This window comes from Taudactylus pleione, unplaced genomic scaffold, assembly GCF_031769625.1.
Source record: "Taudactylus pleione unplaced genomic scaffold, aTauple2 ptg000316l, whole genome shotgun sequence".
NCBI classification, from domain to species: Eukaryota; Metazoa; Chordata; class Amphibia; order Anura; family Myobatrachidae; genus Taudactylus; species Taudactylus pleione.
The window spans coordinates 5,808,350-5,880,438 of record NW_028284717.1 but is presented as its reverse complement, the minus strand read 5'-3'; positions in this window follow the sequence as shown (position 1 = coordinate 5,880,438).

Genomic DNA, 72,089 nt, shown 5'->3' with positions numbered 1-72,089 from the left:
AAATAACATTATTATTATTATTATTATTATTATTATTATTAGAGCTATGCGGAGACCCCTGTGTTTTGGTTTTTGGTTTTAAATCATCATCTTGTCTTAGTTTTGGCAAAACCACCCTCAGGTGTTTTGTTTCGGATTCGGTTTTTGGATTTCTTTAAACATTTATAAAAACAGCTACAATCATCTAATTAGTACCTGTTTTTAAAAAGTATGGTGGTCGCTCATATCAGCTTAATGACATTACACAGGTGCTTGTAAAGGGCGGAGTTTAAACTGAACCACAGAAAAAAAAGATTCCCTCCAGCACACTGCAGCAATATCAACAAAAAATACTTAAATCCTACATGATAATAGAGATACAGAGGTATTAGTTACATACATTTGCAAATATATGAATAAGTGCCAGGACATCGTCATGGCTCATCTATACTGGCATCCCTAACATTAAGGGGTTCACGTCCGAGAAACAAGGTACCCAAAAAAATTCCAGCCAAGGACCATCCCCAGGGCATCCCACGAAATGGGGAAAAAAGGTGCTAGTGAAGTGTAAAGAATAGATGTGTAAAGATAAATCAATAAGTGTTAATGAAATGAGAAAGAATTAAAATTACATAAATAATAAACAAACAATTAGAAAAGTGATAAAAAAATATCTATGTGAATTAAGTGGTGATGCCCTGAAAAATGTCCAGCCAGAACAACTCCGGTGGCCCCACTTCCAAACGCTCACCCCAAAATAATTATTGCTACATAATAGTAGCACCCACTCTGGGTCATATAATTACAAATTAGTGTACTGCATAATAACAGCACATGTATAAGCTGAGAGCTGACTCAACTTAGAGGTACCCCAGAAACCTCCACATGGCACTATAAGGACCAGCACATCCTCCCAATGCTGGCTCCCTTCATGCCTCTCAAGACTGCAAACAAAAAGTATGGTGGTCACTCATATCAGCTTAATGACATTGCACAGGTGCTTGTAAAGGGCGGGGTTTACACTGAACCACAGAAAAAAAAGATTCCCTCCAGCACACTGCAGCAATATCAACAGAAAATACTTAAATCCTACATGATAATAGAGATTCAGAGGTATTAGTTACATACATATGCAAATATATGAATAAGCACCAGGCCATCGTCAAGGCTCCTTTCTACTGGCATCTCTAACATTAAGGGGTTCACATCCGAGAAACAAGGTACCCCAAAAAATTCCAGCCAAATTGCTGCAGTGAGCTGGAGGGAACCTTTTTTTCTGTAGTACCTGTTTTTGTTCCTTTAGTATTATTAACATCAATAGCATTCATTTCCAGTCATTTTCAGCTAATTTTGACCACCTCACAGCATGAGGGAAAGACTTAAATGCAATCCAAAATATGCGAGATCCGGGGTTTAAATCTGAGTTCTGAACTTCAGGACTCTGTTCTATGTGGAACCCCAAAGTGATTCCGAACTGGGACTCAATTTAACCCGGAACTTCTAATTTCAGTACTGTTCAGTTTGCAGGGAAACCAAACTGCTCATCTCTACTATTAATATCTACTACTAGCTTTGTGAATGTTCTTGATAATTATTTGCCCTTTCATTCAATAAAAGTGAACTAACATAGAGCGCTGTTACTATATGTACATACAAAACACAAATGTATATAAGTTTGATTTTGCAGGTACAGTTACTCCTGGAATATCACTGGGACACTTTGCAGCTCATTAACCTTCACCTCTGCATGCTGTGCAGCCCTACTGAATTCAATTTGGTCACCTGCAAGTACTTAATCTTAAATTAGGGGATTTATACAGTATATATTTTTTGCTATAAAGCCTGAATTATCTGAAATGCATAGCAATTACTGTCATACCAACAGGGGGTACAGTACCATATTCCCCATTTAAAGCTAAATGACCCCTAAGTATCTCAACATCACTACAAGATGGCAGTGGAGCCTCAGGGGGGCCAGGAAGACACCTACTATTAATTTTATAGATGATTAAATCTGAACTCTTTCGTTATACATGTATCAGCAGCAATGGTGCAGGATGTTTAGGCTCATTTAGTATGATATAGAGTATTTTGTGCACTGGGGGGGGGGACAGATAACTGCAGGTCTGGTTCCAAAAGGAGACATTCGATAGAGATTTCTGAATGTGCTGAAATGCACATTTATTGCCATCCACCCGTTCCCCTGTCCTGATACATTATTTATTGTGTTGTTCATACAATCATTCAATTAGGCAACTGAAAAACACACACAGCACTGCGAATAATGTAGGCAGTGGGCATGTGACTGTGCAGAACTATCACCATAGTATTGTACATTAGACACTATTTTCCATTGTGTATTATTACATTGTGTGTGTGCAATTTTCTCAGTAATAACAACTCTGTAGAAGGCACTATTTTTTCTTGCATATTATTTAATACTTTACATTATATCAACTATGTATAAGGCTATTATTATTATTATTATTATTATTATTATTATTATTATGTTAGCTGATTGTGAAAAGTGGAAAATTACTTTTTTACATGATAAATTCACAAACAACATTAAATATAGTAAGAAAAAAAACACTTCCCAAATGTATTCCATCTCATTCCCCAGGGTAAACCTTATGAAGCCCATTTGTTTTGTGGATAACATTCATGTTTGAGATCTTAATCTTGTGTGCAGAACCTAAGAATGATACAAATCTAATTATTTAGAGTAACAATACACTACTGTATATTTAATTTTTTTATCTAATATTTCAAAGATATTTTGTTTTGCACCATTACGGAATTGACTTTTTGTTAGAATGTTTTATTTCTAATTTGGGGCCTGATTCAGACCCACTCGCGAGCGGCTGTCCGCTCGCAAGTGGGTCGATGTTATGGACTGAGCATGCGCACGACGGAGGGAGCTCCGTCGTGCGCATGCGCCAGACGCGACGAGCGAAGGAAAGTCCTTCACTCGTTGTGTCCGATCAAAGGGGGCGTGCTGTCAATGTTGATTGACAGCACGCCCCCTTTGGTGGGCGTGCCGGGGGCGTGCCTCCCTGACGGGGGCGTTCCCACGGGAACGCCTCCCGTCAGAAGCCGGCCCACTGACATCACTAGTGATGTCAGTGGGAGTGATTTTGGCTCTGATAGAGCCAAATTCACTCCGGAGCTTGCGGTTGAAAACCTCAACCGCAGGCTCCGGCTCGCAATTTCGATGGTCGCGATGGTCTTGACCATCGCGGCCATCACAAAGCACGCTCGTATATAGCCTGTGGGTGGTGACCCACAGCTATACGAGCGTCCAGGAGGACGCTCCATGAAAATGGAGCCCGGCCCTCATTCAGAGCGTGCGCTCTGCTCAGAGCGTACGGCTCTGAATGAGGGCCTTGATTCTTTGCAACCTGTGCGATTCTGTTCACATAATTAATAATAAAATATGTACTATAGAAATATGCCAAAATGTCTCCTTCACCTGGTCAAAAATGCACTATCTAATGGTAACACAACTTTATTACCTCTGTCCTACTAATGTTTAGGGAAGTTCATTTGGAAAAAGTATATTCAATATCTCGCAGCATAGTTTGAAAAATAATTCAACTGACAGTTTGTGATCAGGGCCGTAGCTAGGGTAATGAGGCCGGTGCCATCGCACTGGGCACCACAGGTCAGGGGACGGTGTTTGGGTCTGTCAAATTTCTGTTTATTATCATTCTTGCTTGTAGCTTCCTCTTATTTCATCCCCAGCATCTCCTGGCCTCTCCTATCTCTTCCCTGGCCCTTCCCCATGAAGCCATGGCCCTTTTTTGGATGTATTATGTCCCTTTGAAAAATGAGGGAGGCACCAATGCTCTTTCTGGCACAGGGCACCAAAAAGTCTAGTTACAGCTCTGTTTGTGATAAGTGGGTTTTGGATGATATAATTACACCTGGGTTGATTATTAAAGAAAAAAGTAATAATTTTGCAATTAGAGATGTGCGCCCACCCCCGTGTTTTGTTTCTAATGCATCATCGTGTTTTGGTTTTGGATCTACTGTATATATGTTTTTTAAATGATAAAAACAGCTACTCACATAATTATGGTCTGTTTTTGTTCCTACAGTAAAATTAACCTCAGTAACAATTTTCAATTATTTTCAGTCAATTTTGACCACCTCACAGCTCACAATATTGATTCCATCCAGTTTAAGCCAAAAGGTTACATCGAGCTAGCTGGTTGAATAAGCTAAGCGACAACAGTGGGCGGCACTAACATGTGGCAGTTCAGCTTCCAACATGGCACCGCTGGTGGCAGGGCAAATTAAACTGTTCTTGCAGTTGCTGAATGGCGAATATGTCCCAAAATTTTCGGGGCTAATACAGCATCTGCTTCATGTACCTGTCAATTAAAAAAAATTCTGAACCACCAATTTGTGTGCAAAACATGGGACATGTTCAAATACACCCAGTTGTAAAGCTCCCACAATATTTGTTGCATTATCAGAAATTAGAAATCCTGAGGAGAGTCCTAGCAGGGTAAGCCATTTTGCTATGACATCCCTTAGTTTTTCTAACAGGTTGACACAGGTATGCCTCTTAGTGAAGCTGATGATACAGAGAGCACTGTAGCCTGCCTGTGAATGAGTTGGCATTTTTTTTAAATAAATGCTGCTGCTGTTCTTGCTTCCGAAGGTGATACACCCTTCCAGTGGGCTGCAGGCCCGCCAAGAGCCGTGGCGGGTCCCGGTAATAGGGGGCATGGCCTAATCGCGGGAGGCGTGGCCACGCCCCCTTGCCGAGAAAAAAAAAAAGATTTGCAGCGCCGCGTAGCAGCGCTGCGCGCTGGGGAGAGGGGGCACTCTGAGTCAGTGTGATCGCTCCCCCGCACAGGCATAGGAGACTGCCGTGGCTGCTGCTCAGCAGCCACGAGCAGTCTCCAACTGCAGCACAGCACACGCTGTGTGCTGGGCTGCTGTGAGGGGGGGGGAGAAGCACTGGACCCGGGCCCCCACCGGGCCCCTCAGGAAGCCCGGGCCCGGGTAATCTGTACCCGCTCCCCCCCTCTCGGCGCCCCTGGTGGGCTGTCACAGTCATGTAATCTTTCATTTGGCCAGTACCACTTGTAAACATATCTGTGGTTAAGTAGATAGTGGGTACAACGTCATTTTGTAGGGAAATAATTTTTCGTTTTAACGTCCAGGTACAGGCGAGGAATTGCTGTTCTTGGCAAATTGAATTGAGATGGAATTTGGTAGAGGATACATAGGACCTCATTAACTGTCTAAAGACAGATGCATTAATTGTGGCTATTGGATGCAGATCTAATACTAGCATAGCTGTCATGGGTTCAGTGATCTGCTGTACAACTGGGTGGCAGCTGTCATATGAGGGGGCATGGCCTAATTGTGGTAGTCGCATCCACGACCACTTAAATTTATTTAATTTAAATCCCATTTGCAGAGCGCTGTGAGCCCTCAGCCCTGCGCAATTTCAGGGGGGGCATGATCAGTGTGCTCCAACCCCCCCTTGCTTTCTCTTGCAAAGGACTGTTTCACAGTCAACTGTTTATTGAAACTACTAGTAGTCTTCTTGGTCCCTTTCTGGGATGAAGATCCACCCCCAGCACCAGCAGCAGGCCTAAAGCACAAGGATTCCTCTGAGGAATCCTGGATAGAGGAGGAGGCAGTTAGCCTTAGCAAATAGGATACAGGACTTGCTCTGATCATTAATGAGGAGATTTATGATGAAGGTGTTGGCAGTGGAGATTACAGATGCTAGGATCTAGCTGAGAGAAGGGATCTAGCTGATGTTGGACTGTTTGTCATTACTTTTTTAGCATAAGTTTTTTATTTATTTTATTTTCATATTTTTTACACATTGCTTCAACTATTGTAATGGTGGCACACTGGCACCTAATGGCACCTAAACAAAGCTCTAATAGACAAACGCAAAGGATAACCACAGGGATTAGAGCATGGCTTTAGGGGAGCCTTTAATTACATTTGCAGGAAAGTTATGATATAGTGTAGAAACAGTATCTTGTATGGGAAGCTAATGAATTATTTTTCCAAGATTGTTAGACAACTTCATAGTTTATCAACCCAAGTGAGCAGATAAGCAGAAGTAGATTTTTTTCTTATTAATCAGGACAATGCTTTTTTTTTTCTGTGTGCCACTGCCAAGTATAATATACAAGGGAAAGGTCAGTGTAGTACAGATTGAGAAAGACTGAACTGGAATAGGACATGTTTCTCTGGCTGAGCTACATTTAGTTTGTATGTTGTGTATCACTATCTATTATATCAAGAAGCTCTGACATAAAGAACATTCTCTTTGAGCCTTTTGCATAAAGTCCTTTCACTTCTCCTTGCCTCTCCGTCCAGCGTCTGCTATGAAATGGCGTCAGAATCACAACTGGAGTGACTTATATGGGATCCAAAACACGCGAGATCCAATGCCGGGAAGATGGTGTTTTGCCTTGTTTTGGAACCCGAGCCTGGTGGGAAAACCCGAGCTATGGCCTGGATTCACTCATAATCAGTAAGTTTGGGTGGGTTTGGTTTCTAGTAAACTGAACCCTCTCATCTCCTCATTCAGTTATGAGGGAGAAACTTTGAAATGCTAGATAATCTCTGCATTTACATATATTTGGTGACAGATTGTGTAACCTTTCCCACCTAATGAGTACAGCCATGTGCATACATGTGACATTTACATTTTATATAAATTAAAGAATATACACATTAGTAGGGGTTCTCCTCCCGGTATGCAGTCGGGAAGCCGGCGGACCTAATCCCGTCAGCCGGCTTCCCGACTGTCATATTCCGGCAAGGGTCTACAGGCAGGCATCGATATGCCAACGCCTGTCATTAGACATACGCCGGGAGCCCGACGCCTGGCATCCCGATCGAAGGGACGCCGGGTGCCAAGCGGGGATAGCTGCGCGGGGAGGAGGGTTAGGTTTAGGGTTCCCAGGGGGGACTCAGGGTTAGGCACCCCCCGGGAGATTAGGTTTAGGCTAGGGGAAGGGGGGGATTAGCATTAGGCACCCCTGGGGGAGACTTAGGGTTAGGAACCACCCCAGGGGTCTAAGGTTTAGGCGGAAGAGAAGGGGGGTTAGGTTTAGGCACTTAGAGGGGGGATTAGGGTTAGGCACTGGGAGGAAAGGTTATGGTTAGGCACCCCTAAGGGGGGGTTAGGGTTAGGGGGTAGAAATAGGTTAGTATATACTTACCTTAGGATGATCAGGATTTCCACCTCTGCCGGGATGCCGCTGTCGGGATTCCAACCGCCGGGCATGGGTCTGGTGGTAAATCATACCGATTCCCTCCTCCTTGATCACCACTGTTAAGTGGAAATCCCCTCAATTTCACCCAACTCTACGAAACAGGGCTGGCTCCATTCTCAATAGTCATGGTTGGTGGGGGTACCTCCTCAGGGTAGGGCTATCAATAGCTCCTCCTCCTCAGAAGCCTCCTCCACAGTGTGGCCTTGCATGCTGAAAGACATAATACATGTACATTTTAATGTTTGGTGGCATATGTTTTGCAGTATATATATAAAAAATTGTATCCTGTATATGAGACATTAATAAATTAGTACAGTTTAGACACTAAATAAATAGTAATCACAATAAGATACATTAGTACCTTAGACTATGGAATATTGATCTATTGTTCGTTTCTGAAAAATGATGTTTTTCCTTGTTTCCCTCTTTCTTTATACTACCTGCTGTTCCCTTTCTCTTGCTTGAGGGAGTGATTGTTTTTAAAGAGCCTGTAACCAATCCATGCCCGTCTTCTATTTTGATGGATTGTAGCTATAGCTGTTTATATAGAAATTAATAGTTTACATCTATTAATAAAGCTGGTGAACAGATTGATAGCTTAAGTATGAACAGCAACATGATGACCAGTGACATATATTCTCACTATTGATACAAGCAGCTTCACAGTATAGAGCTATTTAGTATCATATAATAAAATAAAATATTTTACTAAAGCAAAACACAATACATCTTATTATAAGCTTAGGCTTCTTTCATTTTTTGTAATTATCTTCTATACAGTGTTCCGGTGAGGAATGGAAACTGCATATCACAGTGTCCAAATCTCCATATGATTCATCTCATCTGTACAAGACATAATTTTATTGTGTCCAATCCAATAGTCTAGGTTATATTTCAGGATTTACCCTATTAATATCATTCTTGTGTACATGGTCTGCGGTTTAGAGATGAGTTATCTGTACGTGTTATGATCCATGATTGCATTGTCCATTTTGAGTGACACAAAGGAAAATGGATTTATGTTAATATTCCTATTTTTCTGCATTAAATATCCTGTATGTTCATTCAGGATGATTAAGTTCGTGTTTCTGGCCAATGCTATACAAAACCATAATATAATATGTATTAGGTTCACAATTCAATTGTTTGCACGGTGACTATTAACTTAGGGTACCCCCAGGAGTGTGCGAGCAAAAATGTGGGATAAGCATGTGGTTAGGGTGCCCTAACCAGGACTTTAGATGGATTAAACCCGGTCTGATAGGGCGTGAAGACCGTGATAATTAATGGGAGCCCAAAACAATTGAATTGCAACACTGAGCGCCCAGTAACTGTCGCCGACCACACAACAATTGAATCACCCCCATGGTGCCTAGTTATTTAATTCAATTAACCATTCCTTTAAATATCCTTGTGTAACAATTTCTTTACACCGCATGAGTTTAGATAGCATCTGTGATCCTTATGATAATATTCAATAGACCTACAACTTCTACTACTGTATAATATAATATATGTGAATTACACAATATAAATCGAATGTGTAAAGTGCCCTAAATTGTATAAACTGTGTCTTTGTGATGTTGTGATAAGATCAATATAATAATGGAACTCTTCTATTCTACAATACAGCTAACATATAGTGATATGCCGTTATATAAAATACTATTTGCATGATTAAAACAGATATCCATCTTGATAGTTCCATGCCATCAAACTCAATTTATTACAAACATTGCTATTGTCATCTTAAATAGTATATTATCTTTCCATATTAGGTTATTATTCATTGTTGCCATTGTTGCCAGGTCATATCTTATGGATCATGAGCCAGATGGCACTTCATCCATTAAAAGGGATTTCCCACTTACAGTATGTATCAAAACTATGTTTTATTTTATATTTTTTACTATCTTATTTTTTAATAAATGTAGAATACTGTAGTTGTTATTCTCATTTAGAACCTGTGGCTTCTCATTAGGAAGATCAGTTGAGATACTCTACTTAGTAATTGTTGGTTCATATCCCCTCCTCTTGGGTCTGATTGTGAGTGGAATGCAAAGTGGCTTTGTTTGGATGATGCCGTGGAAGCCTGATTTACTACATTACTGTTAATGTGAGTTGTCATGGGGTAATGTGAGGATCCATAGAAGCAATTTGAGGATCTGTGCGGCTTCAAGCGGGAAGCTTCCCCACCCGCTGTTTTTCCATCCACAGCCTCAACCGTCAACATTAATATCGGCATTTGCCCCATTCTGAGGAGATCTGTCTTTGGGCTTCCCTTCTCCATATGCACAACACAGAATCGCAAGGAACTCAAGCTACAGTGCACGAGCATGACACTACCACCAGACAGAACAGCTCTATGCGATAACATTGTTCTCGGCCAGTTCCCGCTCCATTGCACGGATAGACAGACCTGACACAGACCCATCCGACTCAGAATAGGAAGGAGATAAGCAAAAATGTGTAACTGCATATGTGCTGTATGCCAAAACTCGCTATTTGTGACCGTTCAGAGAGCTCCATCCAACTCAGATCAGCCCCCTTCTGGGCATATGAATTATTTTGGTACCAGAGGGTGCTTACAGTTCAGATAACTCTTATCTCTTTTTGGAATCTATTACAGACTTAAAACGTCTGCTGTTAATACACTTCACAATATACTTTCTCTTAGCTTTTAACATTAGTAAAGCAATCTCTACTTTATGTTTCGGAGACATAGTTTTATATGGTGGTGACATTTCCCTTTCAGTACTTCACGCACAGCCATATGGTACCATTTTCCCTCCCAATATGACAATTTGTCTTAGTCGCAATATAATTATATTTTATATTACAGACTCACATTCAATAAGCCATCATTTATAAAACACAGAATATGAGACAATATAATAGGAAGCAAGGAATACACTTTCATTATAGTATTTGCAGTATTGAAATTGAAAATGTACTGAATTCTATATAATATAATTAGCTAAATGCTGGGAGCAACATATTGAAATCTGTATTGTTTTGCTTATTTACAACAATAAAGTGGTTTCAAACATCCCATCAAATGAAAATGTTCTATCTGTTAAGAATAAAAAAAATCAGATTTAATCTTAAATACTTTTATTGCAAGCAAAAAATGTCAAATGCTCTATCTCAGTGCTTGTTTTTGTCGTACAAAGTACAAAAATAATCCAGTCTACCTAAAGATCAGGAGGACGCTGCCTGGATCTTATCCACTGCATATGGCTTGCCTCAGGAAATTATATTTGAGAGCACTAAATAATATCCCTTCAAACACCACAGAGCTTCAAAGCTTAGGACATTAATTTTAAAGATTGGGAAAGGAGTGGATGAACGCTGATTAAAATTATAAATAACTACTTATATAACAGGGAAGTGTCCTGGGTTTTATCACTTTATTGGCTGCGGTTTGATTTAATAACAATGTAAACTACCTCCAGTACTTTAATTTTAAAGTCTTAATTTCTTCATTGCTTGCTTGAGAAGAGTGAAAGACAACCTAAAAGACAACAACAATAACAAATAAAAAACAAGTTATACTCCTCCAAAGGTCAGCCATAAAATAATGATACACAGTAATTATTCCAACAAGGTTGAAATTATTATCTAAATAAGGAGCTGATGCAGAATTGATTGCAAGCCTTCCATAATTACACCCACATTGCGTGCGCAGATAGAAATGTGTATATTCATCCGTATATAGGGTTGTATGCATCTATGCGACCACATTGCCCCACCCCTATCCATATGCCTGGTTTCATAGCCGTCATCAGTGTGCACTTGTTTCAAGCTATCCATCTGAAAACAGACATACAACACTGCATAGTCCACATATCTGTCGATTTGCCCAGAACCGGTTGGGTACTATATGACGGCGGTCAGAATCTCGGCGGTCACAATGCCGACTTCAGAATCCCAACGGTCACAATGCTGACTCGAGAATCCCGACGGTCACAATGCTGTGAGTATTGTAACCCTAACCCAGCCCTCCTGCAGCCTAACCCTAACCATCCCCTTTGGCAGCTTAACTATAACTCACCCTTTCCGTAGCCTAACCCTAACCATCCCTTACTGCAGTCTAACCCTCCCCCTAGTGCCTAACCCTAACCCAGACCCTATTACTCACTGTCAGGATTCCAGAGTCGGCAATATCATGACCATTGGGATTCCGGAGCCGGTATTATGACAGTGGGGATTCTGACCGCCAAGGTCCTGACTACATCCCGCTCTGAAACACCCCTTGCTAAATCTTGTCTTCCTGCCACCCAGTTACGCCCCTTCAAAGTGTAGTTTAGTGGTTAGAATGGTATCTGGAAAGAATGTCGCCAGTCAGAATGTCCACATGGACATTATGTCAACATGTAACATGTCGACATGCAGTAATGTCAACATGGTCATAATGTCTACTTGGTCATAATGTCAGCATTGTGAATGTCAACACTCAAAATGTCGACATAACATTTTAGTGGTAGATTCAGGTTTAGCTGTAAGGTTAGGCTAAAATAGAGGAAAATGCTATGTCAACATTTTTACTGTCTACATGCACAATGTTGACAAAATGAACATGTTGACGTTATGACCATATCGATATTTCTGCATGTCAGCATGTTACATGTTGACATAATGTCCATGTCGACATTCTGACTGCAACGCGATGGTGAGGTTGCAGAATGGGATCACAAATGCATCAAGGAGGTGTCTGACACTTCCTACTGCATGTGCATCTGAGATGGATGGATTTGCACAGACGCTTGTGTAAATCCGTCCATCTCTGTATTAGGCCCACTCACTATCTGTAAGGTAGTGTGACAGTCTTTGTGCACATTTTCCCTCTACTTGTGTTGTAATCAGCTCTCTCACTGCACTTTTATTTGACAATGTTCTGAGTTTCTTTTTTCTCTGTCTGTGTCTTTTTACTTGTTTCTTTATTCTCATGCAATTTCTTTAAGCTGCTGTTTGTTTCTCTCAGCGTGATGTCTTCCTCTGTTATCTAATGTTTTCTGCTGGTGGCACTGTCTTCTTTATACCCAGAGCTCAGCTCGTGACTCTTCCTCATGCAGCTTACTTTCTCCATCTAGCACTTCTGCAAACACTAGAGTACATTTTATATATGTGTATTACAGTTCTACCCTTGTCTGTAAGATTTTTAGTGTTCTGATGCATCTTAGCTCTAAAATTGTTTATATTCTGAATTTCCCCAGCTATAAGAAAATGCTGCAACATATTTGAGTCATGTGCCCCCTGCCTACTTTAATAATTTCTGGAATACTTTCTCCACTATGTGCCACATGCCTACTTACCTGCTAAATGCCCATCCTGTCCTCATGTCTTCCTTGCCCACTTGCATACAGTATATTAGGATGCCACCTGAGTTTTTCACAAATGTTTCTAATAATAAATGGTACCCTTGTTATGATTATATGAAGAATCACAAGATATTAGGTAAATGTAATGGTGGGTACACACTGGGCGATATTACTGAGCGACTGCACGATTACGACATCGTAATCATGCAATCGCTCAGTAATCATGCACAAATTGTGCACTTTTATGTGGGAAACGACCAGTGATGCGCACTCCCTCTGGTCGTTTCCGACATTGCCCATCGCCTGAACATGCAGCACAATCTGACGACCTCATCAGGTTGCTGCATGTCGGGGAATGGGAGAGAGAGCCCGGCGCTGAACGATATCGTTAATGATATCGTTCAGCGGCTGTGCTCAATGTCATGAATGACATTGAGCACAGCCTGCCGGGGACACACTACACGATATCGCTCAGGCAGCATATCGTGTAGTGTGTACGCACCATTACTCTCTATGTTTATAACTCTCTATGTTTATTGAGTGTATTTACTTTAATTACCAGCATGATGACCTGCGAATTAACCTTGATGTGTATGTCCAGCTACAGGTTTAAATATTTTCTAACAAGATGCCATGTGAGGGGAAGGCTGGCAGATTTATGTATAGCCCATTAGGACTGCAAGCAAATAATCCAACATTCAGATAACGGTAAAGTTATGGGGTGTTGTATATTCCAGGCTTGCCTTTCTCACCAACATAGGGCTGGCCTGGGGAGTGCCTCCATACTGTTGTGTCCAGCTTGGGCCATAAAAACTAATTACTGTAGCATCTATGCTAGCCAGTGAGCCTGCAGAAGGATTCCTACTTGTAGTGAAGCAACCTTAAGTGGGGGCAGACAACTTAATAGTGAGTGGGAGACCTACTGGGGAGTGTCACCATTTCTGTAGACATACCAAGTGGTTGTTTATTTTATTAACTCTGTGTCAGACCCACATCACACAGGTTCAAGTGAGCGCTGATCTTGACAGTGGTTAGAGGGTTTCATTCAGAGCCGCTCGTAAGTGGCCGCTCGTTCGTTCCGAGCGATGTTCGCACAACTGCGCATGCGTACGGATTGTAATACGCATGCGCAAACCATTCAGTGCGGCCGAAAATCGTGTGCTCGCTAAATAGCGAATGTCTGCTGTTTTGAGTGACAGGATGAGGCGTATGTGGGTGGTAACAGGGGAAGGTGCTTGAAAACGGGGAGTGAAAATCAGAACAAAGGCGTGCTTAAAGGTCAAAACGGGCATTTTAAGGGTGTGCATAATTAATACAGCAGCGACATTGCCCACGTCATTTGGTTGTTTTATAGTCAGAACTGCTCGCAACATTGCGGTAGGAAAATCCAACCACAAGAATAGCGAGCAGTTCATATGCTGTTCGATGTACTCGATTAATCTATTAAATAGCAGACAGGACGTATGGTGAGAGCGTCCAGGGGGCGTATTTTTCAAAGAAACGACCGCATGTTTTGTTCGCTCGTTCAGATATGGAGGCGTGAACAGACTGCAAAGAGCGAACGGTTCATTTGAATAGCCACCCCCTTTTCCTGAAAGAGCGACTGCAAATAGCGTGTCCGGCTCTGAATCAGACCCAGAGATTAGAGTATCTTGCAACTGAGTCTGTGACAGCTCTCAATGCATCTTCAGTTTTCACCTCTGCTGGGCATTTATTTATTATCCTGTATAATATAAGGTACATATTTAGTGCATACTCTCATGGAGTTGATCTAGCATCATTGCACATACTGTAACTTCTATTCAGGCCCACAGTGACCCTCCACCCCTACCGAAAGCATAGCCTATTTTCTTTCCTAATAAAAACTCACTGAGGGGGATAAGTATCAAGCCTTAGGGGTCTATTTACTAAGCGGTGTTAGCAGACAGAGTGAAAAGTGATGAGAAAGTGATAAGGTGCCAGCCAATCAGCTCCCAACTGTCATCTCACAGGCTGTGTTTGAAAAATGACAGTTGGGAGCTGATTGGCTGGCACCTTATCACTTTCTTATCACTTTTCACTCTGACTCATAACACTGCTTAGTAAATAGACCCCTTAGAGAGATAAAGTGGAGAAGTGACTTATTACTACACTCATGGTTGAGTAATTCCTTAATTTGCCTATAAAATATGCGGAATAACTATACTCATTTATAGGTATGATTCAGAATTACAGAGAAATAATATCATTGTGTAAATGTACTGTACCTTATTATTTCACTTTTTACAGTATCTAAAAGATACATTTTGAATTTACAGTTTATAAGTTAACAATACATGCTCATCTCTATGCAAACAGATAGGGCCAAATCTATTAGCCCAAAATTTTTGAGAGCCGCCGTGATTCCAGTGAGGTAGTCACTAGATTTAAAGCAGCAATTACTTTAAAAAGCACAACCTTGCCTTTAAACTGCGTAATTGCCACTTTAAATCTATAAATTATCTCCCTGGAACCGCACAGGTTCATGCAAACCGTGATCTATTACATTTGGCCCATAGTGGTAATTTGATAGACGGAAAGTTGGTAGAAGGACGCGTCCTACTTATTATTATCAATAGCAAATATTTAAGTTATCATAAATAGGTGACTGTGAATGGGGCTATGAGTTGATTGTTACTGTTACTGAGTTTACCATTAAAGATTTTAAAACAGGTCTTCATTTTACAAAGTAACAGTATTGACGCTATAAGACTTATGTAAAAGTGAATATATGCACAATATATAAAAAAGATGGCATTTAGACTATTTTAATTACAGTACATTGCATTTAGCTGCAATATTTACAGTAAACCATAGCTAACAAGTAGGCATAGGCATAGCAGGGGCTGCGTGCGATCATGCAGGACCCACTCTGCACGCACATGCAGATTTCTGATAGTCGGACTCTGCGTTCAGCATTGCACTTACGTGCAATGCAGAATCAGGCCCTGATTTCAATGTAAGTAAATTATCCATTCTAAGTAAATTATCCATTCTGTATGTACATTTGATATGAAGCTGAGTATAACCAATTGTTCTCTGTTTAACAACAGATCCAGACAATAGAGGCTGGCTACAGTCTACAGGATGACGCTGTGGAGGAAAATAAACTCCATCCAACATGAAAAGTTTACTCAAAATATCTTCAGTTCTGTTTATCTCCCCAATAAAGGGGTCCCCCCTCTCCCGAGCACCCCAGGTTTAAGCTGAAGCCCAGGGCTCTTCCCCACACCCCTGGGTGGTGGGTGCAGGGGTAATAGTGTTGAAAATAGAATTAAACTATTGTTTTTTACAGTGGAACTACAGGTGCCAGTGTGACTGCCCTTTGGCACTTGTGGAACTACAAATGTCAGCAGGTGGCCGGCACCTGTACCCCCGCTGTAAAAAAAAAGTAAGTAAAATGTTATTACATACCTACGACAAGTAGAATTCCAATGAGAAGAGCTCCGGTCTTCAGCTTAAACCTGGTGTGTTTGGGAGAGGGGGACCCCTTTATTGGGGAAGTCCCCACCTCTCCTGAGATCCCTGGCTTAGGCTGACTGGCTTGGGGTTATAATGCTTTGGCCGGGGAGACCTGGTGAAAGGATCCCCTGGCGGTGGCATTACACCCCGGCCAGATTTGAGTCCGGTGCTGGTTTTAAAAATAGGGGGAGCACTACGCAATTTTTTACCCCTATTTTTAAAACCAGGACTGGCTTAGCAGCTCAATGCTGGTTCCTAAAATATGGGAGAACCCTACTCATTTTCCCCCCCAGTATTTTTAGGAACCAGGAGTGGCTGAGCAACCCGGGGCTGGTTATGCTTTTTGGGGGGACCCTGTGTCATTTTTTTTTTTAATTAACCCTTTTATCACATTAAAAAGTCATAAGCAACCTTCACATATCTAATTGATATGTGCAGGCTTCTTGTTCGGGAGAGTTTGACTGCGTTCAGAAATGTGCAACTCAGGGGAGAAATCTCGATCACATACACCATCAGAAAACACGATCTCAACTAAAACACGCTTATTGATAAATGTGAGTGTTTCAGAAGCCTAAAATCACCCGAGTTTCAGCGATGCAAATCGAGTTTCTAATCTGCAAAACTCGATCAGACACGTTTCTTAGTAATTTTACTCTCTACTGATGTTGTCCTGGCTGATGGTGATCAGAGTGGTGGTATTGATGCAATGATTGTTCTATGGTTGAACCTGCATCTGGTGACCATTTTGCATATTTCCATGGAAAAAGTTGCTTAGATGCCACAACTCTTCTGGGCAGGTGTAGCAGGAACGCATTCAATATACGGCAAACCAACTGGTATAGTACTCACTTTTTATTACCCACATACTGTCATCAAGTTTTTTTGCAAGACTTACATTGTAATTGTAACTGCAATTATAATAATGTATACTGTCTCATGTCAGTCCAGCATGCTACGGTGCACTAGAGGAATAAACCAAAAATAAACAATTGCTCACATTTTTGGAAGGATTACTGCATATTAAGACACTGGAGGCTGGTTATGAAGGACATTCATCAGGAATCCCTCAAATTCAACTCACCCCCTATAAGCCGGCTACAGAATGTCACCTTCTTCGCCACTTAAGTTTTGAATGTAGTATTACCCTCCTTGCTACGCCACTACACCTAGATATTTGCTGCATGAACCACCTAGGAAAAACCAGTGTGCTTGTCAAATGAGGCCTGCAGAAAGCTGCTTTGACACTGTCTAAGAGGTTCTTCAACTACAGAACCACAACATCTGTCAGCTTCCAAATGCCATTTTTATCTTGTAGAATTAAAAAGGTTCATATGACTATGAAAATGTCAATGAAAGTACAGCCATGGCCAAAAGTTTTGAGAATGACATAAGTCTTGGTTTTCACAAAGTCTGCTGCTTCAGTTTTTATGAAGGCAATTTGCATATACTACAGAATGTCATGAAGAGTGATCCATTGCCATGACAATGAAATTAATTCCAAAAACAACATTTCCACTGCATTTCTGCCCTGCCATAAAAGGACCAGCTGACATCATGTCAGTGATTCTCTCGTTAACACAGGTGAGAGTGTTGACGAGGACAAGGCTGGAGATCAAACTGTCATGCTGATTGAGTTAGAATAACAGACTGGAAATTTAAAAGGGGGGTGGAGCTTGAAATCATTGTTCTTCCTCTGTTAACCATGGTTATCTGCAAGGAAACACGTGTAGTCATCATTGCTTTGCACAAAAAGGGCTTCACAGGCAAGGATATTGCTGCTAGTAAGATTGCACCTAAATCAACCATTCATCGCATAATCAAGAACTTCAAAGAGAAAGGTTCAACAGATGTGAAGAAGGCTTCAGGGCACCCAAGAATGTACAGCAAGTGCCAGGACCGTCTCCTAAAGTTGATTCAGCTGTGAGATCGGGGCACCACCAGTGCAGAGCTTGCTCAGGAATGGCAGCAGGCAGGTGTGAGTGCATCTTCACGCACAGTGAAGCAAAGACTTTTGGAGAATGGCCTGGTGTCAAGAAGGGTAGCAAAGAAGCCACTTCTCTCCAGGAAAAACATCAGGGACAGACTAATATTCTGCAAAAGGTACAGGGATTGGACTGCTGAGGACTGGGGTAAAGTTATTTTCTCTGATGAATCCCCTTTCAGAATGTTTGGGGCATCTGGAAAAACGCTTGTCCAGAGAAGGAAAGGTGAGCGCTACCATCAGTCCTATGTCATTCCAACAGTAAAGCAGCCTGAGACCATTCATGTGGGGGGTTGCTTCTCAGCCAAGGGAGTGTGCTCACTCATAATTTTGAACACAGCCATGAATAAAGAATGGTACCAAAACATCCTCCAAGAGCAACTTCTCCCAACCATCTAAGATTGGTTTGGTGACAAACAATGCCTTTTCCAGCATGATGGAGCACCTTGCCATAAGGCAAAAGTGATAACTAAGTGGCATTGGGAACAAAACATCTAAATTTTGGGTCCATGGCCAGGAAACTCCACAAACCTTATTCCCATTGAGAACTTGTGGTCAATCCTCAAGAGGCGGGTGAACAAACAAAAACCCACAAATTCTGACAAACTCCAAGCATTGATTAAGCAAGAATGGGCAGCCATCAGTCAGTATGTGGCCCAGAAGATGATTGACAGCATTCCAGGGTGAATTGCAGAGGTCTTGAAAAAGAAAGGTCAACAATATTGACTCTTTCCATAAACTTAAGGAAATTGTCAATAAAAGCCTTTGACAGTTATGAAATGCTTGTAATTTTATTTATACTGTACCATAGTAACATCTGACAAAAAGGTCTCAAAATACTGAAGCAGCAAACTTTGTGAAAAACAATACTTGTGTCATTATCAAAACTTTTGGCCATGGCTGTAGATAAAGTCACTGATATTTTTTTCTGTTGCTCATATCAGAAACAATAAAGTGATGCGAGAACTCCCTAATCAGCTCAGTATCGCTATATTCATTAAATATTCATTATAAATCCCATATTATCACATCACATATGACTATCTAGTAGCTCCCTTCCTCATTGTACAATAAATAGCACAGTTAGCAGAGCTGGCCCATCTCCTTGAGCTGGTACCCATCTCAGGCATGTAAACTGAAGCAACACTATCTGCTCATTGGAGCCTGATTCAAAGTTAGAAGAATTTGAATGTCGGTATAACACTGCATGTGGGACAGATTTGTTCACTACTTGCAAAAGCACCTGTCAAAGTTCGATTTTGGTTGATTTTGTGTTTTGGGTGATTTTGCATTAGATTTGCATTCGATTTTGGGCATCAGAGATTTACTACAGTCATAATCGAATGTGAAATTGAATATAAAACCAAATCCCCTTCACATTCAAATATTGTCTAAACATCTGTACTTTTACCAACATAGAAGCCCCTGAATAACTAATATTCAATATTAAATCTAACACAAATCAAACTGAAAATCCCCAAAATAATTGATCAATATGATCTGTGCATGCTTCTGTGTGAAAAAAAACTAATTGAAAGTGTAAAATTAAAAAAAGACATGGGGCACTGCGAGCGCCAGGTTTTTCTGAGCCGAACCTGGTTGTAAAAATACGGGGGAAAGTAGCAATCCCACGTATTTTCATCAACCAGCACCAGATTCAGTGAGCCAGTCCTGGTTTTGGAAATATGGGGTAGAGCTCCCCAGTATTTTCCAAAACCAGCACCGGACTTTTTCTAGTGGGGGTGGAATGCCACAGTCGAGGTACCCTTTCACTGGATCCCCCGGCAAAAGCATTCACACATGACTGCTAGTCAGCCAAGGCTGGGGATCCCTGGGTAGGTGGGGACCTCCCCATTTAAGGGATTCCCCCTCTCTAGGGCACCCCAGACCGAGGCTGATAGCTCGGGGCTATCCCACAAATCCATGTGCGGTTTGTGCCAGTTTGAAGTAATATTGTCTTTTACAGCAGAACTAGAGGTCCCAGCAAGCCTCCCCCGCATGCTGGTACTTGGAGAACCACAAGTACCAGCATGCAAAACATTATGGGTCCACTGATACCTATAATTCACCTGCAAAAGAAATATTAAAAAAAGGCAAGACTCACACACTGTGAAAGTACAACTTTATTACACTCACACATACTCACCTACAATCCCTATAGCCATTCACATCCTCTTCTCCATGTAGGCATCCACATCCTCTTCTCCATGTAGGCATCCACATCCTCTTCTCCATGTAGGCATCCATGTCCTCACAAAACATAAAAATGTCAAGACCCGAGCCACGGATTTAAATACCATTTTCTCAGGATGGTACTCCCAGAATGATGGCTCAGCCCATGAATGCATGGGCTGAGCATTCATTGGCTGAGAGAGGTTAGCCTCGGCCTCTCTCAGCCAATGAGTGGTTCCCATCATTGACGTCAATCGTGGGAACCGCGATTATTAAAGTTATTAAAGAGGTAAGTTTTCAGGAAACGCTTGAAGGTTTTGAGACTATAGGAAAGTTTATTTGTGTGTGGGAGGGCATTCCACAAAGTGGGTGCAGCCCGAAAAAAGTCCTGCAGCCATGCTAGGAGCAAGTAATGCATAAGGATGAGAGACGCAGGATGAGAGGTTGGTTTGGAAGATAATACCTAATATACTGTAATATGATTTAATACTGAATGTTTATGCTAAAAAATCTTAGTTTCTAATATCATTAGTAGAATTTGAAATCATTAATCAGTTGAATAACTTTTTCTGTTGTTTTGGTTCTGTTGTTATATTGTTAAAATAAACAAAATTCACATTTGAATCACTTTATTCAATAAGGTTACGACTTGGCATACTGGGGATTAAGATTGCCATCTATAAACTTTCTAAAAATCTCCAGCAGGCACGCACATGACCTATGTGCATGAGAGCTACCATGGGTATGAGATGCAGCACATTTAGATCATAAGGAAAGTAATTTTAAAATCATTCTCCCTGCCTTCAGCGGAGGATCGGACGCTTGCCTCTACACCTCCTAGCTGTAGCTATGTGGCAATCCTGTTCCCTAGAACAAGTACTGTTTGCATAGATTCATAGATTTCTGCAAACTACAGCCTTGGCAGTCCCCTTGTGCATGCGCCCACAAAAAAGGCGTGGCCTCATCACAAAATGGATGTGGTTACATCTCATGGGGGCATGCCGCAAGTCAAGGGGGGTGGGGCTGTCCTCGTTTGCATGCCCCAGTATCCCGGCCGAGCAGAGTGTCGGGAGGTGGAGCTGCTCGGACAGGGTTTAACACCGGGCCGGCTCATCTATCCATCGGCTCTTCTGGCATTCGCATAACAATCTACAAATTCTTATACAAAAATGTATGGCTGTCTCTGCAGATATCTAATTAATCTGCATTATACAATATTAGCTAGGATACCAGGCATTGCCTGGTATAAAATTGGACCCTGAAATACACCTGCAGCATTTATTTGTTTACATTTACTTCATCTATAACCCCTGAAAATGACCTCACTGTTTGCTATCATGCATACAAACAGTGGCATAACTACCGTGGGTACAAGGAGTGTGGCTTCTATGGTGCTCGAGCTGCCTCTTTGGCCCATCGCTTCCCCTGCACCCAGTCACGCACAAAAGGTGGGCCAGTCCAATCAGGGCCGCCAAGGGGGGACTGGTGTCAGTGGTGTTGATTTGTTGCTAGCAGGCAGACACAGAGAGGCAATCAGAGCTGGTGGAGCAGCAACCAATCAGCAGTGGCTGCTGACTGGCTGCTGGTCTGCGAGCTCCAAATGGCTCACAACCGGCGTCAGATTCAAATTGCTCCGGCGCTGTTTGTCCATGTCTGTTGCTGCTTTCCAGTGTGCCAGATGTAATTAGCTGGCAGCCCGGCCCCAAATCCACACCTGCTGGCTACTGATGGCAGACAGGGGGAGATGAGAGGCTGCAGGAGGGAAGGAGTTGCTGGGGGGGCATAATGTGTAAGGGGCATTACTGTGTGGCTTAATGTTATAAGGGGCATTACTATGTGGCATAATGTGTAAGGGGCACTACTATTGCATGGAATAATGTATTGTATGGGGCACTACTACTATGTGGTATAAGCTGTAAAGGGCATTACTGTATGGTATAATGTGTAAAGGGCATTACTGTGTAGTGTAAGGGCCATTGCTGTGTGGCATAATGTATAAGGGGCACTACTACTGCGTGGCATAATTTGTATAAGGGGTACTACTGTGTGGCATAACCTGGATAGGCTCTGTGTGGCATACCATGAATGGGCTCTGTGTGGGGGCGATATATAGTAGTCGATGCAATCGATTGGAATGATATCGCAGCTATATCCTTCCATGTGTGGGCATGATATCATATGTTGTGCGCTCCTGTGGGGTCGTCCGTCACTTCTCCAGATCTCTCTGCATACACAAGAGATCTAGAGCGATGTACAATCCCATGCTTGTCTATGTGAGGGGGGAGGGGGTGCCGTAGTATATATTGGGCGGTCGGTCAGATCGATCTGTGTGTGGGGACCACCCGATATGCTGGCCGTCGGACCGTGGATCTCATTGCTGGGTACACATCTTCCCATGTGTACCCAGTTTAACTTTAGATTTAATGTGACCATAAGTCATAAAGTTTGACACTTGCTCACTGTGAGGTTAAAAGGATACATTTGTAGCATTCACACAGATATTTTGAAGACTGCTACTTTCCACTGGTGCCAGGCCCAGAACCTGTGTAATTTAAATGTGTCCCCATTTTTAGGGATTACAAACAAACAAAACAAACACATACCTATGACTATGTGTTATCTACTGTACAAACTGATGATTAATCAAAGCAGATCAATAAAAACAAGTTGAGATTCATATATTGTAACTTTAAACATGACCATAATGTCGACATTGCACACTGTGCTGGGCTGCACTGGGAGACTGCTAAGCAGCAGCAGCCGCAGCAGTTTCTTATGCCTGTGGGGGGAGCGATCACACTGATCGTGCCCCTCACTCAGTGTCGGACTGGGGCATGAAGGGCCCACGGGGAGAATACAGTGATAGTGGCCCATAATTAGGGGTGTGGCCAGCCCCTAAAGGGGGTGTGGCCAGCCTCCACAGAGGCTTGGCTAACCATTAGAGAGTGCATGGACTGGGTTCCTTAAAATGTGTATATATAGTAAATTCTGCTAGTGCATGCATGATAATGTACCAGATTAATAACAGCAATGCATTGTATAAAATACACCATAGTCATTTGCAGTATAATGTAACATATGTATAATGTGTAGTTCAAGTGCACAGTCTTGAACCTGATCCCTAAAGGAGGGGAGGGCCCACAGGCAGTGGGGCCCACCGGGGGATTCCCCTGTACCCCTGTGGGCCAGTCCAACCCTGCCCTCACTGGTTATGCGCCGTGCTGAGGGGCTCACAGCGCAGCACTGCAAAAATCTTTTTTTCCCCTAAGGGGGTGTGGCCACACCTTCCACTTAAGCCGGGCCCAGCTGCCAGCGCATCTGCACTTATACATGTAAGCATGTGTGCCTTTTTGTGTGTTAATGTGTTGCTGTACTACTTTTAGCATGTGTGTTGCTATCTATACATGTGGCTGTATCTGTGTATGCATTTGTGCTTAATATCTATCTTCTATTGTCCTTTATTGTGTTCCTTTTCCTCACCACTTTTCTTCAGCAGACAACTTAATTTAGAGAGAAATACCGTAAACTGCTGACTCTGGGAAGAAATGCAGACAGCAACAGGTGTGAAAGTGCTGTCTTTAGGTTTAGATAATTCCAGCATAGAGACAACACTTTAACCCTTTTCCTGGCCAGACTGTTTCTTGTTTGTAAACGCAATACAGCTGATTATTGCAGGAACCAGAGATAGATAGGTGAATATAACTGCAGGGAGCAGAGATTCACAAAGAGACAGGGAGACATTATTGCAGATGAGGAGGGAGGCAGTGAGATATGATTCCAGGATTAACAGTGGTAAAGGGAACATTACTGCAGAACGTGTGATACCCCGGAGTAGTAAAGGTGATAATTGTGTGGTGCGCATACAGATCAGAGTTACCTTGGTGGGGGTCTTCTTTCAGTAACGACTCTTCACTAATGCCACACCCCAGCAGAGGGGCAAGATTTCCCCAGACACAGAGAGATGCAGCACAGTTTAGATGTAATCTAACAACAATATTTATTCCACAATCTGATGTAATAATAGGAACGTTCTCACCTAATGCTGAATATCACTAGTGAATCAGCTCTCTGTCTGTACTTGGGTAATGTCAGGTACTATAACAACTGATGGCTCCCTGTGGTAAGTGTGACTCTGGATGCAGGGTTGCTTGCAGTCCAATTTGATTTACAGTAGCTTTATGCTGTTTCTTCAAACCCCTTTCTCAGTTCACTGATCTTTCCTTTTTTCTTAATCTCAGTGGATGTGTGTAATTACACTGCCAAATCCAGGAGCTGTCTTTCTCCCTCTGACCTTAATGTGCAGTTCACCCAGCACCTCCTTGTCCAGCTCTGCCCCTACTGCAACAGTCACAAACCATACTAGCCTAGCAAAGCAGTTAGTAAGATCTATTTGTTGATGAAAACACACCGATGCTTTTTAGAAAATGCATGTAGCCATAGGAATCATTGTGATTTATAACTAATGCAGGGAAATTATACTAATGATCCCATTTGATTGTACCGTATATATGTAACACCCTCTTATTCAATGCTATTGTGGTAATGTCTATTGGGTATATTACCAATATGACGGGAGGGTCACAGTCCGGTACAATTCTTCTGATGGCTCTTTACCTTGTGGATTAACAGCAAATTTCCCAGACTTCACACAAGATATCAAACCAATTGGTGCCAAAAAGTGTTACCGTTTATTACAAGTATCAGTATCAAGTGAGATTATGCAAAATACTGGTAACAAGATCTTGCCCAATACATTACGCCAATAACATGCATATTACAACAGTTCAATACAGGAAAAGGACATAGGTCCACTAGAAACAGGAAGCCTCAACAGCTGCTCCCCTACAAATTAAGCAGGTAAACTCAGTACATTAGACATATGATAACACACATGCAAGAAATGTATTAGTCAGACAAAATAACAATAGCAAAGCATTTAATAAATACTTAAACACTATACTTCACCAATGGCTGGCCAGCTAACTTAGTACTGGTGGTGCACAATTGTTGCTGAGGTAATCCTAAACTCCACTTAATGTTTTTACATGTAAATAAAGAGCCTGACAGGGCTGTGTTGTATGGTCCTGGTCTGCACTGATTGATATTGCAGAGCAGTTAAATTAGTCCCTACTGGCTTTCAATTATTGCAGTTTGTAATCCAGGGTACAGAGGTTGAGGCTAGTACTGCTGGGTGGAGAATGTTGCTGACAACCTATAAATAACTTGTAACAGTAGCTAAAGCAGTCTTGGCTGCAATTTAACTAATTATGCTGCTTTAATATCTTGAAGAATCCAGAAAGTGGACTTCCTGCATGCGGATAGTATTTTGCAACAATGTTATCCACGTCCTACTTTTACTACATTAGCCTGTTTGCTGAATGTCATACTTAGAATCTGTATATTACAACACTGTAGGCAGTGTAAGAGCAAGTCTCAGTCACTTTGCTAATGGGATAGATTATGATCCTGCCTTTAAGTCTCCCTACTGTTCACTGCAGCTACACTTGGAGATAACAGGTACAGATGCAATGGTGTGAGGAGAGGTTAGATTCCTAGACTACTGTAGCTAGTTAGGTGTTGTGTTTGCAATTCAGAGGTGATGCTTACTGTATCTACAGTCCTCTAGTGCAAGTGTCCAGCTGGTGATGGAAGTCACTTTCCATAGAAGGATGGCCCCCGGTCATCTGCTCATCCTTCCTCTGATGCAGACTCTGGACATTGTCACCGCCTGCAGCCCACCTCCAGAATTAGGCAGACCCGCCTCTCTTCCCAGCTCGCATCGGACTTTCTGGTCGTAAGAGTGGAATTGAAGTCCTGCACAGCCTTGTCTCCTCAGTGATCACCCGCTGCCAACTGCCATCAATCTCAGGTGAGTGCGCAGGTCCCGCTCCCACATGATCACCTTAGGACTCTCTCAGCGGCTCTCGCCAATGGTCTCCTCCTGGCTCCGGTGAGTGTGCAAATCCAGCGCTCCTCACAATCACCTCAGGACTCTGAGGTTCTGGAGCTACAGTAAGCCTGTCTGTCGGTCACCGAGTTCCCACCGGTGAGCGCTCCGACATAGCCCCATCCTTCACCTCAGCACCTCAGGAACTCCTCCACTGACAATCGGGCAGCCCCTTATATCAGTTTCCTCTGGGTCCTGTACACACACCGGCTCTGCTCCTGCCGAGGTCGCGTGGCACAGGACAGTTACTGGGGGCTGTCAGGTAGCACTAAGGGCAAGCAGGGCTCCCCTCTTAAGTCCATTGGGGAAGTCCTCCCCTCGTGCCCTGCTATTCTTAGTAGTTCAAGGCAGGGGGTAAGTCCACAATCCCAGCGGGAAATTTAGAGCACAGTCTCTAGCACACAATAAGGCATACACACAGGGGCGTATCTATAATGGGTGCAGGGTGTGCGGGTAACATGGACCCTTGGGTCCAGGGGGGCCCTGAACCGTACACCCTGCACCCATAATATTACTTACCTCTCTGGAGTACCACATCAGGGTGCGGGCCCAATGCTGTAAAACAACTGGAAAATGGCTGTGGCGGCCATTTTCCCATCGTTTGCGCATTCGCAGTACAGAGAAAATGGCCGCCGTGGCCATTTTCCCGGTGACCTGTGCATACATTATAGACTCTGGGCACACTCCAGTGCCCAGAGGGCTTGATTCAGAGCCGGACGCTATCAGCTGTACGCTTGTACGCATTCGATTGTTTTAAACCAAGCATGCGTCTGGTTCTCATTGCGCATGTGTGGCCGGATCATTGCGGTCATTTTTCGTTCACTCGTATTCACAGTGAACAGGAAGTGGCCTATGTAATTTGATTGACAGAATGTTCCGTTTATGGGTGGTAACGGGGGTGGAGATGAGAAAACGCAGGCGTGTCAAGCCGTTTTGTGGGCGTACATGTATTATCTTGTGCGAACGTCCAATTTGGACTGTTTTTTGGCTACGTCACTGTGTGATCTAGTTTCCATTATGACTGCTCTTTCAGCTTGTGGTAGGGTATTTGATCTCGCAAAGACGATGGTCTCTTCGTAGCTCCATTAGCGAATCGATGTTTTGCTATTTTCCTTTACAAGGCACAAGACCAATCACCTAATAATTGGATCACTTGCGTGAAGGTGATTTGCAATGGCCATGATTTATTAGCTAAATTTGGAACGCATGTTGTGTTCCTATTTGTTTGTTTTTTGAAATCACAGCAATCACAAAATAAATGTTTAAATAAAAGTAAAAATATTTGATGTTTTTGCTATATTCCGTACGCAAGTTGTTGTATGTTTTTTTTGGTTTTTAAAAAGCCCAACACCTTTTTTTTTATTTTTTAAACATTTTGGTTACAATACAGAAATACAATCAGCTACTAATTGCTTTGCTTGTCTTATTGTTTACTTACCTGTTACCTTCTGTTTTTTTTACTTAAACATTTTTTAAAGTATATGTCCTTTGTTATGTATTTAAGTATGTTTGTTACAGTCCCTTTTAGCCATTTGAAAATGAATTTTTCAATTTTTTTTTTTTTCAAAAAATAAATGATCACATTTTGTATTAAATTTGTTTTTTTTTAATGTCCATTTTTTTTTTTTTTGGCTTCAAAAATATAAATTAATGTAAAAAAATAAAAACAATTCACAAGAAAGGAGAGGGAGGTGCAAAAATATGGGGCAAACACAGAGATGGAATTTGGGGAAATTTGCCAGTGCTGTCAACGCCTTCTCCCCGCTTGGCTTCATGTTGGAGGGAGCATGACTTTGTCCGTCTGGTCGTACGCCTTGCCTGGCCAGAGGTAGCTGGTGTTTCCTCTGGCCTAGGCATAGGGCTAGGCACATTTGGAGGGATGGCCGATGTTGCGCCAGAGGTGGAGGGCCCTGATATTCCGGCAGGAATGGTGGCTGGCACCAACATGCGCAGGCGGATGAGCTGCTCCAGGGCATTAGCTATTCTGACATTGGCCACAGCGTTTTTCTCCAGGGCATCCGCCACCCATAGCAGATTGGCGTCCATCCTCATCAGAATCTCTGTGTTTTTATCTGTTTTCTCATTGAGATCTGAGAGAAGGGCCACTGCCTGCATGGGGGAAGGCCCTGGACTGTTCGCTACAGGGTCCCCAGACGGAAATACTGCTTCCTCCCCTGCAGAGCCAGCAGATCTACTGTGGCCAAACCTCAGTTCTGGAGCACACTCGTCCTCTTTTGTGCCTGTGTGAAAAAGAGAGATCATACAAATATTAGTACATTTTTTAGTTTTCACAGAAAACAAATTTAAACAGTTTTATCTCAATGTCCTGCGGGAACATGTGGAGCCGCAAAGTCTGGCATGTCTGGACACGCCAAACACCTCCTCTTCCTGCACACACCCCTGTGCCAGCTCCTCCAAACCAGTCAGCTCCAGTGACACAGGGGTTGGCCCACCACCTGTCCCCCCTGCATGCCTAGCCCTATCAGCCAACTTTTGCTTTAGCCGATATTTGAAGTCACTCCATCTGTTGGTAAAAAAAGTAATTTTAGATTTTGGGACTTAGGTGAGAGCATTTACGTACCGGCGTTTGACCTCTTTGGTTGAACGGACAAAGGGCCTGATTCAGACCCAATCGCGAGTGGCTGTCCGCTCTCAAGTGGGTCGATGGTGCGCATGCACGAGACGCGATGAGCGAAGGACTTTCCTTCGCTCGTTGTGTCTGATCAAAGGGGGCTTGCTGTCGATGTTGATTGACAGCACGCCCCCTTTGGTGGGTGTGCCGGGGGCGTGCCTGCCAGACGGAGGCGTTCCCAAGGGAACGCCTACCGTCAGAAGCCGGCCCCACTGACATCACTAGTGATGTCAGTGGGAGTGATTTTGGCTCTGATAGAGCCAAAATCACTCCTGGCCTTGCGGTTGAGAAACTCAACCGCAGGCTTCTGCTCGCACTGGCGATGGTCGCAATGGTCAAGACCATCGCGACCATCATCCTGCACGCTCGTATAGGCTGTGGGTGGTGACCCACAGCTATACGAGCGTCCAGGAGGACGCTCCATATTTATGGAGGTGGGCCCTGATTCAGAGCGAGCGCTCTGGTCAGAGCGTCCGGCTCTGAATCAGGGCCAAAGTCACCAACCCCATTGACAGCACTGGCTATTTCCTCCCACCGTTTCCATCTCTGGCTTGCACCCATATTTCGTGGCACCTGTGCCAGGTTGTCAATACAGTTTTGCACCAAAACCTCCATCTCCTTTCTTGTGAATTTTAGGCTGCCTTTTTCTTTTTGCCCTGGCCTGGGTACTAGGCCCCGCAGCCTCCTCATTGTCAGTCTCAACACCTTACAAAAAAAAATATATATTTTTTTTCTACTTTATTTTTGTTTTATTGGGTTGCTAACTTTCATTTTGGAGCTACTTACTTTGTGGTCTAGGATTTTGGCTTTGCTGCTGTTCTGTGGACATGATTCAAGCCTTGAATTCAGCAGACTCATTGTGTGCTCTTGTGACATTTTTATAGATGCGTGTGCATTATACGGGCCCATCTATTGTGCGTCATTGTTTTGAGCGGGAAAGTTCGGTCTATTTAAAGCTTTTTTGTGGCCTTGTTTCGGGGTGGGTTGATTGAAGTGGTTGGAGGTTGTGAGAGGTGCGGAGTAGTGGTTTGTGGTTTGTGAAGTAGTTTGGATTTGGTGCTATTTGTCGTTTTTTTTTTTTTTTGCTTTTTTGCGTTTTTTTCCTAAGCCTTTATTTTTTTGTGTTGAGGTAAGTTTGGTGGGTTGCTTTTTGGGTCGATTTAAAATTTTTTTTTAATAAAATTTTTTAATGTTAATTTTTTTTTTTTTTTATTTATTTTAGTTTTTTTTTTTCTCTCCTTTCGTCTTGTAGACTGTGTGTATATTTTGGGGATCGTCTTTGTGCGGTAAGTGTTTCTTGACATACATTAGACCCTGTTTATTTTAAAAATTTATCATGTATTTGTAAGGGGTCACACTATGCTTTTTTTTTTTTTGGGCCAAATGATTATTTGGGCATCAAAAATGTGAAATGTATTGCATATATTTAACACATCTCCTGTCTGTGGCGTTAGCATACCATTTCACACATTTAACACATCTTCTGTCTGTGGCGTTAGCATACCATTTAGCGGTATTTTGTATCCTCTCTTGCGTATATTTAACACATCTCCTGTCTGTGGCGTTAGCATACCATTTAGCGGTATTTTGTATCCTCTCTTGCATATATTTAACACATCTCCTGTCTGTGGCGTTAGTGTACATTGGATTTTTCGAATAAAAACATACAATAACAACATCATCTGTGTAGTGCATGCCTTCTTTATATTTTTGCCTTAGCCTGTCTTTAGTTTGTGTTAATTTTAACATTCTTTTTATGTTAAATCTAATTCGTAGATTTACTTCCAGATGTCACTGCCTAACCCTGTAAGATTCTTCTTAATGAGTAAAAAAGATAAGTATATATTCTCATTGTTAAATGTTGTAAAAATAACTACATTGTCTAATATTTCAGATTGATGTTGGGTGAATTATAGTGGCGATGGTCCACCACCCCGACCAACCTGAACATCCTCCTAGGCGTAGGCATCGTAAGTGTGCAAGGCCCCAGATATTTAGAACATGTGTCACCCTTTTTGGAATGCCTGATGATGTGGTTTTACGGCGTTATCGCCTACCACCCCAAATCATCCTAGACACTCTTTCATTAATAGAGAGTGATCTTGAAAGGCAAATTAACAATCCAACAGCAATACCACCACTTACGCAGTTAATGTTGGTGTTACATTTTTGCACCTCAGGATCCTTCCAGACCACAGTTGGGATCGTTGCTGGCATATCCCAAACCTCCTTTTCAAGGATCCTGAGGGCGGTAATGGATGCCCTGTTTAAGCACCTCCATCATTTTATTAATATGCCATTGGATATGGGTTCCCTTAATGTGGTGAAGCAGAAATTTTTCGAAATTGCAGGCTTCCCAAACATCATAGGGGTTGTGGACGGCACTCACATACCACTTCAGCCTCCAGCAGCGCTGGAGGCAATATTTAGGAACCATAAACATTTCCATTCAATGAATGTAATGGTGGTATGTGATGCCCCCCTCCAGATCCTGTCCCTGAATGCCAAATTTCCAGGAAGTGCACATGATTCTTTTGTCATCCGGCAATCAGGGCTTTGGTACAAATTTAACAACCTACAAGCTGGTGATGCGTGGCTTCTGGGTAAGTGGTACCCCTAATTTTTAAAGCAAACACTGTTGACTTATAAATGGTACTGAATGTTTATTTTCACAGGAGACAGTGGTTACCCTTGCACGCCATGGCTGCTCACTCCTTATTTGGTTCCTACACCAGGGCCACAAAGTCAACATAATTCCGCACTTACTGCCACCAGGCAGGTGGTGGAGCATTGTATTGGCTTTTTAAAAGGCCGATTCCGATGCCTCCTCCGCTTTGGTGGCGACCTCATGTATTTGCCGGCTATGGTTTCCAAAATTGTCGTCCTGTGTGGGATATTTCACAACATCACCATTTTTCAGGTATTTGAATTTCCTTTGTTTAACATTTGTTGACATTGTGAAGAATGAAAATTATGCGCGTTTATGTTTCGAATTTTAACCTTTTTTTTTGCAAAATCCAAACAACAACCTTCTTACTTCCTGAAATTGTTCGCCTGTGACATTAATGACTCAAAAATGACCTTTACACCTGGACAAATGTGTTTCTTACCTGATTTTGGACAACATGTTGGCATGCACCATTTTCAACCAGTTCTTGAGTTTTTTGTACATATATGTGTGTGTATTTGTTTTTTATTGTGCATTATTGTGTAATAATTTTTTTTTATATTTATTCGTTTTTTATATACATGAAAAACCAGCAATTGGACAGTACCTTTTAACTTAATTTCCAAGTGTTTTTTTTTTTTTTTTAAATATTTTATTTTTTTAGAAATGTTTAAAGCAAAATAACAATTAACAACATGTTTGCATACTTTGCCCTACCTTTTTACGTTTTTATTTTCCTATTTTGGGAGTTGCATGGATAATTTTGAAGAAATTCAATAATTACATAAGGGTATTTTAGCAAAACATTATGGAGTTAATGTCAATTGTCCCAATTAGTTGAATGTCAAAATATGTCTTTAAAGTCTGGGAAACCACTCTTTGATTTTTAAAGTTACATTTTTAAAGAATACTTACTCCAAAAATTTAGTCTTCAACATTGTTTGCATTTTCATATGCAAATTCCATAAACCCAAATGTTTATAAAAAAAAACACATTGATTGACCTTGTGAGCTAATGTTTGAGTCAATAAATGAGATTTGTTTAAATAACAAGCTTTTATTAACAAAATAAAATAACATAAAAAATTAATTTCTCAAAAAAACAATTAAGTGGTCCATTTCGCCAGCAACTGAACCAAATGGCCCCTCATCGCCATTATATGGCCCAAAAACACCTGATCCCGCCTCCTTGGGTCTGTTGAAAGACAAATATGTGTTTTAATTAAATGTGAATTTTTAAAATAAAACATAAAAGAAAAACAGTATGATTTACACTTAAAAAAAAGTTTACATACCATGCTAATTTTTGTGCTAAAATATAGTGGTAACATGAATTTGTCTAAATTACCAATTGGCACCAAAAAAAACTTAACAAAACATGAACATGAGAATAGTGGTTTCAAAAATCACTTTGGGATCTTAAATAATCCTTACACAATTTGTATATTGATTTTAGTGTAGAAATTTGCAAAAGCACAATGAAACTTGTATTTGGCTCTGCCATATGTGGTTATTGTAAAGTTTATTTTGTAATGAAACATGAATAAATTTGCCAAAACTTTAGGAAAACAAACTCCAAAAAACTTTAAAAAAAAAACATAAACCGATTTAACAAAAAAAAAAAATTGGAACAAAATGTTTGAAAAATTAGCACCCAAAAGAAAAAAAAAAAAAAATGGACTGCCCTTAGATTGTAAGCAGGTGTACCACAGTGTATGCATATAGGCCACATTTTAACACAATAATTGCAAACATGAAAGACAAAATACCTGCAGGTTCAGGGCCAGGTTGGCCCATATCCTCTTCCTCCGAAGAAGTGGGCCAGTGGATAGGCAAAGAAGGTGGGGAAATGTCCGGGGGGGATTAAGGGGAGGGGTTGGAATCAGGAGTGGGTGCATCAGGGGAGGGTGTGGGAATGTGGATGGGTAGGACAGGGGAGGGAGGGGTTATTTGGTTTTGGGGAGCAGGAGAGGGAGGGGAAATAGGGATGGCCAGGTCAGGGGAGGATGGAGAAATTTGGGAGGAGTGGGCAGGGGAGGAGATGGTGGGAGTTGGGGAGAGGGGTCGGGCAGGCCTCCGTCTCCGTCTTTGGATCCGCTCCTGACCTAAATAATGTATAGTTTGTAATATTAGCAAATATGTATACAAAAAACATTTAAAATGTAAAACATTAACCCAAAAGAAAATATTAATTAAAAAAAAACATTAACAAGGTCTCATTTATCCCTAAAAAAACGCATACTGCACACATGCACATGCATTAATGCAAATTTACAATAGCAAAGATAAAAAGTAACAAGAGATTGTCATAGATATCTAAACATTCAAATATCCACTTATGCCGACCGATCCTCATCCGAAGATGCGCAAGCAGGTGTGGGGCCCGGCGGCGTAAAACCGACCACCGGCGCTCTAATTGGCCGATGGTCCTCCGAAATCCCAAGGCCCGCAGCCTGCACCGCACCCCCGCGTACACCCGACGCTTGCATTGGTTTCTGACGGGGGCGGCATATCTGTAATTCTATGATCCAGCACTTCAGTGAGCACCAGCAGCTCACGCTGTGTAAAAGCACTGGCTCTCATGATGGCAATGTTTTTTTTTTTACACAAATCAGTTTTATTACAGGGACCCCTAAATTTTGATTGGCTAATGTACTTTCATAAATAACATGAAGAATTCTATTGGTTAATGTGTGAGTCATGTAAACAACCCCTAAAAATATATTGTGACTTATGATTGGCTTGCTGCATTTGGATGCGTTAGCAACAAGCCGGAGATAAAACAATTTCTAAATTATAAATCAAAATAAAAGCTAGTAAAAGATCAAACAAACAGCCTTTGGGTTGAAAAAAAACAAGTTTGCCGTTAAAAGCGGACGGATTCTACGGACCAAAATGAACACAAAACAAACAATAAAGTTTATTGACATTCCAAAAAAAAACAAGATTGAAAACTTTCGACCAACAATTAAGTAAATTAAGGTAATGATTGGCACCAATCGATTCACGGATGTTTGACGAAGGAGAAACAAGGCAATCGAGAAATGACAGGCCTACTTCCGGTCGTACTTGTGCGAGCGAACACTTCATCCAAAAACAAGTAGTGTGCTCGCTATTTCGGACGCTCGTTAGCTAGAGGAGGGGTTGTGGAAATATGAGGCGGAAGACTCGCTACGAGCAACCACATGTGCGAGCGCTTGGTTTGACATTTGGACGGATGTACCTCCTGCGGGCAAACGGCTGATAGCGTCTGGCTCTGAATCAGGCCCAGAGTCTATAACTCCAGCGCTGGCCACACACAGCTCAGTGCGCTGCCAGCCGCTGGGCGGAGAGGAGGGGGCCCGTGTCGGAGAGTGTACACGTGCACCCTCCTCTCTAGAAACGCCCCTGTATACACATGCCAGTCCTAGACATAGATACCATGGTACAGTCTGATAACACCATAAATACATATACAATAAATATATACATTTCATATGAACAAGGATTTTCAACCTTTTGGCTCAGAAGTGGTACTCCCAAAACCAGGGTACCACATATACAGTATCTCTGTTTTTTTTAATATAACAGTTAAATAATGGGGTAAGGTGCAATCAGAGAGATTGCTAGACTCTTCAGGGAGACAGGGAGATTGCTACTATTTGGGAGTCTCCTGACAATGAGGGAGAGTTGTTGGCAGGTATGTCACAAACTGTCCTCTCTGTAACTGTCACTTCAGGCTGTGCTTGTGCCCTAGATGAGACTGCTAGTTCAATATGACTGCAGCGGCCTGAGCAGCACTGGCAAACCAACAAATTGATACCTTGAAGTTGTGGGATACCAAAAATGTACTAAGAGTCAGGGTGGGGGGGTATTATTGCAGACCCCCCAACATGACCTGTTCCACCAGGTGCAAAAGGGGTCTTTCAGACCCGGTCGTTAGCGCCGATGCGCTTGGACCGGGTCGATGGCCCCCCACAGAGCATGCGCATGACGGCGCTGGTGCCGTCGTGCGCATGCATGAGACCCGCTACGACCGACAGCGCCGGTCGTAGCGGGTCTCGATCCAAAGGGGGCGAGCTGTCGATGTTAATTGACAGCTCGCCCCATTTGGAAGGCGGCCGGGGGGGTGGCAACCCAAACGGAGGCGTTCCCATGGGAACGCCTACCGTTTGGGGGAGGCCCCACTGACATCACAAGTGATGTCAGTGGAGAGCTTCCGGTTCAGACAGAGCCAGAAGCTCTCCGGGGCTTACGACAAGGGAGACCCTACCCTAGGGCCTCGTTGTAAGCCCCGATGGTCGCGATGGTCTCTGACCATCGCGACCATCACTGGAGCGGTCGTTAGAGCTGTGGGTGTTAACCTACAGCCTAACGACCGCAACAGAGGCGGGCGGTCAGGATACAAGCGGTCGCCCAGTTTCTGAGCGACCGCTTGCATCCTCCGACCGCCTCTGAATGAGGCCCAAAATGCCTACGATCTCTCAGGGATCACAATTGCTAAATAATGCTAATGATTCACCTGCGGTCCAGAGCCAAGAGACGCCCACTGAAAGCATCTCACATCCGTCGTTCACACAAAAAACTGGAAACATTGGCGGCTGTCAGCCTTCTGAGTAAGTGTACACTGTCGCAGACACAGCAGGTCTGCAGACGCTTACAGGGCTCCCCTTTTGCTAGCAAGGACACAGTGGCTAATTTATGGACACTCAGAAAACAGTGTTTAAATGGTCTGACAAGCCGAGAGGGGAGTGGAAACTAATAACCCGGGCCCAGGATAGCTGAAGGGGCCCAGGTCTGGCACCACTCCCCCCCTCCCTCTTACATCACAGCAGCCCAGCACATGCTGCTGTGTCCTGGGCTGCACTGGCAGCAGCCGCAGCAGTCTCCTATGCCTGTGGTGGGAGCGACCAAAATTTTGTAATATTTTTACTGCCGTGATTAGGCCACACCCCCTTGTACCCGGGACCGGCGCGGCTCTTGGCGGGCCTGCCAGTACCTCTACCAAATGCTGACTTTGCAAGTGAAACTCTGTCTAAGACAGGGGGACATTATTACAGGGTGTGAGAAGAGACAGGGGGACATTATTACAGGGTGTGGAGAGTGACATTATTGCAGTGTGTGAGAAGAGACAGGGGGACATTATTACAGGGTGTGGAGAGTGATATCATTGCAGTGTGTGAGAAGAGACAGGGGGACATTATTACAGGGTGTGGAGAGTGATATCATTGCAGTGTGTGAGAAGAGACGGGGACATTATTACAGGGCGTGTACAATGACATTACTGTGTGTGAGAAGAGACAGGGGGACATTATTACAGGGTGTGGAGAGTGACATATTGCAGTGTGTGAGAAGAGACAGGGGGACATTATTGCAGTGTGTGGAGAGTGACATCATTGCAGTGTGTGAGAAGAGACAGGGGGACATTATTACAGGACATGTAGAGTGATATCCTTGCAGTGTGTGAGATGTGTGAGAAGAGACAGGGGGACATTATTACAGGGTGTGGAGAGTGACATTATTGCAGTGTGTGAGAAGAGACGGGGACATTATTACAGGGTGTGTACAATGGCATTACTGTGTGTGAGAAGAGACAGGGGGACATTATTACAGGGTATGGAGAGTGACATCATTGCAGTGTGTGAGAAGAGACGGGGGACATTATTACAGGGTGTGGAGAGTGACATTATTGCAGTGTGTGAGAAGAGACAGGGGGACATTATTACAGGGCGTGTACAATGACATTACTGTGTGTGAGAAGAGACAGGGGGACATTATTACAGAGTGTGGAGAGTGACATTATTACTCCAGAGTTGCCTACCCTCCCGATTTTAGCGGGAGGCTCCCGGTTTTTAATCAAGCCTCCCGCTCCCCCGCAAAGTGTACCTCAACTCCCGGTTTTCGAGAGCCATTGAACTGCGCATGCGCGATTCCAGAAATGTCAAGGGGCCTGCGGGGGAAGTCATGACGTCACGACGCGTGACGCCATCTTACCTGAAGGCCGGCCACCGCGGGGTTGTGGGTAGCGGTGGTCAGCGCTAGTCAGATGTGCGCACAAGGTGAGATTGGGCACGACAGCAGCGGCGGACGGAGCCTGGTAGCAGCGCTGCACTAATCGGGATAGCAGCGCAGGTGTTCAGCACCTGAGAGAAACCGCATGGAGACAGACCACACACCACAGTGTCTGTCTCCAGCGGCAGTGGCCGTAGCAGCGAATCCCTCTCTTACCTGCACATGGGAGCCGCGGTAGAATAGGAGCTGACCGGATGAAGAGAGAAGCTCTGGTCTGGCGGAGAGAGCACTGTTCAGTGGTGGCTGGGTCTGGGAGCTCAGTGTAGAGGCTGGAGGAGTAGAAGTCCCAAGGTGAGTACACTAATGTGTGTGTGTGTGTGTGTGTGTGTGTGTGTGTAGGGCTTCTAGTAATGTGTGTGTAGGGCATCTAGTAGTGTGAATGTGTGTATGTTAGGGGTGTGCACCGGCCACTTTTCGTGTTTTGTGTTTTGGTTTTGGATCTGGATCATTCTTCGTGTTTTGGATCTGGATTGGTTTTGCCAAAACCACCCTTCCGTATTTTGGGTTCTGGGTTTTGTGTTTTGGATCTGTATTTTTTTGAAAAAAAGCATAAAAACAGTTAAAATCACAGAATTTGTAGGTTTTTCTGCCCCTATGCTATTATTAACCTCAATAACCTTAATTTCCACTCATTTCCAGTCTATTCTGAACACTTCACACCTCACAATAGTGTTTTTATGTCCAAAAGGTTGCACCGAGGTAGCTGGATGACTATGCTAAGTGACACGAGTGGGCGGCACAAACACGTGACCCATCTAGGCGTGATACTGCAGTGGCAGACAGGATGGCAGTTTGAAAAACTAGGCCCCAAACTGTACATAATGCAAAGAAAAAAAAGAGGTGCAAGATGGAATTGTCCTTGGGCCCTCCCACCCACCCTTATGTTGTATAAACTGGACATGCACACTTTAACAAACCAATCATTTCAGCGCCAGGGTCTGCCACACAACTGTGGCTGAAATGATTGGTTCGTTTGGGCCCCCACAAAACAAGCTGGCAATTAATCTGTCCCTGCACAAACTGGCTCTATGGAGGCAAGATGTCATCCTCATCCTCCTCATCCACCGATCCGATTCCTCACCCTCTTCAGTGTTGTGTACATCCTCATCCTCACAGAGTATTAACTCGTCCCCACTGGAATCCACCACCACATGTCCCTCTGTACGTTCTGGAGGCTGGTCTCCCTGGAAGAGCTGATAATTCATTTTGATGAACATCATCTTCTCCACATTCTGTGGAAGCAACCTCCTACGCCTTTCGCTGACAAGGTTCCCGGCTGCACTAAACACTCTTTCGGAGTACACACTGGAGGGGGGGCAACTCAGGTAAAATAGAGCCAGTTTGAACAGGGGCCTCCAAATTGCCTCTTTTTCCTGCCAGTACAGGTACGGGCTGTCTGACATGCCTACTTGGATGCTGTCACCGATGTAATCCTCCACCATTCTGTCAATGGTGACAGTATCATATGCAGTGCCAGTAGACATGTCAGAAATTGTTGCCAGGTCCTTCAGTCCGGACCAGATGTCCAAACTTGGTCCTGCCTGCCCTGCATCACCGCCAGCGGGTTGCTTAGGATACCTAAGTTTTTTCCTGGCAGCCCCAGTTGAGGGAGAAAATGAAGAAGGAGCTGTTGATGTGTCACGTTCTGCTTCAGCTGACAGTGTGTTCACCAGCAGGTCTTTGCACCTCTGCAGGCTTGTGTCGGCCGGAAAAAGAAACACCACATAGGCTTTAAACCTAGGATCGAGCACGGTGGCCAAAATGTAGTGGTCTGATTTCAACAGATTGACCACCCTGGAATCCTGGCAAAGCGAATGAAGGGCTTCATCCACAAGTCCCACATGCCAAGCGGAATCGCTCCGTCTTAGCTCCTCCTTCACTTTCTCCAGCTGCTTCTGCAAAAGCCTGATGAGGGGAATGACCTGACTCAAGCTGGCAGTGTCTGAACTGACTTCACGTGTGGCAAGTTCGAAGGGCTGGAGAACCTTGCACAACACGGAAATCATTCTCCACTGTGCTTGAGTCAGGTGCATACCCCCTCCTTTGCCTATGTCATAGGTGGATGTATAGGCTTGTAAGGCCTTTTGCTGCTCCTCCATCCTCTGAAGCATATAGAGGGTTGAGTTCCACCGCATCACAACCTCTTGCTTCAGGTGATGGCGGGGCAGGTTCAAGAGTGTTTGCTGGCGCTCCAGTCTTCGGCACGCAGTCGCTGAATGGTGAAAGTGGCCAGAAATTTTTCGGGCCACCCAAAGCGTCTCCTGCGCGCCCCTGTCGCTTTTCAGAAAATTCTGCACCACCAAGTTTATTGTGTGAGAAAAACATGGGACATGCTGGAATTTGCCCAGATGTAATGCCCGCACAATATTGGTGGCGTTGTCAGATATCACAAATCCCCAGGAGAGTCTAAGTGGGGTAAGCCACTGGGCGATGATTTCCCTCAGTTTCTCTAAGAGGTTGTCGGTGGTGTGCCTCTTACTGAAGCCGGTGATACACAGCGTAGCCTGCCTTGGAACGAGCTGGCGTTTCTGAGATGCTGCTACTGGTGACGCTGTTGCTGTTGCTGCGTAACTTGATACATCTACCCAGTGGGCTGTCACAGTCATATAGTCCTTAGTCTGCCCTGTTCCACTTGTCCACATGTCCGTGGTAAAGGGGACATTGGGTACAACGGCATTTTTCAGGAAATTGAGGACACTTTTTCTGACGTTTCTGTACAGTCTCGGTATCGCCTGCCTAGTGAAGTGGAATCTAGACGGGATTTGGAACCGGGGACACACTACCTCCATCAATTGTCTAAATCCCACTGCACTAATGGCGGATACCGGATGCACATCTAACACCAACATAGCAGTCAAGGCCTCAGTTATACGTTTTGCTTCAGGATGACTGCTGTCGTACTTCATCCTCCTCGCTAAGGACTGTTGGAGGGTCAATTGTTTAGTAAAAGTAGTGGTGTTCCTACTTCCTCTCTGGGATGATGAACGACTCCCAGCAGCAGCAACAACAGCAGCAGCGGCAGCAGTAGGCGTAGCAATGCAGGATCCTCCGGAGGAATCCCGGATAGGAGAGTCAGTCATGCCAGTGACATGGCCTGCAGGACTACTTCCGATCCTGACTAAGGAGGAAATTGACGAGAAGGGAGTTGACGGTGTGGTTTGCAGGCGCTTGGATACAACAGGACAACGGGATTTTGGTGTCCCTGGACTGCTTACGGTCTTAGCCAAAGTTTCTGAACTTGACAGTAACTTTTTATGAACGTCCTGCAGGTGCCGTATAAGGGAGGATGTTCCTAGGTGGTTGACGTCCCTACCCCTACTTATTCCACCTTTACATATGGTACATATGGCAAGACAGTTGTTGTCCGGATTTGGATAGAAATATTGCCAGACCAAAGAGGTGGAATGTTTGGTCTTCTGCCCAGGCATGACCGTGATGGACTTTTTCATCCCACGGACAACAACTGTCTCCCCCGGAGCCTGATTTAAACAAACCACATCACCATCAGAATCCTCCTCACCAACTTCCTCCTCAGCGCCAGCTACACCAGTATCCTCATCCTGTTGTACTTCAACAGTGACATCTTCAATTTGCATATCAGCAAGTGGACTGTGGGTGCTCCTTTCAGCACTTGCAGGGGGCGTGCAAATGGTGGAAAGAGCCACCTCTTCCCGTCCAGTGCTGGGAAGGTCAGGCATTGCAACCACCACCACACTTGGACTCTCCTTGGGGATTTGTGATATCTTCTTAGAAAGCACAGTTCTTCGCTGTGCTTTTGCCAGCTTAACTCTTTTGATTTGTTTAGTGGGAGGAGGGCTTCCATCGTCATGTGAAGCTGAACCACTAGTCATGAACATACTAGGGATCGACCTTAGCCGTTCCTTGTCACTCCGTGTCGTAAATGGCATATTGGCAAGTTTACGTTTCTCTTCAGCTGATTTAAATGTTTTTTTCAAGGTCATTTTCCTGAACTTTGTCATTTGGGATTGTATGTGCCCTCTATTATGACATTGGGCATCGGCCTTGGCAGACGACGTTGATGGCATGTTATCGTCTATGTCATGACTAGTAGCAGCAGCTTCAGCACTAGGAGGAAGTGGTTCTTGATCTTTCTCTATTTTATTTTTATCGGAGAAAGTTTGGTCCTCCATTTATGTTATATCGATTTGATATATACGTGCTGCTAAAAAAAGAAAATATTTTTTTATTTTTGCTGGAGAATAGTGCACTTTGTGGGTTACACCAGCCTTTAAGAAATGAGCCAGCCGGCTCTTTACTTATGGGACACAGGCGCACGCTTGGCGCTGCTCCTTTGTTGATGCACGTGCGGCTACTGCGCACACAATTCACAAACACAGAAATTAATTTTTTTTTTGGTTTGGACTGGAGTGTACTTTGGGGGTTACAGCACCCTTTAATGGTCAAGCCAGCCGGCCCTTTACTTATGACACAGGCGCACGCTTGGCACTACTTTGTTGATGCACGTGCAGCTACTGCACAAACAATTCACAAACACAGAAATAAATTTTTTTTTTGGTTTGGACTGGAGTGTACTTTGGGGGTTACAGCACCCTTTAACGGTCAAGCCAGCCGGCCCTTTACTTATGACACAGGCGCACGCTTGGCACTACTTTGTTGATGCACGTGCGGCTACTGCGCACACAATTCACAAACACAGAAATTTTTTTTTTTTTGGTTTGGACTGGAGTGTACTTTGGGGGTTACAGCACCCTTTACCGGTCAAGCCAGCTGGCCCTATACTTATGACACAGGCGCACGCTTGGCACTACTTTGTTGATGCACGTGCGGCTACTGCACACACAATTCACAAACACAGAAATTAATTTATTTTTTTGGTTTGGACTGGAGTGTACTTTGGGGGTTACAGCACCCTTTAACTGTCAAGCCAGCTGGCCCTTTACTTATGACACAGGTGCACGCTTGGCACTACTTTGTTGATGCACGTGCGGCTACTGCGCACACAATTCACAAACACAGAAAATAATTTTTTTTTGGTTTGGACTGGAGTGTACTTTGGGGGTTACAGCACCCTTTAATGGTCAAGCCAGCCGGCCCTTTACTTATGACACAGGCGCCCGCTTGGCACAACTTTGTTGATGCACGTGCGGCTACTGCGCACACAATTCACAAACACAGAAAATCATTTTTTTTTGATTTGGACTGGAGTGTACTTTGGGGGTTACAGCACACTTTAACGGTCAAGCCAGCCGGCCCTTTACTTATGACACAGGCGCACGCTTGGCACTACTTTGTTGATGCACGTGCGGCTACTGCGCACACATTCACAAACACAGAAAATAATTTTTTTTCTGGGTTTGACTGGAGTGTACTTTGGGGGTTACAGCACCCTTTAACGGTCAAGCCAGCCGGCCCTTTACTTATGACACAGGCGCACGCTTGGCACTACTTTGTTGATGCACGTGCGGCTACTGCGCACACAATTCACAAACACAGAAAATATTTTATTTTTTGGTTTGGACTGGAGTGTACTTTGGGGGTTACAGCACCCTTTAATGGTCAAGCCAGCCGGCCCTTTACTTATGACACAGGCGCACGCTTGGCACTACTTTGTTGATGCACGTGCAGCTACTGCGCACACAATTCACAAACACAGAAAATAATTTTTTTTTTGGTTTGGATTGGAGTATACTTTGGGGGTTACAGCACCATTTAACGGTCAAGCCAGCCGGCCCTTTACTTATGACACAGGCGCACGCTTGGCACTACTTTGTTGATGCACATGCGGCTACTGCGCACACAATTCACAAACACAGAAAATATATTATTTTTTTAGCACTTGGGGGGAGCACCCCTGATGGACAGAGCACCCCCTGGACAACACTACAGCACCCCTTTAAGACTGGGACACTGCACAGGACTTTGGAGTGGACACAGCCCCTATGGAGAACTGACTGCACAACACAGTCCAGCCAGCCCCTATTGACTTTGAAGTAGTGGACACAGCCCCTATTAACAACAGCAGCACAGCACAACACAGCCAGCCCCTATGGACTTTGAAGTAGTGGACAACAGCAGCACTACACTACACTACACTACACAGCCCAGCCAGCTCTAACTCCCACCCTCCCTCTTCACTGTCCACAGCCGAGTGAGAAAATGGCGCCGACGCGGGTACCTTATATAGGATCCAAAACCCGCGAGACTTGGAAGGCGGGATGATGACGTTTTGCCTCGATTTCAGATCCGAGTCAAAAGGGCGTGTGTAGTTCCACCTATGGGCGTATATATTCCTATTAACTGAGACCCTAGCTCCCCCACTGACATTAATATATATATCTGCCCTGCCACATTACTAGATGCCCGACACACACACATTCACATTACTAGATGCCCGACACACACACATTCACATTACTAGATGCCCGACACACACACACACACACATTACTAGATGCCCTACACACATTCACATTACTAGATGCCCGACACACACACATTCACATTACTAGATCCCCGACACACACACACACACACATTACTAGATGCCCTACACACACACATTCACATTACTAGATGCCCTACACACACACATTCACATTACTAGATGCCCTACACACACACATTCACATTACTAGATGCCCTACATACACACATTCACATTACTAGATGCCCTACACACACACACATTACTAGATGCCCTACACACGCACACACATTACTAGATGCCCTACACACACACACATTACTAGATGCCCTACACACACACACATTCACATTACTAGATGCCCTACACACACACACACACACACACACACATTACTAGATGCCCTACAAACACACACACACACACACACACATTACTAGATGCCCTACACACACACACATTACTAGATGCCCTACACACAAACACACACACATAACTAGATGCCCTACACACATACACTAGGGGTGAGCGGGTTCGGATTTCTGAAATCCGAACCCCCCCGAGCCCTCCCGATCCGAGGCAGATCTGAGTCAGGCTCGACTTTTCCCGCCTTACTCGGATCTGAAATCGAGGCAAAACATCATCATCCCGCCTTCCGGGTCTCGCGGGTTTTGGATCCTATATAAGGTACCTGCGTCAGCGCAATTTTCTCACTCGGCTGTGGACAGTGAAGAGGGAGGGTGGGAGTTAGGGCTGGCTGGGCTGTGTAGTGTAGTGTAGTGTAGTGCAGAGTAGTGTTGTGCTGTGCTGTGCTGCGCTGTGCTGCTGTTGTCCATAGGGGCTGTGTCCACTACTTCAAAGTCCCTAGGGGCTGGCTGTGTTGTGCTGTGCTGCTGTTGTTAATAGGGGCTGTGTCCATTACTTCAAAGTCAATAGGGGCTGGCTGGACTGTGTTGTGCAGTCAGTTCTCCATAGGGGCTGTGTCCACCCCAAAGTCCTGTGCAGTGTCCCAGTCCTACAGGGGTGCTGTAGTGTTGTCCAGGGGGTGCTCAGTCCATCAGGGGTGCTTCCCCCAAGTGCTAAAAAAATAATATTTTTTCTGTGTTTGTGAATTGTGTGCGCAGTAGCCGCACGTGCATCAACAAAGTAGTGCCAAGCGTGCGCCTGTGTCATAAGTAAAGGGCCGGCTGGCTTGACCGTTAAAGGGTGCTGTAATCCCCAAAGTACACTCCAGTCCAAACCAAAAAACTAAATATTTTCTGTGTTTGTGAATTGTGTGCGTAGTAGCCGCACGTGCATCAACAAAGTAGTGCCAAGCATGCGCCTGTGTCATAAGTAAAGGGCCAGCTGGCTTGACCGTTAAAGGGTGCTGTAACCCCCAAAGTACACTCCAAACCAAATAACAAAATATTTTTTCTGTGTTTGTGAATTGTGTGTGCAGTAGCCGCACATGCATCAACAAAGTAGTGCCAAGCGTGCGCCTGTGTCATACGTAAAGGGCCGGCTGGCTTGACTGTTAAAGGGTGCTGTAACCCCCAAAGTACACTCCAAACCAAATAACAAAATATTTTTTCTGTGTTTGTGAATTGTGTGCGCAGTAGCCGAACGTGCATCAACAAAGTAGTGCCAAGCGTGCGCCTGTGTCATACGTAAAGGGCCGGCTGGCTTGACTGTTAAAGGGTGCTGTAACCCCCAAAGTACACTCCAGTCCAAACCAAAAAAAATATATATTTTCTGTGTTTAGCCGCACGTATATATCAAATCGATATAACATAAATGGAGGACCAAACTTTCTCCAATAAAAATAAAATAGAGAAAGATCAAGAACCACTTCCTCCTAGTGCTGAAGCTGCTGTCACTAGTCATGACATAGACGATAACGTGCCATCAACGTCGTCTGCCAAGGCCGATGCCCAATGTCATTGTAGAGGGCACATACAATCCCAAATGACAAAGTTCAGGAAAATGACCTTGAAAAAGACATTTAAATCATCTGAAGAGAAACGTAAACTTGCCAATATGCCATTTACGACACGGAGTGGCAAGGAACGGCTAAGGTCGATCCCTAGTATGTTTATGACTAGTGGTTCAGCTTCACATGACGATGGAAGCCCTCCTCCCACTAAAAAAATCAAAAGAGTTAAGCTGGCAAAATCACAGCGAAGAACTGTACTTTCTAAGAAGATATCACAAATCCCCAAGGAGAGTCCAAGTGTGGTGGTGGTTGTGATGCCTGACCTTCCCAGCACTGGACGGGAAGAGGTGGCTCTTTCCACCAATTGCACACCCCCTGCAAGTGCTAAAAGGAGCACCCACAGTCCACTTGCTGATATGCAAATTGAAGATGTCACTGTTGAAGTACAACAGGATGAGGATACTGGTGTAGCTGGCGCTGAGGAGGAAGTTGGCGAGGAGGATTCTGATGGTGATGTGGTTTGTTTAAATCAGGCTCCGGGGGAGACAGTTGTTGTCCGTGGGATGAAAAAGCCCATCACGGTCATGCCTGGGCAGAAGACCAAACATTCCACCTCTTTGGTCTGGCAATATTTCTATCCAAATCCGGACAACAACTGTCTTGCCATATGTACCATATGTAAAGGTGGAATAAGTAGGGGTAGGGACGTTAACCACCTAGGAACATCCTCCCTTATACGGCACCTGCAGCGTGTACATAATAAGTTACTGTCAAGTTCAGAAACTTTGGCTAAGACCGTAAGCAGTCCAGGGACACCTAAATCCCGTTGGTCTGTTGTATCCAAGCTCCTGCAAACCACACCGTCAACTCCCTCCTCGTCAATTTCCTCCTTAGTCAGGATCGGAAGTAGTCCTGCAGGCCATGTCACTGGCATGACTGACTCTCCTATCCGGGATTCCTCCGGAGGTTCCTGCATTGCTACGCCTACTGCTGCCGCTGCTGCTGTTGCTGCTGCTGGGAGTCGTTCATCATCCCAGAGAGGAAGTAGGAACACCACTACTTTTACTAAACAATTGACCTCCAACAGTCCTTAGCGAGGAGGATGAAGTACGACAGCAGTCATCCTGAAGCAAAACGTATAACTGAGGCCTTGTCTGCTATGTTGGTGTTAGATGTGCATCCGGTATCCGCCATTAGTGCAGTGGGATTTAGACAATTGATGGAGGTAGTGTGTCCCCGGTTCCAAATCCCGTCTAGATTCCACTTCACTAAGCAGGCGATACCGAGACTGTACAGAAACGTCAGAAAAAGTGTCCTCAGTGTCCTGAAAAATGCTGTTGTACACAATGTCCACTTAACCACGGACATGTGGACAAGTGGAACAGGGCAGACTAAGGACTATATGACTGTGACAGCCCACTGGGTAGATGTATCACCTTACGCAGCAACAGCAGCAGCGTCACCAGTAGCAGCATCTCAGAAACGCCAGCTCGTTCCAAGGCAGGCTACGCTGTGTATCACCGGTTTCAGTAAGAGGCACACCGCCGACAACCTTTTAGAGACACTGAGGGAAATCATCGCCCAGTGGCTTACCCCACTTAGACTCTCCAGGGGATTTGTGATATCTGACAACGCCACCAATATTGTGCGGGCATTACATCTGGGCAAATTCCAGCACGTCCCATGTTTTTCTCACACAATAAACTTGGTGGTGCAGAATTTTCTGAAAAGCGACAGGGGCGTGCAGGAGACGCTTTGGGTGGCCCGAAAAATTTCTGGCCACTTTCGCCATTCAGCGACTGCGTGCCGAAGACTGGAGCACCAGCAAACACTCTTGAACCTGCCCCGCCATCACCTGAAGCAAGAGGTTGTGATGCGGTGGAACTCAACCCTCTATATGCTTCAGAGGATGGAGGAGCAGCAAAAGGCCATACAAGCCTATACATCCACCTATGACATAGGCAAAGGAGGGGGTATGCACCTGACTCAAGCACAGTGGAGAATGACTTCCGTGTTGTGCAAGGTTCTCCAGCCCTTCGAACTTGCCACACGTGAAGTCAGTTCAGACACTGCCAGCTTGAGTCAGGTCATTCCCCTCATCAGGCTTTTGCAGAAGCAGCTGGAGAAAGTGAAGGAGGAGCTAAGATGGAGCGATTCTGCTCGGCATGTGGGACTTGTGGATGAAGCCCTTCATTCGCTTTGCCAGGATTCCAGGGTGGTCAATCTGTTGAAATCAGACCACTACATTTTGGCCACCGTGCTTGATCCTAGGTTTAAAGCCTATGTGGTGTCTCTCTTTCCGGCCGACACAAGCCTGCAGAGGTGCAAAGACCTGCTGGTGAACACACTGTCAGCTGAAGCGGAACGTGACACGTCAACAGCTCCTTCTTCATTTTCTCCCGCAACTGGGGCTGCCAGGAAAAAACTTAGGTATCCTAAGCAACCCGCTGGCGGTGATGCAGGGCAAGCAGGAACAAGTTTGGACATCTGGTCCGGACTGAAGGACCTGGCAACAATTTCTGACATGTCTACTGTCACTGCATATGATACTGTCACCATTGACAGAATGGTGGAGGATTACATCGGTGACAGCATCCAAGTAGGCATGTCAGACAGTCCATACCTGTACTGGCAGGAAAAAGAGGCAATTTGGAGGCCCCTGTACAAACTGGCTCTTTTTTACCTGAGTTGCCCCCCCCTCCAGTGTGTACTCCGAAAGAGTGTTTAGTGCAGCCGGGAACCTTGTCAGCGAAAGGCGTAGGAGGTTGCTTCCACAGAATGTGGAGAAGATGATGTTCATCAAAATGAATTATCAGCTCTTCCAGGGAGACCAGCCTCCAGAACGTACAGAGGGACCTGTGGTGGTGGATTCAAGAGGGGACGAGTTAATACTTTGTGAGGATAAGGATGTACACACTGAAGAGGGTGAGGAATCGGTGGATGAGGAGGATGAGGATGACATCTTGCCTCCGTAGAGCCAGTTTGTGCAGGGACAGATTAATTGCCAGCTTGTTTTGTGGGGGCCCAAACGAACCAATCATTTCAGCCACAGTTGTGTGGCAGACCCTGGCGCTGAAATGATTGGTTTGTTAAAGTGTGCATGTCCTGTTTATACAACATAAGGGTGGGTGGGAGGGCCCAAGGACAATTCCATCTTGCACCTCTTTTTTTTCTTTGCATTATGTACAGTTTGGGGCCTAGTTTTTCAAACTGCCATCCTGTCTGCCACTGCAGTATCACGCCTAGATGGGTCACGTGTTTGTGCTGCCCACTCGTGTCGCTTAGCATAGTCATCCAGCTACCTCGGTGCAACCTTTTGGACATAAAAACACTATTGTGAGGTGTGAGGTGTTCAGAATAGACTGGAAATGAGTGGAAATTAAGGTTATTGAGGTTAATAATAGCATAGGGGCAGAAAAACCTACAAATTCTGTGATTTTAGCTGTTTTTATGCTTTTTTTCTAAAAAATACAGATCCAAAACCCAGAACCCAAAACACGGAAGGGTGGTTTTGGCAAAACCAATCCAGATCCAAAACACGAAGAAAGATCCAGATCCAAAACCAAAACACAAAACACGAAAAGTGGCCGGTGCACACCCCTAATATATATATATATATATATATATATATATATAGTCGGCTTGACCTTAATGAATAGCAGCTTGCCATGCATGACAATGATGTGTGTACTGAAATATATTATATATATTTATATATCTCAGACAGGGACACTAGTACTGACAATGTGGGCTCACCTTTTCCATGTTCCAGCCCTGGTGCAGACCGTCCTCAGATCACTCTGCACTGCAAAGAGTGGAGGGAAGCAGGCTTTTCCAACGCTGATCAAAAGCCCCACACTGGTGTCCAGGGCGCATGGGATGAGCTTGGGCCGGCAGCCTGGGGGAGAAGAGGATGCAGCTGCTGCCGTCAGTCGATGCCACTTGGCGGGTAGGCAATGCAGTCAGTGGTGCGACTGCGTGATTGGCTGGGCGACCACCGCTATCCACAACCCCGCGGTGGCCGGCCTATAGTATTAACGGGATGTAGTCAGGACGTCCTCGAGCCCTGGCCCCACCCCTGCTACATCTGGACTCGCGCATGCGCAGTCCATATTTTAATGGGGCAGTGGTGAAACCTGGGGATTCTCTGTACTTTTCAGGGCAGCGGGAGCTCCCACCTTAAAGCGGGAGGCTCCCGCTGAATTCGGGAGGGTAGGCAGGTATGCAGTATTACTGTGTGTGAGAAGAGGGTGTGGTAAAAGAGATAGATAGAAATTAGATAGACAATGTCTAGGTAGACACCAGATGTTAGAAACATAATAGTTCGACAGGTACAAATGGTCGACAGGGCCTAGAGAGCGACATTATTGCAGTGTGTGAGGAGAGACAGGGACATTATTACAGGGCCTAGAGAGTGACATTATTGCAGTGTGTGAGAAGAGACAGGGGGACATTATTACAGGGCCTAGAGAGTGACATTATTGCAGTGTGTGAGAAGAGATAGGGGACTTTTTGGAGGAGTGTAGGAGGCTGGTCAGGTCCAAGACCTGCTTCTGTGCACAATAGATTTTTGTAGTATACTGAATGCAGCACAGAGGCAGCATCCCGAGCAGGGGTGTAACTAGGGATTTAACTGAGTGGCGCTTGTCAATCATCAGCTGTTGGGAGGAGGATGTTAATCTCCCCATTAAATCAATCCAATAATGAAAAAGAAAAAACATCGCTAGTGGGTAACCCCCAATTAAAATCCTATATGCGGCTTGGTCAATAAATAAAAGTCATTTATTAAAAATTAAAAGTTATCAATAAATGATAATATAATAAAGTGCATAAAATATGTGATAATATAACCAAATGCATAAAATACATGCATGCATAGTTTATTATGCATACACATATTTTATGCATTTGATTATATGTTCACATATTTTATGCATTTGATTATATTGTGATTTATGGATATATTTTTTAAATTTCATTAACTGTGTTTTTTTTTTATTGACTAAGGTCCATATTCGGAGCTTTTCTGGTGAAATAGAATCAGGCGCGTGCCCGCTTTATCCCCGTATTCAATTTGGAGACGGCGAAAACAGCCTGCGGAAAGGTAAGTATCTGGAAAAATTGGGGAATTTTCAGGAATTAATCCTGGGACCCCCTAATGATGTCCAGACATAGGGGATCACTGTAGTTACCCCTGTTTAGCCCTGCAGAACGTGTTCTGCATTTTTAAATAGCCGCGGCAGGTGTGTTTTTTCCCGACATTAAAGAAGTGATGCAGAAGAGCACTTAGGTTTTTTGTTTTGTTTTAAAAAGTGGTCCCATCAAATTTAGGGTACATGAAAATGGGTACTAGCATATTTTTAAGTCCCTAAACAATTTTTTTTTGCAAATATGCACCTGCCGCTAATAGCCTATTCTAGAAAACACCTGCCGCATACTTACAGAATACCCCTGATCATATTATGCTAATTTTAAACACAGTTCCCCATTTTTTTTTTTACCCCAAAATTAAAATAATTTTTTTGTAAAACTTTTTTTGACACAGTTCGTTTTTAGGGGCTATTCCCAGGGATGCAGGCTATTTTTTTTAAAGCCTGCACCCCTAAACCCCAATTCTGCACTTTTTTTCGCCATGTAAAACATGGTGAAAAGTTATCCCCGTTTTTTTTCAAAGACTTTTCGAACCTGCAAATTACACAGAATTTTAAACTACAGTAGAACCCTCTGCAATTCTGTGATTTTCAATTCATTGCAAATTCACTTGTCTCTGTTTCTGACCATTCATGTAATCCGGCCTTCCATCAAATTACTATATCTGTTGCATTTTGTTGATGAATAATGAGTATAGCTTCATCTCCACCAGTTCAATAACAATAGTGTCACCCTCTGCATTTTCTAGTTTTACAAAGCCAGACTTTCCCTACATTACCAGAGGTAAATCAAATAAATGTATTCAGCTTTTCCCCCACATTTTTCCTTAAGATTAATCACCCCTTTACTTATATCAGGCAGCACCTTCATTGTCATACACAATAAGTGTAAGACATTGCTCCTTGTCACATAGCAATTTATCATTTCCAAATCCACCAACTGTGTGATATACTGTAGGAGAAGGGAATGTCCCCCTAGGAGTAAGCAAGAGGGGCCATAACCGCACTGATGGATGGGGTCAGGAAATATCTTAGGGTGGCAATGACTGGTGCTGTCAGTAAGTCAGATAAGGGGATATAGCGGAACACTGGCAGGTGGATGTAATGATGTGAGATGTTGGGATGTGGTGGAGATAAGCACTGCAGCACGGCAAGTGAAGGCAGGTAGATAGGGCTTGGGTATGATATGTCAACAGTCATGATGTTAACATTCATCATATTGACAAGAGAATGTTGACATGGTCAAAATATCGACGCTGACCATGTTATGGAATGTTGACATGTTAGAATGATGACATATCATCTCTAGTGGCCCAACGGTGACTTACCTGCTCCTAATGGCTGCAGTGGCTCCAGCTGAGTCTTTCAGGTCCCGAACGAGTCAGACCTCTGATCCTCCGCCGTTCAGGTGAGTATTTATTCCATCCCTCTAATGCCTAACCCTAACCTCCCCCCACAGCCAATCCCTAATCTCCCCCACAGTCTAACCCTAACCTCCTGCCCACAGGTTAACCCTAGCCTCCTCTTGCATCCTAACCCTAACCACCACCCTCAGGCTAACCCTGATCCTCCCACCAACACCCTAACCTCCCCCTGCACCCTGACCCTTACCTCCACCCCCCACAGGCTAACCCTAACCTCACCCCACAGCCTAACCTTAACCCTCCCACCTACAGCCTAACCATACCCTGCAACCTAACCCTAACCTCTTCCGCACAGCCTAACCTCAACCCCCAGACAGCCTAACCCTAGCTTCCTGCCCACAGCCTGGGCCGTAAGTAGGGTAGTGCGACCAGTGATATGGCACAGGGCACCATAGGGCAGGGAGCGCTGTTTGGGCCTGTCAATTTTCCTATTTATTATAATTTCGCACTGGTACCTTCCTCTTTTTTTATCCCCAGCATCTTCTGGCTTCCCCTATATCTTCCCTGGCCCTTCTCCATGAGAAGGTGTAGTATCTTATGTCCCTATTTAAAAATGGGGGGGTGCCAATGCTCTGAGGCACAGGGCACCAATAAGTCTAGTTACGGCTCTGCCCACAGCCTATCCCATACATGCCTACCCTCCCGGTTTTCGCGGGAGGCTCCCAAATTTTTGGGTAACCCTCCGCACCCCCGGAAGTGTAAGCATTTCTCCCACATTCTGCCCACTTCCTAGTGAAATGGGCAAAATGGGGAGAATTTCCGTGGCGATCGCAGGTCCCTGAGTAGGGGGCGGGGCTTAATGACACGATTCTCCATGCATTGCATCATTTAGCCCCGCCCCTATTTAAATTTAGACCAAATGTAACAATTTGCCTCGAAGGGGGCGGGGCTAAATGACGTGACCTGTCTGGCCCCGCCCCCATCACAGCCCATCTGCTTGTACTCCCCAGGCTTCTCCCGGGGAGGACAATCAAAAGGTAGGCAACTATGGCGTAACCCTAACCTCCTAACCTGCCCCCACAGGCTAACCCTAACCTGCCCCCACAGGCTCACCCACACTTCACCCTCGCAGCCTAACCCTCTTCTCACAGCCTAACCCTAATTTTGACATCCTGTCAATGTCAAAATTTCATCTGTTGACAGTCTGAGAATGTCGACACGTTTCATGTTTGCATTTTGTCAATGTTGGCATCATGGCTGTCGGCATTGTGGTGTTGATATGAATATTAATAGTGTCATTGTGCACCTTTTGACTACATCCTGGTAGATAGAAGCCATTGGCGCTCAACCACCTTTTTCTGGAAGATCACTTGAAACAACCCGGCCCATCAAACTCAGGATAAGCAGAAATCTGATCACATTATGCACCTTAATGTATGACCATGTTCCGCCAGCCTCGCCGTCTAACATAACAACTGATGTTGGGACAGTATGACTGAAGTGGTCTACATGCTCTGGCCTGGTGGGAAATTAGAATGAAATAGAGAACATTACACACATGAGAGGTCTTGTTACATTACTTATTGAACCACCCTTGTTGATATATATATATATATATATATATATACTGTATGTTTATATTTCCTCATACATATATATATATTTATATACTGTGTATGTATATATATATATATATATATATATATATATATATATATATTTTTTTTTTTTTTTTTTTTTTTTTTTTTTTACTGTGCAAAAGTTTTAGGCACATTTGGAAAAAATGCTGCAAATAAAGAATTCTTTGAAAAGTAGAAGTGTTAATAGATTTTTATAAATAAACAAAATGCAAAGTGAATGACAGAAGAGAAATCTGAATCAAATCAATATTTGGTGTGACCACCCTTTACCTTCAATACAGCAGAAATTCTTCTAGGTACACTTGCACAAAGTCAGGAATTTTGTAGGATTATAGTCAGGTGTATGATTAACCAACCATACCAAACAGGTGATAATGATCATCATTTTCACATGTAGGTTGAAACACAGTCATTAACTGAAATAGCTGTGTAGGAGGCTTAAAACTGGGTGAGGAACAGCCAAACTCTGCTATAAAGGTGAGGTTGTGGAAGACAGTTTTATGTCACATCACAGGTCATACACCATGGCAAGACTAAGCAAAGCAAAAAAGACACAAGGTAATTATACTGCATCAGCAAGGCCATTCCCAGGCAAATATTTCAAAGCAGACTGTGGTTCCAAGAAGTGCTGTTCAAGCTCTTTTGAAGAAGCATAAAGAAATGGGCAACATTGAGCACGGTAGATGCAGTGGTTGGCCAAGTAAACTTAGTGCATCAGATGAAAGACATATCATGCTTACTTCCCTTTGAAATCAGAAGATGTCCAGCAGTGCCATCAGCTCAGAACTGTCAGAAACCAGTGGGACCCAGGTACACCCATCTACTGTTTGGAGAAGTCTGGCCAGAAGTGGTCTTCATGGAAAAATTGCAGCCAAAAAGCCATACCTTTGAAGTGGAAACAAGACCAAGCGACTTAACTATGCATGAAAACATAGAAAATGGGGTGCAGAAAAATGGCAGTAGGTGACTGGGCCTGATGAGTCAAAATTGAAAATATTTAGCTGTAACAGAAGGCAGTTTGTTTGTCAAAGGGCTGGAGAGCGGTACAATAATGAGTGCCAGCAGGCAACAGTGAAGCATGGTGGAGGTTCTTTGCAAGTTTGGGGCTGCATGGAGTATGGGATTTGGTCAGGATTAATGGTGTCCTGAATGCTGAGAATTACAGACAGGAACTTATCCATCATGCAATACCATCCGGGAGTCATCTGATCGGCTCCAAATTTATTCTGCAGCAGGACAACGACCCCACACATACAGCCAATGTCATTAAGAATTATCTTCAGCATAAAGATAAATAAGGAGTCCTGGAAATGATGATATGGCTCCCACAGAGCCCTGATCTCAGCATCATCGAGTCTGTCTGGGATTACATGAAGAGACAGAAGGATTCGAGCAAGCCTACATCCACAGAAGATCAGTGGTTAGTTCTCCAAGATGTTTGGAACAACCTCCCTGTCGAGTTCCTTCAAAAACTTGTGTAAATGTACTTAGAAGAATTGATGCTATTCTAAAGATAAAGGGTGGTCACACCAAATATTGATTTGATTTATATTTCTCTTCAATTCATTCACTTTGCATTTTGTTAATTAATAAAAAAAAAACTATTAACACTTCTATTTTTGGAAGCAATCTTACTTTGCAGCATTTTTTCCACACCTGCCTAAAACTTTTGCACAGTACTGTATATATATATAACCAATATACTTGTCACCAGGATGGTATGTTTCAGGTGGCCACATGGCTGGGCAATATTTAATATTATTAATATTTTTCGATTATCCAGCATGGTATATGCTGCCTGAAAGACAAAGGGTATATCTTTCTCCATAAGGGTTTAAGATCAATGATTTTAATTGAAAATACTATGGCCATTTTCTCTCTCCACTGCTTCTTAGTGCCATGTCTGTTATTGAATGAGTGATGGTTGTCCGGTTGCGGGAGGAATAAGCAAATTGTATCCTTGTTTAAGTTCATGGTGCAGGGGAAGGAAGGTTACTTATCTGGAATCGGAATGATTTACCGCCTGACCCATGCCCGGCGGTTCAAATCCCGACAGCGGCAGCCCGAAAAGGATGATTATCCCGAACCCTAACCCTCCCTTAGGGGTGCCTAACCCTAACCTTCCCCCCAGTGCCTAACCCTAATCCCCCCTCTAATTGCCTAAACCTAACCCACCCTTCCCCGCCGCCTAATCCTAAATCCCCCGAGGGGTTGGCTAACCCTAAATCCCCCCCGGGGGTGCCTAACTCTATCCCTCCCTCCCCCTAGCCTAACCCTAACCTCCCAGGGGGTGCCTAACCCTAAGTCCCCCTGGGAACCCTAAACCTAAGCCTCCCCCCCGCGGCTGTCCACGCTTGGCGCCAGGTGTCCCTTCGATCGGGATGCCGGGCACCGGTCTCCCGGCGTCGGTAAAATGACAGGCGTCTAGACTTAGATGCCTGTCATTTAACCCTCACCGGGATTAAGCAGTCGAGAAGCCGGCTGTCGGGATTATGTCCGCTGGCTTCCCGACTGCAAACCATTTATCTCATACGAAACATAACCCAACATTTATAGATAAGCATGCATGTCGTTACAGTTCATACTAATTAATAGGACAACATGCGGATACTGTAATGTAGATACACGCTTAATTAGATCACATTACCATATATAGCACAGTTTAATATTCATTTAACCATGATTTCTTGCATGGACAGGGATGAAGTAAAAAGGTTACTGTGAGTCAGGTTTCCTTGCTGGTTTCTGAGAAACAAAGTGAACTATGGCCTAGATAACTTTATAGTTCTCAAGAGTGAAAGAAGAAGGGAAATCAAATGTCTAGATGTGAGATTTCTAAAACATAGGTTCTAGCTTAGAGGTGAAAAGACATTGCACAAAGTGAAGAGACAAATGTGAGAAGTGCTGCTATTTTCTCAAAGGGAAAATTAACCAAAATGAATGTCAGCTCTTACTCTATGTTTAGGCTACTTCCATGGGTTCTAATCTCCGTACAGTCACAGTGTTATTCATTTCCTGATATTGGAGAGAGACCATCATTTTGTCACATTGCATTATATGCTATTTCCACTTATCTGGTTTTTTTTTTATCAGCATTAATAAACCCATCAATTCATAGATTTCTTTCTGGTGTCCATCATTTCAGCTCATCTTGCACTCCGCAATTTGTGGGAGCGGTAAAAGACAGACTGTAATCATTTTTTCTTTCTTCATTTTACTGTAACCCAATGGTTATTAGATGCCCTATCTGCTGATGCCAGCCTACATCTGTACGCAGATAAGATGAATAAACGTAAATGTATTCTTGATCTGGATTCTTGTTAGTGATTTGGTTTTGGATCTGTTTTTTTTTTTTTGTTAATTGATAAAAAGTTTTTAAAAACAGCTAAAATCATGTAATTTTTGCAATTCAAAACTCAAAATTCAGATTTAAAATCCCAAAATCCATATTCTGAATCACGGGAAGATCAAAACCATAACTTGGATTTGTCCGGATTACCTCATGATATTAGACCGGTGACTCAGATCTGTCTGGATTACCTCATCATATAAGACCCGTCTCTCAGATCTGTCCGGATTCACAAAATTCGCATGGATTCGGATTTCTAGTGAAGTGAACCGCACATCTCTAAATAAAAGTTTACTAAAAATATAAACACATTGTGAGGAAAAGGGTCAGCTTTATTTAATAATTGGTTCAATAATAATAAAAGGGGGAGATATGGTGACGAAGAGAGAACAGCCCCACTAATGTTATCACCCTCAGCTTATATAAAACAAAAGCAGGCCTAGATGGGGGGTAACTCTCAGTCCATCACATAAACATTTAAGATATCCTCACTCCCCTTCCAATGACTCACCAAAATGGGCCCTCCCGGAGTACCACTAATCCCAGTAGGGTAGAATCAGCCTATATCATGTACTGGTGGAGATATTGCCTCCAGACCTACAGCAAGATGGCCACTGCTACCATTTTTTCCCGCCAAGCAATGTTGAGACCTAACAACCAGAAGATCCACACAATGAAACCTAAGCCCCACTCTAAACTCCACCCACAAAATCTAATAAGCCTACTAAAAAATAGCGCTAAAAGGATACACCAATGAATGTACCCATACTCTGGATGTTTAGGTTCACAGTCTTATGGTTTACACCCCAGCAGGCATATAACATGCCTTTTGTCCATCGACTGTGACACATTAATATATTAATATATTTTAGATGATTTTCAATATAATTCCCCAAATTGCATATTTGATCATATAAGAGCTCAATATTCTCTGCATAGGACTATGCAAGTAAATGTGTCATACTGTATCTGCAGTGGTTTAGCTGGTAGTTTAATGAAAAATGGCATTATTCTACAGGTGCAAAATAAGCCTTTATATTATCCTCCCCACACATCAAATATAGACTGACAAGACTCTGATGGGTGCAGTAAGAATCTGATAATTCATATACTGAACTATGCACCCCAGTCTTTCAATACTGATAAAGCTATGGGTAAGAACTCTAGTAGGGGAAGTGCAATGGAAATATGTTTTGGACTGTCTGACATACCTCACAATAGTCCCAATTGTTGGGACTATACTGATTCTCAGACCCCAAAAGTAATTTGGCACAGTGAGTGGATTTTGTTGAAACAACAACATGGTAGGACAGATATGGATGAGGTCTGGGTGGGCAAGGGCATTATTTGGGCAGATTATGGATATGGATTCATTTGTCCTGATTCTACTCTTTAATAATGGATTGAGGTAATTTGTGATCCTGAAAACTGTGAAAGAAACATAAGTGAGACATCTGAACACACTCCCAGCATAGTAAATGGTAACCCGGCTTCAAGGTGTTTCCAAAATTGGCCACTTTAGGATTGGTTACTTACCAGCACCTCTCAAGGAAAAAATTAAAACAGCAGATTCCTTAGCTGTAGTAGAAACAATCAAAAATGCTTTTATTTAGAAACTGTACAGAAAATTATACATAAATTTGAAAAACAGAAATATATACTGTATTAGAGATGTGTGCCGACCTCTTCTTTTGGTTTTAGTTTTGCCAAAACCACCCTTGTTTTGCTTTTGGATCTGTATTTTTTTTCATGATCAAAACAGCTAAAATCACATAATTCAGGCCTGTTTTTGTTCCTACAGTATTATTTACCTCAATAACATTAATTTCCAGTCATCGCAATGGTGATTTGATGGTATTAGAAACCATTAATGTTTTCATTAATCAAGAACTAGATCAGAGACCCAAGGGAGGTGGAGTATGTATGTACAGTAGTTGAAGGCAGGGAAAGGAAAGGTGGATTGATTTTTTGACTACAAAGCAAATTTATAAGGGAGGAGGGTGATCCTGGCATCAGATATGCAGATTTTGGATTCGATTTGCATCTGCAAAGATGCTGCAGGAAATAGAGCCTAAATGCCTAGATGAGAAGTTGGTGATGGTGGCATTGCAAGATATAAAAGAATGTGAATGCCCCAGTAAAGTACAGTTATATACAGTGCACTGCCTTTCAAACACACAAAATCTTGGCAAAGCCCATAGCGAAGAGTGGTGCAAGATGGTATTGCTCTTGGGTCTTCCCACTCTTATGTTATATATTAAAAAGGACATACAGAGTTTAATAAACCAAAAACTTCAGCAACAGGGCCTGCCACTTGTAGCTGAAGTGATTGGTTTGTTTGGGTCCCCACAAAACAGGCTACCAATGGGCAATTGAAATTGCTGGCAATGATCTCTACAGGCTGGCTCTACAGAGGCAAGATGTCCTTGCCATTATCATTCTTACCCTTTTCAGTGTGTACATCATTTTCACAAAATATTAATTCATCCCCACTGGAATCCACAATTACAGGTGCTTCTGGACTTTGACATAATTGCTGGTAAAGTACTCCCTCATGGAATTTGTAGTTTATTTTAATGAGTGTCATCTTTTCCACATTTTGAGGAAGTAGACTCCTACGCCAATCGCTGACAAGGTTCCCGGCTGTGCTGGAAACTCTTTGTGAGTACACACTGGAGGGTGGGCAGTTTGTACAAGGGCCTCCAAATTGCATTTTTTTCCTGCAAGTAGTTAAAGGGACTGTTTGACATGCTTGTTTGGATGCTGTCATTAAAATAGTCCTCCACCTTTCTTTGGTGGGTGACTGTATAAGATGGAGTTTGCAGTAGAGGTGTCAATAATTTTAGCCAATTCTTATAGACTCAACCAGATGTCAGCATGTTGTGTTGACTCCTCTGCATCACCAGTGAGTCTCTTGGGAAAGTGGAGTTTTTTCCTGGCAGCTGCTGTTGCTGGAGAAACTAAGAAGGAAATGTTGTTGCATCAAGTGCCACTTGAGCTGACAACTGGCTCGCCAGAAGCTTTTTGCATCTCTTAAGATCTGTGTTCATTGAAAGAGAGACACAAAGTACAACTGAAGGTTAGGTTTAAGCACGGTTGGCAACATTTATTGATCTGATATGAAGATGTTGACAACCCTTGGATCCTTGTGAAGTAAATAAATGACTTGATCTACAAGTCCAACTTACTTAGTGGAATCGCTTCATTTCATCTCCTTCAGTTTCTCTAGCTGCTTTTCTAATAGTCTAATTAAGGGAATCCCCTGACTCAAGCTGGCATTGTCTGAACTCACTTAGGTGACTACTTCGAAAGGTTTTAGCACCTTGGATGCAACAGAGATGCATAGATTGTGGTAGCGTGATGATAGATGTAGATTCAATATGGAATATAGTGATTGTTGTACAAAATGTATAAATAGAGATTTATTTGCTGATTATGTCTAACTGCCAAAGGTGGAAAAAATATATAATGGTGGTATTATAATTATTTATAAGAAAATAAATGAGAAAAAAATAGGATTCAAAATAATTACAGTGCTGTAGTAGACTAACTTGTTTTACCACTGGTCTGTGTACTTTGCTATAAACTATCTAAAAATAATTTCCTATTCTGGAAATTCACAAAAAAAATTATCTAATTATAAACCTGTTGTAAATTGACAAAATTAACCCACAGTTTGGATATACCATTTTTGGTCCCAATTGCAAACACTAGACTTTCATTTAAATGTAAAAAATCTTTATAATATCTACTTAAAGTGTAACCATTAAAAGTTTTGGATTAGCGAAGTTAGATGGAGTAGACTATAATATAGTATTAATTTCTAGAGCCATACTTCTTCACAACTCACAGCAGACTATCTATCTGGTAATGGGGCTAGAAAACTAAATAGCCATGTCCACTGACCAAAATTGATCAGTGCTGAGTGTAAATCTGCGGATGTTGAACAAGGAGCCACACTGTTTAGTGGTGAATTGCTTTTGCTTAAGAATTAAAATAAATAACAACTAGTCCTGAGTTCTGGATTAAGTAATGACCCACTGCCTTGAGCTGTGTAATCTTTTCTTCCTGGTAGAGACAAATGGAAACCTCAGAGATGGCCTACAGTATATCTACAGTACAGTACTCCACATCATCCAAGTGGTATCTCTGTAATCTATTAGATTACTGATTTGTTCTCATCTGTATAAAATTCAAACGAAAAACTATTAACCTAATTTTTTTAAAAACATTAAGTAACCCAGTTGATTATTTGATTGTAAAATGCTGATTACATTTGATTTACATTTGACATCACTGGCAATGCACCCTGTATATGAAACAACCAATCTCACCATACATTCCATGTACAGCATGTCAACAAAACTGCCACTCAGGCTTGTTCAGCTAGATAAGCTCCTCACTTCTAACATGGCAACCTGACATAGAGGAGTGAAAGAGAGCATGGTGGACATATTAAGTATATTACAGTAACTATAAAACAACACTAAACAGTAAAGTAATTTTATGTTTAATATTCAGCACAGTGTTATACTGTAGAACATTAGCTGTATATAACTGCCGCAGGGTGGGATACACTATTTTCAAAAATGCAGGCAAACCTCCAAAAATGCAGTTTTTGTAGGTTTGACTGCATTCCCCATATACCACAAGCTCAGGAAAGCAATACTTTCCAGAGTTTGTACCAGATAGGCAACGCCATCGATAGATGGCATTACCTATTAAAAGCCTATGGGCTTCTTACCAGAGACTTCGTGGCTTGCGTGCCCCATGGCTTGCGCATATGTAGACTGACAGCCTTGCATGTGCAGAAGGACTTCCGGGTTATAGACCTGTAAATCCTCTCTTCACAAGGGACAGCTCATATTGGAAAAGCTGTCCCTTGCATATTTAGTCATGCATATGGTGTTAATAAATGTCACTCACTATGCATCTGATCAGTGGCAAGATGCATTGCATTCAAAATGAGATGATTGATGCATCCCGCCCAAAGTGACTTTTATTGCTCGCTAATATTGAATGTTTTTATTTAGGTGGGATTCTTTAAGACTAGAATGTATCAAATCACCAAAATGTTTTAATTTGTTCACAGCATCCATTAGAAGTAGGGATGTGCGCGGATCCCTGTGTTTTGGTTTTGGGTCTGGATCCCACCTGGTTATGGATCTGGATTGGTTTTGCAAAAAACCTTGGTTTTGGATCTGGATTTTTCCTTAAAAAATAAAAAAACTGCTGAAATCACTTAAAATGGGCCCTTTTTTGTTCCTACAGTATTAATAACCTCAATAACATTCATTTCCACTCGTTTCCAGTCAATTTTGACCATCTCACAGCTCACAATATTGATTTTTTAATCTAGTTAAAGGGCCAAAAGGTTGCATCCAGCTTGCTGGCTCAAAACTGATTGATATAAGTATTAATAGAGTTGAGGACTGTGCAAAGATGATGGTTGGGATACCCATGAGGATTGAATAATTGATAATTGATAGTTGGTGCAGCCTCTGGCTGTAAAATTGATAATAAATTAATTTAAAAACAAATCATTGGTTCCTAAACCAACCATAACATTAATTTAAAACATCAGGCAGCAATGCCCCAACCAGCACATAATGGAAAGTAAAGGTGCAAGATGGAATAGTCCTTGGGCCCTCCCACCCACCCTTATGTTGTATACAAAACAGGACATTCACAGTTTAACAAACTAATCATTTCAGCGACAAGGACTGCCAATTGTTGCTGAAATTATTGGTTTGTTTGGACCCCCATAAAACAAGCTGCCAATGTGCATTGGACATGGAAATGAAAATGATCCCATACACAAACTGGCTTTACACTAGAAGTTGTCATCATCCTCGTCCTCGTCATCCCCATCAGTGTGTACATCCTCTTCTTCACACAATATAAATTTGTCCCCGCTGGAATCCACCATAGGCTCCTCTGTAATTTTTGGATGTAATTGTTGGTAGAAGTCTTTCTCTGAAATAATCCTCCACCATTTTGTGAATGGAAAACGTATCACACATAGTCATCGTAGAAGACATGTCACTAGTAGGTAGTTCTCTCAGGCCCGACCACATGTCATTTTTTGGCGAACGATCTGCATGACCAGCAGGCATTCTGTAAGGAAAATTTAGTTTTTTCCTGGCAGCTGCAGAAACTGAAGGAGGAGATGATGGCGTTTCACGTGTGGCTGCAGCTGACAATTTTTATACAAACAGCTCTTTGCATAGTTTTAGATTTGGGTCTGTTGGAAAAAAACTCATAAGGTAGGACTTAAACCTAGGATTCAGAATGGTATCCAAAATATATTTTTCAAATTTCAATAGATTGATGACTCTTGGATCCTGGTGAAGTGAATCAAGGGTGAAGTGAAACCAGTCCGACATACCTTGCTCAATCGCTCCATTTCAGTTCCTCCTTCAGTTTCTCCAGCTGTTTTTGCAAAAGTCTGATGAGGGGAATGTCAAAGTCAGAAAAAAATATTGAATACACTACAAAATAACTTATATCCCATATTTTACCATTAACTGGCATATTCTCATAGATAAGAATCCTAGGGTTGCCATATTCCAAGGTGTCATAAAACATGTCAGATTATTCTGCTTAAAGGTGATGAATAGATGTTTTCTGGAGTCATAAAGTCTGATAGCTCATCAAAGGTTTTCCTCAACTCATTTGGAGTGTAAACATCCACAATTGGAACTCGTTTTGTGGTTCAATTGATCTTATGTTGTAAAATTCCTCTGAACAATAGGCCAGATGACATACAATTGCTAAGGGTATGCAGATTTTCATGGCCTTTGAAGTATGTACACTTCCCTGCGCATATCACTATCTGTGTGCATATTAAGTGATCTAAGCCAGGTGATCTGCTGATTTTATCTGCCGACTTGATTATTTGTTACAGACATATTGTAGCTGTATGCAGACATTACCCAGTTCTTTAATATATATGCAAACACACATGCATACAGACATACACAATAAAACCTGTTTCCCACACACTGACTTAGCCTTGCTGTGAGGCCCAAATATATACCAGCTAGCTGCGGTAACAGTACCCCCCTTGTGGCCATGAGAGATTGATTTGATTGGCCACACATTAATCTTCTAACGTAATTGTTCCCAATGCATTTTGAGGCATTTCTTCAAACCAAACTTTCCTTTCATAATCATTATCTTACTCTATTGTAATTTCAGTATATATATATATATATATATATATATATAAAACGAATTAGACATTTATATTACATGTCCAATGTATTATATATATCCCAGCTTTCGTGGCTCACACAATACATATAGTCCAGGGATGGAACCACATATTAAAATTGTGTTTGGGATCATGATGTACAGAATTGTGTTAGCATAAATCTGGTGGTTGCGAATAGATTGTTGCACATTGCAGCAAGCAAATATTAGCAATGCCGGATTTATGTTTAATAATAGCATATAACAATGGTTGATTTGAGCTATTTTTTTGGAGGGAACCAAGAGGTGAACTCCTGTAACAGCATCTTGAGCCTAGGCATCGCCCACTGTTTGAACCAACCAATGACCCCAAGTGAACTGGAAACGTCCCGCCCCTGGACCAATGGAAGACGACACAGCCTGCTATTATACACACCCATTATTTTACGTATAAATTAGGCTCCTCTGATCCAGAGAGAAGTAGCTTTATTTTACCAGTCATCTGGTGACGACTGTCCTCTGGAACCAGGGAGCGCATGCGAATGTATGTATACTGGTTTGTAACTCTGACCTCTTTCTTGAACTATATTGTACCACTGTGATAATAATGTTATATATACTTTCAATACAATATTTACTTTTGTGCATTGGACCACAGAAACTGTGTGTGTGTGTTCACTTGCTTTCACATAAGGTTATTATACTGTGATATATTGCACTGTAATTCATATTGTATTTTTGATATAAAGTTAGCGACTATTATGCATACTAGTGTTACATTAAGGGAAGCTATTGCGTATGCATCACACATTTTGTACACTGTTCATCCTCATTTGCGTATTGCCATATGCCAGGTGCGTCCACTTGGCGCCAACAACCGTAGAGAGATTTAAAGTAGGATTTCACAGGAATGACCTGACTCAAGCTGGCAGTGTCTGAACTAACTTCACGTGTGGCAAGTTCAAAGAGTTTGAGAACCTTGCACAACACAGAAATTATTCTCCACTACACTTGAGTAAGGTGCATTCCCCCTCCACGGCCTATGTCATAGGCCATTGTATAGCCTGGATGGCCTTTTGCTGTTCCTCCATCCACTGAAGCATGTAGAGATGTAGAGGGAAGAATTCCACCGAGCTACTACCTCTTGCTTCAGCTGATGGCAGTGCAAATTTAACAGTACCTGCTGGTCATGCAATCATCGACAAGTGGTTGCCGAATGTCTAAAATTTCCGGATATTTTGCGGGCCACCGAGAGCATTTCCTGCACGCCCCTTTCATTTAAAAAAAAATGTTGCACCACCAAATTAATTGTGTCAGCAAAACATGGGACCTGTTGGAAATCACCCACATGTAATGCTCTCACAATATTGGTGGCATTGTCCGAAATCACAAATCCCGAGGAGAGTCCAAGTGGGGTAAGCCATTTAGCAATGATTTCCCTGAGTTTTTCTAAGAGGTTTTCAGCACACACCTACCTAGTGGGCAGTCACAGTCATGTAATCCTTAGTTTGGCCTATGCCACTTGTCCACATATTAGTGGTCAAGTGGACAGTGGGTACAACAGGAGGACATTAATAGGGTTTTTTTTAATGTCCTTGTACACTTTGGAATTGCTGTTCTAGCGAAATGGAATCTAGAAGGGATCTGGTAGCGAGGACACAGGACCTCAATTAACTGTTGAAAACCCACTGCAGTAATGGCGGATACTGGATGCACATCTAATATCAGCATAGCTGTTATGGCGTCAGTAATCCGCTGTGCAACTGGGTGATTGCTGTCATACTTGTTTGCCTTTGTAAACGATTGTTTGACAGTTACTTGTTTGTCTTTTGCCCCACCATGACAAGAATGGGCTTTGGCTTTTTCAATCCATGGGCAACAGCTGTTGCCTTACTTACAAAAAGAACATCCTCGGCATCAACATCCTCATCACCAACATCTTCATCATCAACATCCTCATCATCCTTAGCACCTTCAACTACCGAAATATCCTCCTCCTCCATGTGCAATTCCACAGAAGCAACCTCGACGACTATGTCTGCAAGGTGTTGACTGCCCTTCCCCACATTTACAGAGGGCACACAAATGTTGGAACTTGGAGGATCCTCCAGTACACTAGTATTTAGGTCTGGCTCACACATGGCACCAGCGGACACACTTGCACTCTCTTCAGGGATTTGTGATTTCAATTTCTCAAGGCACACGCAGTGGCAAACACAGGATTTCTAGAGGGGGTTTCCAAATGCTTGATTTTAGAGCAAGTGTGGCCAGTCCATGAAGAGGGTATAACTAGCACTTATCCAGCTTTAATATGTTACATACAAAGTATATTGTGTTGCATAATTCCAGCATATACAGGACCAGTGATCACAGTAAGCCATTAGATACGGCAGTAGGCCATCCTGTCTGAGCAGAATTGTCTTATTTTCAGATGTGGGCACCATTCCTGAGCATTGGAGTAAGTCCGGGAGTCTGAGGGAGCAGCAGAAGAACTTAGCACTGCTCTGGACATATATGTATATATCGGTCTCTTTATGTACTGGATAGTGTATTCTACAGTATTAATTATTATTAACCCTATTGATGGTCTATAGCAGTGCACCCCTAACAGTGCATGTTTTCCACATCTCCAAGTTGGTGCACAGGTATTACTGGCTGACACATTTTAAAAGATCCACAGTTGCTGCTAATGATTTCATTTGTGATACTGAGAAGAACATGCAGCACTAGTAACATTCTATTATATTACTATTTCTATTGTGGTCATGGGGTGTGCTGGGGAGGGCGGTATCCAGGCAGACGGAAACCCCCCTGCCTATTATTATCCCATCTCCCTCGCCCCCCGGGAATAACATTTAGCAGACAGCTGGCATGATTTAGTAAATATCCTCCCATCACCCCACCAGGAATAACATATAGCAGACAGCTGGAATACTCTAATAAATATCCTCCCATCCCCCCACCCGGGATGGGGGGATGGGAGGATATTTATTAGTTCATTCCAGCTGTCTGCTATATGTTATTCCTGGGTGGTGGGGGGATGGGAGGAAAATATTTACTAGATCATGCCAGCTGTCTGCTATATGTTATTCCCTCCCATTCCCCCCCCCCCAGAATAACATGCAGCAGACAGCTGGCATAATCTAATAAATATTATCCTCCCCCTCCTAAAATACATGGAGTATGGTATTATTAATACATATTGTCCCAACCTGGCTGCTCCCCTCCCCCTTATCCATACAGCAGTCGAATGGCATCATGAGAAATATTACTCCCAGCCCCCGCCCCCCCGCCGCCCGCAAGATCCCTGCCGCAGCCGCTCCCCCAGCAGTACTGTGAGTCATGATCACTGGCTTAAACAATAAATATCCCAGCGCCTGGCCACCTACGTCTTGTGGCTGACACTCAGCTGAGCTCCGGAACAACTCCACAGTCGAGCGCGCCGCAGTTGTGACAGTGCGGCATGAGGTGCTGAGTCATTCTCCGATCACTGTGCGCCCGGCCTGGGAACTGACTGGGAGGGGCTTGCGTGCTGCAGCTTCCCCTACAGCCAGCCCAGGCAGTGTCAGTCTTGGCAAAAAAAAATAAAAATATTTTGTTCAGCGCTGCTCGCCGGGTTGGAAAGGGGGGGTTTCTAGGTACTCGGAAACCCCCCCCTGCATGCGCGGGTGACACAGTTGGTTTTTCTGGAGCTGTCTTACTCTTCTTAACAACTCTACATTTTTTAATGGTACCACCACCACTACTACTACAAGAAGAAGGGCTATCAGAACCAGCAGTCAACATAAATAAAGGCCAAGGCCTTATCCTTTCCTTGCCACTTCGTGTAGTGAATGGTATATTGTCAATTTTTTGTTTATATAAAGGCAACTTGCCGTTCAATTGTTTTTCTTTACTACAGTAAAAGTAGCTTTACCATATCCATGGCGTGACTTAAGCCCTGGGGCATTGGCCTTCATAGAGGACAAGCAAGTTGACAGCCTTGCATTATCATGATGAGTGCTGGTGGAAGCTACAACATGTGGTTCTTGGCCTTGCTCTCCTGTCATGTGACAGCCCTCCATATTTTCTGCAATCTTGAAGCAGTTTCACAAGCACCAATAGTGTAGCTAAGGTGGCGTTACAAAATTCACGCACGTGCAGTCATGCATACACACAAAAAAAATATACAAAAGACACTATTTGTTTTATTTTTTTTCAGGTCCAGAACTTGGGCCCAGAGCACAGATTGATGACGACTGGAGTCGGGCAGCACTAGGTTGCAACTTGTGTTGCTGGCTGTATCTTGTTCTTGTGCTGCTAAGCCTAACACGCACACACACAGAAAAAAATTAGACAAAAAAAGACACTATTTGTTTTTTTTTTTTCCGGGTCCAGAACTTGGGCCCAGAGCACAGATTGATGATGACTGGAGTCTGGCAGCACTAAGTTACATTGCTGTATCTTGAGCGGCTAAGCCTCACAACCACACACACACACACTCTGAAAATGAATAGACAAAAGACACTATTTTTTTCGTGTTTTTTTTCGGGTCCTTGGGCTCAGAGCAAAGATTGATGACAACTGGAGTTGGGCGGCACTAGGTTGCAACTTGTGTTGCTGGCTGTATCTTGTTCTTGTGCTGCCAAGCCTAACACGCACACACACACACAGAAAAAAATTAGACAAAAAAATACACTATTTGTTTTATTTTTTTTCCGAGTCCAGAACTTGGGCCCAGAGCACAGATTGATGATGACTGGAGTCTGGCAGCAGTAAGTTACATTGCTGTATCTTGTGCGGCTAAGCCTAACATGCACACACACAGAAATAAATAGAAAAAATACACTAAGCCTAACACCTACACACAGAAAAAAAATAACGAGACAATATATTTTTTTTCTGGGTCCAGAACTTGGGTCCAGATGGACGCAGCAGACAGCACAGCACCAGCCCATATGCATCAGCACCAGCCCAGGTGGACGCAGCAGACAGCACAGCACCAGCCCAGATGGACCAGCAACAGCACCAGCCCAGATGGACACAGCAGTCAGGACAGCAGTAACAGCACCAGATGGATCAGCAGTGCACCAGCCTAGGACACAGCAGACAGCACAGCACCAGCACATGTAAGTAGTACTACCTCTCCCAGCCCTACACTACCCACCCTCCCTGTTCAGTCTCCACAGCAGGAGTGAAATGGCAGTCGCCGCGTGGTCCCTTATAAACATAGAGACGAAAGCTCGTGAGCTGCGAGATTTAGTCTCTATGGTTTTGCCTCGGTTTGAGATCCGGGGTCGGCGGGGGAACCGACCGCAGGTTCGGTTCTTGCCCCGGATCTCAAAATTCTGGTGGGTTCGGATCTCTGAGATCCGAACCCGCTCTTCGCAAATTAGAAGTGCTCATTTAATATTCTGTAATATATAGTCTTATGATTATAAATGCAAACATGCATATGTAAACTTTAAAAAACACATGTAGTATAATAATTTTGTCATCTTGACAAACTAATTTGATTTAATAAGAAGGATCTAATATGCAGAAATCTGAACTTTTCTTAGCTTCAACAACAATTTATGAATATGTGACTAAAATATTATAAAAAGTATCCTGAGTAAAATGTTTTAGCTCTACGATGGGGAATCTTAGGAGTTATTAAATACGGTGACATTGATTAAATGTCCCTTCTTCAAGAGTGAAGCCAAAAATGTTTTTTTGCTTGAACTGGAAAAAAAATAATCAGGTAAAGACAGATAAATCATGAAAAAACTGCCCTGTAGGTCTCTTCGGCCATATTCTTTTATTTCAGCTGGCTTATAATGGATAATCCATTTAAGTGTCCTAATCAGAAGCCCTGTAGCTCTTTCACAGTGATATCAGTGGGCTGCTAAGCTCACACAGACCTGTGAATGATCCAAATTATAACAAGAACACTCCATGATATTTCTGATATAATAAGAACTATGGGGGATTTCTAATTAGCTGTAGAAACTGCCCTGACAATATTTCTATTTATTCTCCTATTTGCCTTTTATGCTTTTAATTGTTTACTTTTAAGCTGGCACTATACATTAGTTAAAGTCATATTATTGATTTGAATGTGTTTCAGTGTTGTGCAAAAAGCAAAAAAAATAAGGTAATTTAAATTAAACATTTGCAATGTTCAGTTCAGAAAAAGTAATGTAATATAACATCTCTAAAATGTACTGTAATTTGATTCGAGAGACATTTGAAAATAATGTTTGCCAGGTTTTAATAGCGCATACTATATATAAATAAACATAGATGTAAAAAGTTAAAGAGTATAAAAAATTGTAATCCTTTTTTTAGAAAGGTGTTTTCAAAAATTATTTTTTTTTCAGAAAAAAATTGTTTTTTTGTTTTTAATTGTTTGTTTTTGCATTTATTTTACTAACATTGTATAAATGTACTTTCTGTATGAGGTAACCAATCAGCAATGAGCTCCAATCAATTTAGTTCACATTAGACAATAAATCCAACGTTCAATTGATTGTGACTCACCACCACTATCATCCAACGAATATTTACATTAAATCAGAAATTTTAAATAGAATTACAGTGATTTATATTTCCTTCGCTGCGAAATTTTGATCGGGCCTGTCCTCAAAATTGTGTTCACTATGTAGTGTTTAGCTTGTACAGTAACTGTGACATTTATAAAGTAAACTACAGTAATATTATCTTACTAATATGATCCAGATGTGTATCTCTTAGTATAGATAGCATAGACTACCACATGTTATGTCTGTTGCTTATTGTATTAACCTGTGACCCCCAAACGCAATCATATGGCTTTATTAGACAGAATATATCCCGGGGCATATCATCTATCCAGATCAAATTCATTAATTCATTAATACAACCTTTATATCCTGACACCTACTGCAAAGTACTTCTTCATATTTGACATTTGCGAGCCTTGTATCATGCTCCAGTGCACTCGTCACAAGTCATTTCCTTTAATTTTAGTAAGAAAATCTATTTTGTTTTCCGTTGGTCTTCTCTGTTAAGTCTATCATAGAGGGGGAAAAAACACATTAAAGTGCACAGCAGGTCATCTGTGTGGATAGATGCCACTTTGTGATATATTCTTAATTTATGCCAAAAACTGTATTTCAAGGTGAAAAAGAAACAAAAAACACCTATGATATAACTAATACAGAAAATCATTCTATAGATCATCATAGTCCACTGGGTGTATCTAGTATTGATTAAATCAAAATCAATAACAATAAAGTTGCTGATCTTATGGAATCATCTGATCTAGCATGTATTATGGAGACATGGCAAGGCCAAAACACAGTTGCTATCTAGGAAACTGTAGTCCCAACATATTACTCTGTGATCCATTGCCAAAGACAAAACCACAGGAGAAGTGGAATTGTCACTTAAATTTAGGAACCAGCCAGTGGAAAACAAAAATGGGTGTATGGCTGCCCTGAGTTTTGCAGGCTTGGATTTTAGAGTCCTTCTGCTTTCCTGGAGAGTGAAAGAAAAATAGCTTGACAATAAATTGCAGTAATAGTTGCAAGTCTAGCATTGGAGCATCAAATGTGGATTATTTTCCTGACAGAT